The sequence below is a fragment of the Struthio camelus genome, chromosome 2 (genome assembly GCF_040807025.1).
Source record: "Struthio camelus isolate bStrCam1 chromosome 2, bStrCam1.hap1, whole genome shotgun sequence".
NCBI classification, from domain to species: Eukaryota; Metazoa; Chordata; class Aves; order Struthioniformes; family Struthionidae; genus Struthio; species Struthio camelus.
The window spans coordinates 158,285,014-158,347,259 of record NC_090943.1 but is presented as its reverse complement, the minus strand read 5'-3'; the positions used below and the strand labels follow the sequence as shown (position 1 = coordinate 158,347,259).

At 40.2% G+C, this 62,246-nt stretch overlaps 1 protein-coding gene and 1 long non-coding RNA gene across 3 annotated transcripts; both read left to right on the top strand.

Annotated features, from left to right (window-relative positions):
- The first annotated feature begins 38,584 nt into the window (after positions 1–38,584).
- Positions 38,585–43,988, top strand: LOC138066086 (uncharacterized). The gene is made up of 3 exons (XR_011139308.1): positions 38,585–38,792; positions 42,137–42,235; positions 43,414–43,988. It is a non-coding gene; the product is annotated as an uncharacterized lncRNA (long non-coding RNA).
- Positions 43,989–44,701: 713 nt separating this feature from the next.
- TNFRSF11B (TNF receptor superfamily member 11b) lies at positions 44,702–61,189 on the top strand. Of its 2 annotated transcripts, none has more exons than XM_009682938.2 (5): positions 44,702–45,062; positions 54,225–54,594; positions 58,168–58,362; positions 58,693–58,917; positions 60,062–61,189. In XM_009682938.2, exons 1-5 carry the CDS (start codon positions 45,033–45,035, stop codon positions 60,448–60,450), a joined length of 1,209 nt encoding a protein of 402 aa, XP_009681233.1. In that variant the 5' UTR covers positions 44,702–45,032; the 3' UTR covers positions 60,451–61,189. The 2 variants fall into 2 exon arrangements, with proteins under 2 accessions (XP_009681233.1, XP_068789262.1); XM_068933161.1 differs by having other exon boundaries at positions 45,054–45,336.
- Positions 61,190–62,246: the final 1,057 nt, after the last annotated feature.

Here is a 62,246-nt window from a genome sequence, read left to right as displayed (position 1 = left end):
CAAAAATCCTGTCCTGGAACTAGGAAACCTGTCTTAACAGGAAATCCATCAAAACCGATATACTAGCACAAAAAGCATGGATTTTGACAATAAGTATTTATTGAACCATTTTCACTGAAACATCTTCAGGCAGCTCTATTGCTGATGGGGATTTAATGAGGCACATTGCCTATTGTGCATCTTAATTCTCATCTAATCAGGCTTAGGGAAATGTCTGTAGGCAAGAAAGAAAAACAAACTAGGCAGTGTTGTCCAGACATAAAAGACATAAGCATTTCCTAAAGCACGAATGTTTTACAAGAAAGCCACAAGAAGACACAAAAGAAAATCCTGAAAGATTCTGCTGCTTCGAGTTGGGCATTACTCAGGTCACCTTCGTATAGTACATTGCCTCCTTAGAATCCAAGTACTTCCTCAGTAATTTGTATTACCTTCACCTGATTATCCTTCGGATGTTAATAGTTAAATGTCAATAGACTATAAAGAGTAGAGACCACATCCTGAAGTAGTGTTTGTCAAAAGGTGGCCAGATCTACAGCCAATTTTAATAATTCATAGAGTCCCAGATCATGTGGTTGGACTCCAGGTTAATACATCCTGCCTGTTACCATGGGTTGATTCAGCCAGAAGCGCTGAGAGTCCACTGGCATCCTTTCTGTCCCAAATTTAGTATTAAGGAGAACTTTTCTCTTTTGCGCCGCGGTATACTCACTGCCTAGAGACATCTGAAGTCAAAGAAAAAAGAACAAATTTTCTCTGCTTTTGGTTCCTATATGGTTTCTTTTCTCTTGGTGCTGGAGATCATGACTGAAGTGTTTCAGTCTGTCACACTAGATACCTCAATCACAGTAGCAAAGCTTAGAGAAAAGGGAAGAGAAAAAGCATTGCAATGTGGTTTGCCAAGTGCAGGGAGGAAAGTAATCCTAAGGTTGTTTTGTAAAACGTCATTTTTGGTTTTGACGCTATGCAATGTCTGCTTAAGCCTGTAAACAAAGGCTCTACCAATGTTATTCTTTTCATTAAGGTACAAGCAATGACCAGACTGTAATATGCAAATTTGTGTAAATACCTGCACAAAAAGAAATGAGTCACAATTGAGGACAAAATTCTCCAAAACCTCATTGATTCTCTGTTCAGTAAGCAGAGCTTGTAGGAGTCTTATGATGTTTTTGGATAGCTCTTTTTGGATATTCCAGGGGATTCATCAGTCCCTGCGGTGTAGAAATATATAGCCTCCTGTCACCTAGTATCTCCCTGGCTCCTGCTAGTCCATTTGACTGTGTTGAATAGGCTACCTCAAGGGGCAGCATGAGTCTGTCCCTGCTGTCTGTCTGTACTAGTGTTCCCTGTTTTCTAAACATACTTCGGCTGTGTGTGGTAAGGCGACATCTGGAGTACTATGTCGAGATTTGGGCTCCCCATTACAAGAGAGACATAAAGCTACTGGAGTAAGCCCAGTGAAGGGCCACAAAGATGATTAAGGGACTGGAGCATCTCTCCTATGAGGAAAGGCTGAGAGAGCTGGGCCTGTTTAGCCTGGAGAAGAGAAGGCTGAGGGGGGATCTGACCAATGTGTACAAGTATCTGAAGGGAGGGTGTCAAAAGGATGGGGCCAGACTCTTCTCAGTGGTGCCCAGCAACAGGACAAGAGGCAACGGGCACAAACTGAAACACAGGAAGTCCTGTCTGAACATGAGGAGAAACTTCTTTACTGGAAGGGTGAGCACTGGAACAGGTTGCCCGGAGAGGTTATGGAGTCTCCTTCCCTGGAGATATTCCAAAGCCATCTGGACAGGGTCCTGGGCAATGTGCTGTAGGTGACCCTGCTTGAGCAGGGGGGGTTGGACTAGGTGATCTCCAGAGGTCCCTTCCAACCTTGGCCATTCTGTGATTCTTTGATTGTGTCACCTCTGCTCGCTCATGTAACACTGCATTACAGCTTAAGGTTCTAACTCTTGTACTTTACAAGATTTATTAGCTCGTGGTTAATGTGTTCTTAACTCCTCCATTATGAAAACAAAAGGTCCATGTGACACATGGACTCCACCTAATACTTTTCCAGCAGCATATATAAAGAATGTAGTACTGGGCCCTAACCTGTATCTACTGGGAATTACACTGCACATGATAAGCCTTCTCTGACGGTTGATCTGCAGGCTTTTACTTGTATTGAAAATGGCTTTGACTGTACTCATATGGCTTCCTGAAGACTCCTGACTTCCTGAAGAGGCTGAAACAGATACCTATTGCTATTGTTTTCCATGCAAACACTAAAAGAGTAAGGCATTTACATATTCATTTAGAGATACGATAGAAAGTGAAATACTCAGTGTGGTTTGTAATTGTGTTTATCTAAGTGCAGGCTCTTCCTGTGTCAGAACAGATTTTTGCAAACAAGAGGGCAATGATTTAGTTCCAGGGGAAGACTGACAAAATAAACCCCAGCTTCTGCTGACCTGATGTAGTGCTGAGCAGTGTCCTACCCTGGGAAAATATTTCCTGCTTCATTTTCATAAATATTTATATAATTCCTTCTGGGAAATGTATCTTCTTCAGAAAACTGAACATACTGCTCCCTGACAAAAATTTAACTGTTTGTTTATATCTAAGAGATTTAGGGCGTGTACCCAGCCCCTGCCTTGGATTTTTACATTCTTATCTCAGGCGTTTCTCTCTTTTAGATTTCTCTTTTATTCTCTTCTTAAAGATGCCATCATGTCTTGAGTCACAGAGCTTAGTTCTGGCTCTGGAATTTGAACATACTCTTTGGAGCCCTGGAATTCTCGGCTGCCGAGATCGGGACCAGATGTGATGTTCTGCCTGGAATCACATTTCTCCCTTGCCCAGCTATGCTCTTCCCGTTTTGGTTTGAGGCGCCTCTCTAAAAAAAGTAATGCAAGCAATTAAAAAAGGCATTGCATGGCTAATGAAAAATGTTTATATTTAGAAACAGACTTAAACACACTGCTGTGAACTGAAATAGGATTGATGTGCAATATTTTGAGTTTGTTTTCTAAGTTTATAGTGGGGGTTAGTGGCAGAATTGTGCACAAGTTGCCCCAAGAGAACAAGCATCCTCCCCACCGCTACAAAAAGGAAAAGGTTGATCGTGCTCCCTTTAATATTTTAAGAGAACAGAAGAGCGGTGGATCTTGAAGCACAGACTGCCAAAGCCTCGCACTAAGCCTTGTATTGGCACAGAACTGAGCCTTGCCTGTCAGCACATTCTCAGCCCTTGCATGAAGTAGTGAGCTGTGCGGGGTGGGTGCCCCAGAGAAAACTGTGTGATCGGTGGGAGACAGATTCACAGGAGCGCGTAGATCCTGAGCTTGTGCCCAGGATAAAACATACAATTGAGTAAGTGATACGTAGACCATGTGCTGACCCATGGATTTTATATGAAACCTGTTTGTCTTAAAGAACAATGACAAAGCTTCTAAGCACCATCAGCCCTATGGGATCTCAGCCTCCAGCTCCCAGCATTCAGCTGCTGTGTCTTGTGTTACCCATTTGACCTTCTGATTGAGCACATGAATATTTGTAGATTATAGATATGTATTTTTTTTCCCTTCAGTTCAAGCTCTGCCACACGCCAATTGAAGCTCTGCCACACGCTTTCCAAACAGAGCTTGAGCCAAACAGCTCTTAGCACTTTCTTCAGCACTTTGCCAAAAAAACCTGGGAGGCAGCTACCTGCCTTGGTGGATTCATGAGCTCATCCTGGTAAAATGGTGGCAAGGAAGCTTGACGGAGGGAAACAGGCAAAAGGGAAAGGATCCACAGAAAACTAGAGAAAGCTTGAAGACCTCCCTCCTAGCCCGTAAGTAGGCATGGACAGCCTAAAACAGGTGTTCCAAACTCTTTTTTTGCTGTGCTGCATTAGTGCTGGCAGTTCTCAGGACTGCTGTGGCTGCTTACCACTCTGAAGTGGCCGACTTGCTGCTCCTGAGAGCCCCTGGCCCTGGACTCTGCCTGCACCCTGCTACCAAGCATGTTTCATGGCAGACATGGAGCTGCCCTGCTCAGTAAACTCTGTCTTACCTCCTATATTGCTTCCTTGGGGCTTGGGGACACGGAGTGTTGTGTAACATGTATCGTAATGTCGGTTTCACGTCTGCGTGGGTGTATTTCTGGCAAGAAGAAAGTTTTGAATCTCATTCTCCCACCTTCCTAGTTATTGTCTTGACTGCCAGACTGTTTGTTAGTGAAGGGGAGGGAGGGTGATGATGGTGGCTTTCTTTCTAGATGTCAACCTAACAAAACCAAAGCAAAACAACAAAAAAACCTTCTCCCAGTCCATGCTCTGAAAGGTCTGGTTTTTTCAACCTGCTAATGAATCTGAAAATTTTTTACAACTCCAAGCTTTATGTAATGGAGAAAGATTAAAAAAAGAAGAAATACATTTTTCTGCTTAATTCTGATTATTGCTAGTATCTCTAGAGCTTTTACCTTGTGATTTGGGAACTGAAAGACTGGATTCCAGTCCCTGCTTCATGTGCATGTCTCTGAATTACAGGTACTTGTTAAAGGTATGCAAGTGTGGTTTCATTATGACTGGATTTTTAATTTAACAGCAGTTACATAGAGTACAGCACTAGCATGGACTAGATAAAAGGACTGCAGTGATTTCTGTCATTTGGTATAATTACATTACTTGTGAGATACTGCTCAGCCATCCCTGGCAAGGATAAATTTCAGCTCCACAGCTTATTAACAGACCTATGAATTGTTTTGTCATTGAAGGGAACTGTTGTGAACCTTGGCGTTTTGAGCTTTTTTCCCTGAGGTAGGATTCCCCCAAACTTCAAGTTTTTGTTTGTCTCTTCCCCATATAAATAGTGACACATGCTTGGGTGCTTTGTTTTTTAATCTATCTGCTCTTTGGCTATAGAAATGTAAATGCAGGAATAGAAGAAAGGCTCAGGAAAAGCTCATAAATCAGAACAGCATTTCTCATCACCAGAATTTGGCGCATGGCTTTGTTTAATATGTGGACTTTTATGACAGTGTTCAAAGGAATTTATGCGTTTAGAAGTAACGTTAAATCAGTTCCGAGGATAGCGTCTGACTGTGTCTGATGCTATCGGTAGAACGTTATGTAATGTTGCCATTTCTCCAAGTATCCTGGAGAAGCCACTTTCAATGCCCTTTGATTATGGGATTCACAGTCACTTCCAGTCTAAGGGCCAGGAAACTGCCACACTCCACGCTGCGTGCTCTGCACTTTGATCAGAGCAGAGCGCTCCATGTGCTCCATGTTCATCCTAGAAGGGTATTGGCCTACGCTGTGATAGACAGGTCTTTCCCCTTGGGCCATAACCAGCCTAAAACAGGTCAGAGTAAATGTGCCCTTGTGAGGAGCTGGTTTAATGGTAACAGATTACCGCTAATATTAACTGATCCCCTGCTTTAGAGTGCAGAAGAGGTTTGCCATGCAAAGCATCTATACTGCTGCATCACGTATCAGATATGTTTCCTCCCAAAGACCAATGACCTCATCAAAAGAATAAGGACTATGCAAAGGGGAGAGAGAGCCTGAGTGAGCAAGCCGTCATTAGAAACATCATCGAGAACTGCTCTTCACCTCGTCCTCCTGCTCTGTCCTTGTGCTATATGCGTTCCTGATTCCTGGTGACAAAAATGACTTCACGCAATGGCAAAAGCTGCTTGGCTGATCCCTGAAGTGATTCTAGCTCCGTGCTGTTGACACGGTCCATTAATGGTGGAATCTGTGCAGAGGCACTGGCCGTGTTGTTACATCCACATTGCTGGGCTTGGACTCATGCTCTTCTCGCCCACTGTTGATGCCTGGGCATGATCGCTTGACTGCCCACTCTCATAGTCATGCCATTGGGTGGCACAGCGCCTGCTCACAGGGGCGGGAAGCCAGTTTCAGTAGGGTACAGACAAGCCCTGGAAATGGATTTAGATTGGTGTCCTGCTTGGTGCTGCCTGTGCCATTTCCTCAGCTGGAATTGGCCTCTTTTCTATGATAACATTTTTTTTTTTTTGAATTCTAGACTTAACTGATTTGGAAATTAATTGCTGTCTGTTAGCACTAGGAGGAGATTCACAAACAGCACGTGTTTTCCTTTAAGGAGGATCTGTGGCAGGGGAGTGAGACAGTAACTGTGAGTCTTTCCGTCTGGGTGGATGCCAGTGTTTCCTCAGTGCCACTCTGTACTGACTCCCTCAGACGTAATTACCATATGCACTATCATGCCATACCCCACGTACAGGCGAAAGTTCAGTGAGTGTCTCCCCATATTGTGGAGGGCAATGGAGGGACAAACTGATTTCTGAGCTGCTCATTTTCAGGGTCACAAAGGGCAACAGCTGAGATTTATTGACTAGAGCTTCTAAACATCATAGCAAGGGCATGATGTCTCCATCAACCAGCACTTAGTAAATAGTAACTAACCGAGACGTGCAATAATAGAGCAAGAAAACAAAAGAATCAAATATTCTTAAAAAGAAAACTGGGGTGGAAAAATGAGAAGTTATGATTAGTCTGTTTTTCTAATTACAAGGGATTAGAATCAGACTAGAAACATCTGTTACTTTGATTTTACTACCCCTGGGATTCTGCAACCCCTTCCTCCTAAGTGGAGGACTTCAAGAGAGCAGAATCTGGCCTGAAGAAATCCATTAAACTGTGTTCATTACTTAGAGTTTCTGTTTGTGCTGACTTAAAAGCTTTGGCCGTTTTGATTTTCTTTGGATTAGCTGAGCTCAAGGGAACTCTCTAAAGGAATGTGCCTTTTTTTTGTTTTTGGTTTTTTATGTGATGCAATGCGTTAAAACTTTCATGCAGGCAGTCATTAATTATCAAAACCAAAAATACCCCTAAACTCCTGTCTACAGTTACCCATACTGTGCTATATTTGGGACACATTATGGTTTCGATCATTAAGAAGGCTTCCTTGTAATGCCCCATCATGAATAAAACATAGCCACAAAAATGATGCATATGGATAAAATATAAAATGAAATTATGGGTTTCTATACCAAAATGGAACTACTGATGATGCATACGCCAGACACAAGTGACACACAGAACAGAACTGTTAGTAAACATAGGGTAAACTATAAATATGCTTAAGACGAGACATCACGCATTGTTTCAAGTGACAAACTTTGTACTAAAAGAAAGGAAAAAGATCACAAATCTAGACAGACAGCACTGCTAAAAGTTATATGCCTGCATGATTCATTGCCCAAAGAAATCAATGTCAGGATGACATTTTTCTTCAGGCAATACTGGCAACTGCTCGTAATTTGGGTAAATTTCTCTGCCCTATAAAAACAAACCATCAAACCGAAAGGTAACCACTGAAACAGCTACCACTCAACCAAAAAAAAATAGTATTTTAAACAGAGCACAACATAAAACTGCATGAGTCAATCTACCGTAAACTTTTGGCAAATAGGATGTGTCACAGAGATCAGCTTCGGTGTTTCCAAAGAGCATAGGCTTGCACAGCCGGCTTTTTAGAAACAGACTTTGCTCCAAATAGTAATTCCCTATTTTCAATAAACTCTAACTGGCTACAACTAGTTATTTCTCCTGATACAGACAGCCAAAATAACTGACTTGTAAATAGAAACCTATGGAGCTAGATTAATTACAGGGATTACAGAAAATGTTCAGAGCTTTTAAAACAAGAAGGGGTCATTATGATGAACCAGGATGGCCTCCTACCTAAGATAAACCTAGGAATTTCACTGAGTGATTCCTGCTCACAGCTGCTGGTGGTGATGGGAAGTTTCATGTATAAAGGTGCATAATTTCTATTTAACTACTTCAAGTGAGTGAAAATGCACCAGGTAACCTGTTGCAGTGGCTCGTTACCCTCACTCTGTAGCCTGTTAGATCTTTTGTAATACATACTTATTTGAGTATATTTTAAGTGTGTGCCTAACTATTAAGTATTGTTTAAGAGTATTCAGATGAGTATTTGAAATACCTATTTATTACTTTTAATCAATATTAGGACCAAATGCAAAATAGTTCTACATCCTGTGTCTTAAAAGCCTGCTTATGACACAGCGTGTCACAGTTAGAGAGCACCTTTCATCCTAAAGTATTGCACGTCTCACCTGTGAACCTTTTTTTCAGCACACAGCAATATATGATCATTCAGAGTAGAAAGTTACTGTGATTATTATCATATAGGCCTGAACAAATGCAAATTTCTGAGTCTTTCTGAGACTCGGTCATTGATTTTGGATGTTTCAGACACATACATTTTTTTCCCTGATTGATTACAAAACAGCTAGTCCATTGTTCGTTTAGTATACATCAGAACTTAATAGCATGAAGAGTTGATGGATGACCAGTGCAGATATGGTGCGTAGATTGTTGGTTACAGCGCGTTCTTATAGCATAAATAGTTAGGCAGGCATCAAATCGGTAAAACGTTTTTACTTTTAAATTTGAAGCAATTTCATATTTTTGACAGCAATGTTTTCTCAGAAAGCCCCAATATCTTTATGCTCTAAGTAAATCAAATTATGCTGTGACAGGGAATGGCTAGCCTCTCTGTGATGCTTCTCTGTTTATTTCTTTCCGTTAGATAACAGTCCTGAGGTCCGGTGTTCTTAATCTGTTGCAGCATATATTGTCCTTGACAAACTCCACAGCTATTTACGTTGGTGGCCTTAGTATTACCACTGTGTCTTTCATGTCAGGAGGTGTCTGAGATGTTGTCTGGCTGTCCTTAGTGACCTTGTTTGTTCTTGTTTAACGCACCTTTACTTCTTGGTTGCGAAAAAAACTGAGCTCATATATTTGCAATGAAACCTCCACATTTTAGCCTGAATATCCTTTTAGATTAAGAATGACAGTTTGCTTAATAAAGCCAAGAGTCATGGGAAGATGATTTGGTTTGCAGATCAGCCAGTGCTTTGGGTACGGAGAGGTAAGACAATTCCCTGTGAGTCAGTTTGTATCCAGCAAAGCTAAGCAGCGTTGGCATAATGCCACAACAGTGCTTCTCAAGTTAATTTGCATTCAGAAGAGATGTAGCCAAGTTTATGCAAGAAGAGTTCAGGTCCAGAAGGAGTTTTGTCTGCCGTTTTCCTTTGTCCAAGCTCTCTCATAACTCTGGAAGATGGAGGGTTGCTTCTGAAAGTTTTCTGTAAAGCATTTGACTTTGCCCCTGTAAGGGGAGGAAACATAAATTCCGCTATAAATGAAAATAAGAAAGCCCAGTAGCTCCCTTAGACCACTTTGTTATACCTGAGAAACATGTGACAAGAGTTTAGGGAAGGAAGTATGCTGCAATTGGGAAATAAATGGGAGCAAGAGAATATCCAAAGCTCCCTCTCTATGGAAAGGAGAACACCAGGCAGAGAGAAAAACGTGGGACAGATATAGAATTAGAATGAGCTTCTCTGTTGGATCGCTGAAGGCGAAAGGGTGACTCCAGGGAAGCAGCTTTGCAGGTGAACATTCAGAAAGACAATGAAAAATTAATGATCTATGATGGAGAAATAGGAAAGTCCCACATTAACTTCTCTGAGTTTTCGACCAAATCCTGTGTAAATTATATAGCATGGAAAGTCAAGTGTGTAAATATGTAAAGCCTAATTCACCACTTCACCATGGTCACTTCAAAAAAATGACATAAAGTCACTACCTAGACAGTGGGAAACAGCGACATATAGAAGAACGTGATAATGAACTCACCAAAAATCCTTCCATCTCAAGTGACTGTTTTTCACCTACTTTGGAAGGCAGAGGAAACACAGGCTGAATTCAAGTGACAATATAATAAAGATTGTGAGACTTGCACAGAAAGGTTTCTATTGAAGACAATTCTGTGCTTTTTGCCGGCAATATGATTTTGTGTCCCTGAATGCCTTCATTTTGGCATGGCTCCTCAGTCTGTACTAAGTTTGGTTGAGAAATTACTGAGGTCTGGAAAAGGGAGAAATCACAAAGAAAGGTTGTTACATTTAATGTTGACGAACAGTTTATCTATTATCAACATCCCAACAAGGAACCAAGGTACAAATTATTCTGCCACTGCTGGAGCAAGACTACATATTGGATTATTCTGGAGAGCAGTAAAAATAGGCCGTCGTTCTAAGTATTTAATCAATTACACAGAATTTTATTAATTTGATTATTATCTTCTGGCACAAAACCTAATAAAAAAGAAAAATAATCTAAGTGCCAGTTCTTAGCTATAGAATATGTTTAAATATCAGAAGATCAGAAATTTGGCACTGTTTCTTACTCTTAAAGAAAATCTTAAAAACCAATCATAGATGTATTTGCTCACTGAAGGGCTTTTCAGTTCTGATGAAAATTCCTTAATTCCTCTTACAGGTAGTGTCTGCCAGAGAATGTGAGGAATGTTACCAATAATTCAAAGAATTAGCAAAAAAAAAAGTACTGATGTGGCCTTAAAAATATAAATTTGTACAAATGATTGCCTTTGAAGTAATTCCATAAACCAGGACTGTGTCTTCCGTTAGCTTCCTGAGAAAATCTACTCTCATCTACATCAGAGGCTGGAGCCGCATATTCTTAATAGTCAATTGGGAACTATCAGCACAACCTGTTTTCTCTCCTTTATTTTTGTGATACTCACTGACTGGAAAAATGAATAAATATTTAACTGTAAACTGTCTCATTTGGAAAATCCGGAACTTTCACAGAAGAGTCATGTGGAAGTTCACTTGTTCTCTATGTCTCAACTTTGCGGCGGTCTGTGAGGCAAAAAAGACCTTCTTCTGGCAAGCCCCAAAGATGAACCAAGTTAGAAAAATACTTGTACTTGGGTATTTTGTTTCCGGACATCAAAGCTTCTTGAGAGAGAATGTGCTACTACAATGACATTATTGTTTTTTTCTCCCTGTAATAGTTGTGGCAGAGATTCAGCATTCACTTTGCATATTTAAAATTCTGATTCATTCAGGGAGATCAGATAATAAATCTGCCTAGGGTTCCTGTCATGCTGAAGTCAGTAATAGCACTTTTGGGGGATAATCTGGATGAATATTGGGCAAAACATCAAAGGTGGGGTTTTTATTGAGTGAAGAGCCTTTTCTTGAATGTGATACTGCACTGCAATAGGCTCTGATACTTTTTGGCATAAAAGGTTCTTGTTACTTCATCCTGAGAAGTCATAACACCTTTGTTGCTTCCAAAGGGCTTTGAAATGTGGTTATGTGTGGGGTGTGCACATATGTAGGTGGCAGGAGAAAGAGGAAGGAGCTCTTATGGCAGAAAAATGCATTCTTTTGTCCCAGAAAATTGAGTTTTTCCAGAGATGTTTCCCATTTCTCACTAACAGAGCTCAGGGAAGTTCTGGCAACTTTCCAGCACCACAACTGAACACCGTCATGCCTGTAGCTCCATTCTCACCATGACAGCGGGAAATGATGTCAAACCAACCGATAGGTTAAAGGGCTGCAGGAGCAGCCCTGGGAAAGAAGGATTGCCTCAGGGTGCCTCTTGTGACCCACTTTAGGAGCCCTCTTCCACCAGTTCTCCCACTGGCAGTAAAGGGTTTATGGGGCCAGTGGCTGATATTTGCTAATCCAGTTTCTTAAACAATTGGCTTCTGTGCAGTGATCACAAGCAGTCAGCATGGAAATCCTATTGATATAGATGAGGTGATTGCATGTGAACAGAACAGGCTTTCTGTCAAAAAACAAATTAGGAATGCAAACTTGAAAGTTGTGTTTCTTTTTTTAGGTGGAAAGTCAAGTCCACTGAAGCTGGGAAATGCATTTGTCCATGTCGCCAACCCAAATTCAGCCTTGTGTTTGTGTTTTCCGCTATGGTCCTCAATTGCCTTCATAAAGGACTCTTTCTTCCCAAGGGCCCTGTGTCATTTGAGGCATGGTCTGGTTGCAAAATGAGCGCTTCAAAATTAGGAAGTACTAAACCTGGGGTTTCCCAAGTATCCTAAATTCTGCAACTTTGCATACCAGCCCTTCTCCATTTCACCCCGAGCCTGAACATAAAAAGTGTCAAAATTGATGCTATCTGCAGGATTGCAAATGTGTTATTTCCTAACTTCTGAAAGTTTGATTTTGCAACTGTTACAATCTCTTAATGCTCTTTCTTTGGTAAGTAATAAACAGTGTAGAAAAAAGCTCATGTGATCCAACAATCCAAACGGATCAGCAACGTGAGCAGGTTGTGGCTCCCAGTACTGCAATATTGCAGTTAGTGGATCAGTTCATTCATCCATATGCACTTGTCACTTTTTAAGCAACTAAATCAAATGCTAGTGTAAACTCCAAGGCATGGGAATAAGAAAAGCAGATAATGTGTGGGTTGTAAGAGGAAATGCAGCCTTTATACTTAACAATAGAGCAGAATTCCAAGAAAACTAACAGATACTTTAAAATTATCAGGAAAAGACCCTCTCCCCAGCCCCTAAAGCACTCTATGAAGTTTAAAACACCTTCAGCCAAAACATAGACCAAATATTGTAGACGTCTTTTATTTTGGGTCTTGCACACTTGGGTGCTGAGCTGAGACATAGCAAATCTATACCTTGGTTTTGGTTTTGTCACTGACCTGCTGCATAACAGAAGCAGGCTCAACTATTTGTTTTTTTTTTTGCCTGTTTAACAAACAGGCCTTTATGGCAGATTGTGCCTTTACTATTGATTTGTCCTTATGTGAGTGCCTACTCATACTAAGTCTGATGATAACACTACGTTACATGGTTTTAGCCCCAATTTATTTTCCTTTTCTGAAAGAAACCTTCTTCTGACTCTGTGTATTGCAGCACCAGTAGAGGTGAAGAGACGCAGCTGAATTGTTGAGACATAGCCATTCCCAAATGATTCTTGATCATTGTAACACATTGACTAAATATGACAAATTTTTCTGCATCGGCAGTGTTTTGCTGCATCTGAGCGTACTGACCCTTTCTCAGTAAAAGCTTTTTGACGCAAATGCCCAAAGACGTGTAAGTTCCTGTTGTTTGGAACTCTAAACTGTTTAAAAGTCACTGGAGCTTTGAGAAGATATTGCTCTAAAATATTTCTTTGTCTGAAGCAGCATGGCACTTGACAACGTTTTCAGATTAAATGTGGCTAAGCACCATTTTGATATATTTGACTATAAAAGAAACTCAGCCTAATACCTGCATATGAAGAAATGGAGTTTTTGTTCACGGGAGTATCCCCAGTTAGTTGATTTGTTGTTCTGGATTTGATTCAGCAAAATGAGAGCACCCCTGTGTTGTTCTGGGGATACACCCTGTCCTGTGATGACGTGCAGAACACACGAAGCGCTTGCACTGCTGTACTTCTGCTGTGTAAAGGGGGCAGAGCCCCCTTTCGCCCAGACTTTTGCCATATGCTTCAAAGTGACCCGTAAAAAGTGGCTATTTAGCCCCTCCAGCAAGAATGTGTTGGACAAAATGAAAGTAGACGTTTTCCATACATGAAGAGACAGAGCACTGCAAGAAAGGTAGCACTGCTGCCACATGCATAGGCCTCCGCATGACCTTTACTAAGTCAGCATTTAAAGCGAAGTTTGCTCTGAAGAGAAACCTCCTTGGGAAGTGCACTGAAAATGGGCATCTCTAAGAATAATTTATGAAATGAGATCAAAATACCAGGGCTGATAGATGGTGTCTTTTAAGAAGGGCTGAGAGGAGCAGGCTTTCTGGAGTCGTTTCTCCTTGTTCCACTCACGAATATTAAAACCACCTGCATGGGTAATTAAAGTGTGCTGTAGTATGACAATGTGCTAGGGGTGTTCTTATCCTGGATATTTTCGTAGAGACAATGGACCACACACACAAAAAAGATTGCGATAATGTGGTTTAATAGATGCTTCTGCAAGACTTTTTGTTTTAAGTGTGAGTGCTATTGTTTGTCAGTACTTACAGCTCAATGCAATAGGAGAGGCAATGATAAAATGTTGGTACACTTGCTTGTCAAAAAACGCTTTCCTTGATTTCTACTGGCATACACTGCTGGCCTGCAGCTCGCTAAATCTGTTGGGTATGGCAGTTTTTTTGAATATTTGATGTGGGTTTGTGGTAACTGCAATAGGGAATTTAATTAGGAGGCATAAACACTGACAAATAGGTTCAAGATGTCTACAGATCTTTCTTTCTTCACTGGCTTCCTTTTGCTTTTCCATTAATTTATCTTTATCTCTACTTCTTGTAAGGTTTATAGTTACTATGTTAAAAAACAGGTGAGATTTTGTTTTTCTACAATAAACACAATTGCTATCTGTTTTCTACTTCCTCTCTTAATTTTGTCCTGAAGAAAGAAATAAAAAAGCACCAGTGTCTAAGCATGTCAATATCAAAATCCGTACAGTGTCTTTTACCAGGATGGTACACAATGTTGAACATATTATAAAGGTATCTATCTGACACTTTTCTGCCTAAATTTTTGTAGGATATCTTACATTATTTTTGTAGCTACAATAGACAATCACTATTAGATTAAACCCTTAGATACATAAGTAGGATTACAACTATCATCCTAATAAGAGTTTCTAACCTTCCTTTAATGTATTATGCACACAATAGAATTTGTGTTAGTAACTGGCGTATTTATCCAGAGACAATAGCTGCAGGCTTTATTCTGTGCGCCTCTACCTGCATCACTCTACCTGCAGTTCTGTTAGGTTTGTGTGGGGAAATACTTTTGACAAAATAAGCGTTAGTCCGGTGAGCATGTTAATGAGAGAAGGAGCAAGTTTTGTTACTGAAGTGCTGGGCTGAGTTCTAGCCTCAGCAGAAGAACTGGCTCCTTACAGAAAAGTCATTCAGTTTCTCTCTGTCACAGATTAATCTTTTTCCAGTATCTGTAATATAGTATTATTTTATCATATCATATCTATGTGAGATAGATATTATGAGCAGGTAGAAAGAAAAAGCATAAGCTCCATTGCATTATCAAGTCTATCTGTCTCCTTCGGAGGGTAGGAGACAGTACTCTTTCTTAGCAGCTTGACTTTCCGTACAGGTCTTATAATTAAACTGAACAGGAGCTGAAGATACAAAGCACACCTGAAATTCATGACACAACTGATGTGGCACCACTGTTTTAGGATTAAGGTCTTCATTGTTTCTCCTACGAGCAGATATGCCTAAATGCTGGGCATATGTATGATGTCTGTGTAAATAATTATAATTCTATTTGTTTTGGAATTGTTTTTAGCTGCTGTTAATTACTGCAGTCCCAGTGCTTGTTTATTTAAGTGTAAGCAAACCTCTAGAACTCAATGAAAGTACTCGCATGCTTAAAACACAGCATTTGACATTCTTTCCAGAATCCAGTCCTTGTCCTTTTCCTTTTGTCCTGTTCTGGCATAACAATTTTTGATCATTAAACTTGCCTTCCTTCAGCAGAAAATTTCCTATTAAGAGGATTTCTGTCCTAAGAATATTTTTTTATTACAATGATAAAACCCTGAAAGATGAGTTTGTAATGGAAATACTGACTACTCCTTAAATGACTATGGAACCGGAAGACTAGGCAACACTTTAACAAAAACAAGGGCATATTTTAAAATTAGATCTACCATTCCTACCTTTATATGGGCTAGAGGAAATGAAGTGGTTCATCTTCATCCCTGAGACAAAACCAGCAACGCTGACTGTATTGCACCAGGCATGAGCTTGATCCAAACTGTTAGATATATTCGGCTTTCCAAAGATCTTGCAACCCAACTAGTATTAGACAGTCATGGGAATCCTGGAGGGAAAAACAAAGTGCCACAGGAAGTGGTACCTGTGATTCAGAAGATGACGTTCTTTGCACTGAGTCAGTCATGAAGCAATACCCTACTTTCCTGCCAGGGCGCTCTCTTGCAGGTATATCCCAGTCCTGAGGCTCCTCGTTCTAATGTTTCCATGACACAAAATACTGGACAATGCTTGTCACAAGAATAGCAGCATCTATCCTGGTTCCTGGCTATATTACATTGCTTTAATTGAGTATGGTATTTTCTTCTGTACTTCCTTCCCCTTGGTCTGTGTCATGTTGCTGGCACTGTTATAACCCCTGCTGTGTTTCTAGGGGTGACTGGCTTTTCTTGATGCCCAAAGAGACTTGGCTACATTTCAGTGACTGATGAGTTGCTGCTTATCTGTCATACTTTTTTAGCCTGTAACATTTTTGAAACAAAAACTGAACTGGCTTTTGTATTGGGAAAATGCCCAAACTCCCGGGGTTTGTATCAAAATAAGAACGCTACTAGTCTGAGGAGCATTGGAGATTTGTGCTATGCCAATAAATAAAAATAATCTTTACATAGCATCGCAGGCACTAAAAAGCAAAAAGTACGATAGATAGAAGGTGCCATTCCCATTTGGAAGACATACTTGGCTTGGGCCAATTATTATATTTTAATTCTTATGCATTATTTAACACTACCAGCGAAGTCAGCCACGTGTCTACATCAGGAGCACTCAGCATGGACTCTAACAAAGAATGAGCAGTGACTCCACTACTTTGCAGGCTTTTTAAAGTAAGGCGGCACTATGTTACAATTATGGAATAATAATCGTTGCAATTAATGCTAAAGGTCAAAGTTCACTAGATTAAAAAAGGGAAAAATAAACTGCGTTCTCCTAAACTTCAGTTGAATTTTTATCTAGAATGCTATAAAGATTTATTTTCAGTGAAAACTACTTAATCAAATGCAAATTTTAGAATGTCTCTGAGGCTCAGAAACTATGCCAAATATCTGCTTTCCATAGATTTTTATGGTGGTGTATAATGGAAAAGCTGATAGAATTTTAGCTATTGCCTTGCTATCAAATGCTGCTGTAATTCCAAATTAACATGCCTCATGTTATCTGCTAGCTCAGCTGCTTGATTTGCATTCATTATGATATAGGGAAATGCTGGTTCCTGGTAATTTTATTAATTTTGATGTCTAACAGTGGATGTATTGAGTTTCTTCTTCCATTTAAAGCCTATAGCAGAAAACATTAATTTATTGATTTATTAGGAACCTGATCTTGGTAAGTAATGAGTGCCTTTTGAAATCAATCTCTTGATTTCAAAGAGTTGAGAGTACACAGTGACTCACAAGACACATTGGCACCTGGCGGAATCATGTCCTAATCGATCTATGTGGTGCTTAGTGGTTTCACCTGGCAAAGATTCGTGCAAACTATTGCCTTTTATTGTTTTTTTGCATTCCAATCTAGGTGGTTTTTGCAAGCCTTGACATTTGCTTTGAGCTCCAGATTCAAGTGTTTCTGAAGCATTAATGTTAAAATCCTTTAAGGTATCACATTTCCTTTGACGTTCATAATGAAAACATGCAAACTAAATTTCACAAAATTTTGATGAAAGAAAATTAAGTGGTGTTACTGAGCTTGCAACTCAGAACAGGTTCAAAAGCTCTGTGAGTTTTAGTGGGCCTTTTGATACATGTGATGCGAGTAGGAGTCTCTTCCTAAGCCCCAAACAAAGCACACTTCATAGAAACCCTAAAATAAGCACAGTTGATATTGCCATAATCAGAAATTATTTCACTCAGTTGTGTTTAGTAAGGGGCCAGCCTGCCTTCACCTTTTGCCAAAACTTCCACTAAAGTCAACAGAACATACATTTAAGCACTCAGCACACGTATCCTCTTACTTTATTTCCTCAGTTATTTTTGGCTAAAATAGGATATTTACAGTCTTCTAACTCATGTACCCATGCACTTATATATGTTATTTTAACACCTTTATCAGAATTGGGTTAGTACTGTCCATTGATAACTATGTGACAGTTGCCTATTTGCTGATTTTGTGCAAGCAAGGAATGCAGATGAAACCAAATCTTAATGCAAAAGCTAATGTCATAATAAATGCCAAATTTTATGAAGGTACCTAAGTTCCCATTTTAGGTGGTTTTTTTTTTTTTTTTTTTTTGGCGTTTGGGCTTACTTTCACCGCAGAGCTGACTTCAGTTATCATTTTATAGTGGCTATGAACTAAAATCTACGTTGTATCCAGAACCTGTGTGTGATGGTGCTTTTAGCTTGAAATACTCATCTGCCAGAGGGCTTAGTCTAAGCTTCAGTTAACATAGCTCATCAGATATTAACAGGACACAAGCTGTCTCCTCTTCATTGCTGCTAGTCTTTTGCTACCTTCTCCAAACCTTTCCCTTGCACCAGAAAGGCCCAAAAGTTCCCCCTCAATTCACTCAGAAGTGTCCTGGACCCACAGTTCAGCTGCGTGAAGAGTGGCCCCAAAGCGTTTAGCTCCACATGCACGACTTCCGTCCCGAAAAAGCCGCTCAGGTGTTACTTCACCGTGAGGCCACCTGCATTCACGTGAAGCTAACCTGAGCATAGGTAACCTGAAGTAACACTGAAGTAAAGTTGTTCTCCCACATTCTTCAAAATGTTACTGAAAAGTCAGTGAGACTTAGGTCCTTGAGTGCTTTTCAACACCTGTAAAAACCAGACCACAGCTCTGTTTTGCACATTCATTTGTGCTGAAGCAAAAATCAGGTTTTTTTCAATAGCAACCTCCAAGTGAGGAATGAACACAGGAAATTATGTATGCCAGGACCTCATCTACAAGTTACATATTAAACAGTTTATAAATGAAAAGGTGGTTTACTGTGCTATAAAATAAAGTCATCTTTTTGCAGACCTCCACCCCAGTGGAACGAGGGGACAGGATGGAGTGTGCCTTTTCCAGTATTCCCCACCCACTGACCCAGAGCATGAAACCCACAGAGTTCTTGGAACTGCAAACAGTGTTTGAATTCAGACTAAAAGAGGAAAACAGAAACTGGGCTTTTTTTTTTTTTTTTTTTGAGTCACATCAGTCAATGCTATTTACAAAATCGGTTTATGGAGACCACAGGTGGACACTCTGACTCATTACACATGAATACTAAATATATCCAAGACAATCTTGGAAAATCCCATAAAGAAAGAGGGAATAGCCGTCCGATTTTTATATTTATAACCTTGGTTTTTGGATGCCAGTAATGGAAATTATATTGTTTTCACAAAAAGCAGGTGAGGGACAGTAAGGGACTGAATGATTGCCAAACTGCATGTGGCTGGAAGGAGAAGGAAGGCTCTAAGCTAGACCCAGAGGAAGGTTTGTCATGCTGTAGTAGTTTGCCATTCACATTTGTGGCAGGCTGTGGTGAGGTTAGCAATGCATTCCACAATTGTCAGGAGTTAAGCAAATATTATGTCCTTTAACCAGGGTGAAAAGCACACCTGCCCAGGAAGCTGGCATAAAACTCAGTACTACCTCAATCCTACTTCAGTCCTACATGGAGGATTTGAGTAGTACATACGGCCTCATATCCTGCCACACATTTTAGTCTCTCTGATCTTGAAAACCAGAGAGGTCCAAGGTCTGTAATATATACAGGAATGCAGATAAAGGATCCCTTTCTGTTTGTCACCACTGAATTCTGTTTTGATGGATGGTCCCTGCCAAGTCTTGTCTTATTTTCACTGCTGAAAGAGAGCTATTGCTGGGCTCCCTACGGTCCCTAGCTTAGCTTTGCAAAATGTAACAGGGTGGAAGTGAAACAAGGCATAGCACTTAAACCCTGAAAGCTTACTTTATACATAAGCTGAGGAACAACAGCTTTTGTTAGGTGGAGCTAACTATGGAATGAGTTATTCTAGTCTATACTCGTTCGTGAATGAGCAATAAAGCGAATAATCTAGATGCCAAACTGCAAATTTTTTACTTATAGATCACCAAAAACCATATTGTGGCTTTACAGTATTTCTTATTTCCAAATCCCAAGCCAGACTTGTGCTTAGGCAGCACTCTCCAAGCGCTTTGAAACAGTCCCAAGACCAGGAAGAAGTTCTGTATCGTTATTCTCATGTCGAAAGTAGCAATGTGTGGGTAGCTACAAACATAGACACAATGAGAGACTAATAATGCAGAATCAAATTAAGTAGCCCTATAGTCATAATGGTTATTATTGAAGTTGTATAGTGGAAATGGTTTCACTCCTTTGTGAAGGCAGTTTTTATCGATTCATTGACGGAGAATATATAATGGGAATTTGCTTGCTAGCTTTCTGTCTACTAAGATCTGCTAATCTGACTCAACCTGCTGATCCTCTAGCAAAAGAGATGCAATGTCAGAAAAGTCACTCTTCCAGTACCCTAAGTGACTAAAGTATAGAAAATGCAGCTGGAAATACCCAGCTAGCCTATCTGATTTGACTCACTGCAGTCAAATTCCAATAAATACTTTATTAGTTCCATGTGTCTCTGTAATGCTCCTTCCAGCCTGCTGCTAAATTGTTTCTAATGGCAAATTCCATTTCCTCGCTGTTTTTGCTTTCAAAGGATTTGATTCTTCAGCATGCTACGCCACTGCCCACCCATTCACCTTAAATACTACCTACTTCAATAGACTTAAAGCAAAATAAAACATTGTTTGAAATATTCAGGATGTTGTTGTTGTTGTCTGTTGAATTTAACTCAGCACCAGTGCAGATGAAGCAAACAGCACAGCATAAATGGAAAAGTTTATTGCAAAACCAGAGAGATGGCAAATTAGTATTCCTTTTTTTTCCCCTAGAAGAATGAGCTGCTTTGTTTCAATATTAGATCCAGCAATTTCTACCAACTCACTGTCTGCAAATCTTGGTTCTGCATTGATCATCATAGTCATATGAAATTATTTAACAGGTACTTTGTAGCCAAGGTCACATGAAATAAGTTAACGAAAATTTTAAAGAAAATTTGCCAGCTCGTCTCTCATTGAAATACTCTTTCAGCTTAAAAAACCTGCTGAGTTGTAAGAATGAGCAAAATTGGGCATTTTCCCACTAATATGATGGCAATAACAGGGAAGAATGCTTGGCTATGTTGTATGGTAAATGAATGATGCATCCATGAATTTTATATGTTTATGTTCTTAGACACTGCATGATGATTTAGTTCTGTGGTTAGTTTTAAATTATTCCGTGCAGGAAAATCACATAGGTGGTCTGCAGCCTTTCACTAAGCCTTTAGTAAGAACCTACAACAGGGGTAAAAGGAAACGTAAATCTTTTTTTATAGGTGAGGTGGGAGGTGGGAAGAAAACTTTTTTGGGATAATTTTATTAGTATAATTGGGTTTCATTTAAAGCTTTGTAATGGCTCTTCATTACAATCCAGTTCCACTCTGAGCAGGCTTTGGCCTATATTACAAAGCAGTGGCACTGCTGGAAGATTTACTCTTTCATGAGGCAGAACGGTCACAAGACAAAAAAAGGCTTGAGTGTTTTGGTACTGAACACCTGGAAGCCAAACCCTGCTTCAAAAGGGGAACCAAAAATGTTGGATTAGATGTTTAGGTTCTTGATTTGGGTCACCTGAAGCTTGGTAGCTAGGAAGGGATCCACAGAGGCTGGCACATGGCTCTGTGGGATAGCCACAGGAGTCTGCAGGGAGCAGAAGAGAGATTCAGACCTAAAATACTCCTGGGTCTAGGAGTGCAGCGGTTGTGCGACTGCAGCATAGCGGTGAGGGCTTTCGTGTGGGAGCCTTGAGGTTCTCACTTCCTATAGTCCAGTCATTGTGTGAAGAAAAAAAACTGCCAGACATAATCTTAGGAAAAGGACTTGAATCTCCACTCATCGGAGTTCCCTAGCTGCTGTCTCACTGACTCTAGCTCCCTTCGTTGCTGTCTCTCTGGCCTCTTGGAGCTCAGATTCGGGTTGCATAGAGTCCCTGTTTCAAAAAGAAGGTAAAGTGCGTTTCTCACTCAGTATCCTATGGCTGAATAGTCAGGCTCCTTCCCGCGAAGCAAGAGCTGTGGGTTGAGGCTCTGTTAGACTGTAGAAGTCAACTCTCCTGCTTGGACAAACAATGTAAACTCCCAAATGTGGTGGTTTCCTTCCTCCTGCTACCTTTCAGTGAAGATAGCTGCGACTGCTGATCTCCATGCACTCTCCTTGTGTTGAGTGCACTCTGAGCACACCTAACGAATCAAGCGATTTATGGCTGCGGTTTCCTTATGTGTGAATCCCAAACCACCTTAGACAGGAGAGGGACTTCTAAATGCTGATCTCAGCCAAGGCAGTGGTTCTTGTGAGCGTAAGTAGTAACTGGAGGTGCCCCTCCAGCTACAGGTGCACATACGGATTAAGTGCAACTTTCCTGGATCACTCCTTGGAACGCAGGGGTCAAATATCATACTTTTAGTTGCATTTTAGGAGTCAAAGGAGCTCTCCTTCATTGCGAAAGAGTTCTGTCATCCAATGTGTAAATAGCTGTATTCATTCCCCTAGTCGAGGTATTAAAAAAAAAACAGCTATTTTCAGGGCTTCTGAGGCCCACAGTTTATCTAAGTGAGTAAGAAATTTTCTGTATTTTGATAAACAAGAAATGAGGCATTTTCTAGTCTTGAAGGTAGTGGCTCTTTGACTGCTCTGACTGCTCTGCATCATTAAAATAAGACTGCACTGTGCGTCAGGAAAATGATTGAAAAAATAGATTCTCTACCAGACAGTGTAAAGTTGGACTCTCCAAAGTGTTTTAAGCAAAACTGAGACACCACAAAACTTCAGTTCAGTACGAATTGTTCTTTGTGCTGCTTCCATTAAGGAAAAATGCTCAAAGTATTTCCTTTGCTGAACACAAAAATTCTTCTCACTTTTGCTGCAAAAGATTTGGGTTTATTTCAAAGGCTTTATTTTTTAAACAGTAATAATTTCTTGCTCGACCCTGTATGTGAGCCTGTATATACCTATCTGACTTTTTAAATTAATATATTACAATTTTAACCTTTTAAAATTTATCACAACAGTGTATTATTTAATTGCCATTAACTCCATTAGCAAACCAGGCCAACCAGAAGTCTGGTAAGAAAGTAGATAAGTTCTCCCTCTGCCTAATTTATTAAATCTGGGGAGAGGCAGGTTTGGATTTGGGGGCTTTTTTGCCAATAGCAAGAAAAGGGTTATTTGGTGACTCAACACCTCCCAGCCTTGCCAAGGTCGAATAGAGAAGATGCCATGGAAGCAAATCTTGGAGTCCTGGTCCCATGATAATTGTATCACCAGGATGGAAAGGGGAAGAAACTTTAACAATTCTTCTAACAAAGAGAGAGCCTCGGAGAGTCTAAAAATCTGCCGGTATCTATTGACTCCATTGTGATAAGCAACATAGGCAAGAGAGGGCTTGCAACACGCACTAAGGCTGCCTGGTCTTGCAAGCAAAGGTTTAGTCACAAGAATCAGAGAGGAAAGGAAAAGGATATGTGACCTAGACTGTTCATAGAATAAGATTTTAAATAACTCTCTTAACAGGTCACGTAAGTTTGAGACTCAGACTAACAGAAACCAGAAACTATCTCATCTGATTTAGGAGATTCATTTCTCCTACTGGAGAAAACTCCAGCCACAAGGAACTCGATGGGTATCCTCCTGCAGCGCACTCTTTATAAATAACAAATGCGTGAAGTAGTTGCTGCTGTGAAAATCCTTATGCAGCTCATGGGATAAATAATCCTCTGGAAAACTGGTCCAACGCCATGGGAGCATGGCATGCTGCTGCCATTTGCATGACTAGCATCACACCACAAGCGTCACGGGAAGGCGTCTGTGCGCTGACCACCCACGTGACCAGAGCTGGGATGACTGTACCATGCAGAAGCAGAGCCCGGCTGAGCAGTGGTGCCCCTGTGTCCTGCAGCGCCAGCCCGTGGCTGGATCACCACTGTCCGCCTTCGCCAAAGCCAAGGTGTGCTCTGCTGCGTGGAGAATACCCATGCCATGGGGCTGGAAGCCACCACCTTGCTGCATTCACATGGTTGGATTGATACCCTCCTCTTTATTCCTCTCTCTGTGGAGACACTGGTCTCAAGCCATGAATCAAGAAAAGGTCATACTGCTGAAAATGAAAGTGAGCTTGTACTTAATTCCTGAACACTTAGTCATGAATTCCCTCGGTGCAGATCCTAGCTCCAGTGGTAGTGACAAGACATTAGCATAGCACTGAGACCAAAGAGAAAAAAAAAAAAAAGAAAGAAAAAGTCTAAGGGCTGGAAAACTAAATGATGAGATCTGCATTATTTGTTGTCCCCTGCTTTCTTTCTTGGGCAGCAACTAAATATCAAGATTAAATTCTGAGGGAGAGGCCCCTATTAATCTTTTTCAAGAACATACAGATATGTCATAAATGGAATACAACATAATGCTTTTCATTCTCATAGAACCTACTCCGCACTCATTTGTTGAGTAAATTCCACATTATGAATTGTTTACTCAACTTTGTTGGTTACATTGGCGAAATGCTGCACCTTTTTTTTTAAACTAATGCAAAGCAGGGTTTTTATATTTTTCCATGTGCCTTAGTCCACAATAATTAACAGCTTATGCATCTCAGCAGTTTCTTTTGTCTTCCTTTTATTTTTAATAAAACACAATGGAAATTCAATACTCCGATCCATATTCTCACTTCTATCCACATAAGTTCTCACAGCTATCAGATCTCACTTGGAAGCCTCCCTTCTTCTGTTATGAAAAAATCATGTCAATATTTCATACAACCTGATGCATCCTCTTACCACTCTGTCTAAAGTTCATAGAAAACAGATGTCAAATACTAATCAGAGCATGAACAATTATAACCTTTGGGGCCTGGAAACAGTGCAGTTTGCAGAACATGTTGTCTTTATTATAACTTACATGAATACCCTCAGAGTGAAAAGGCTGGGTGTGGGCAATGATCTCACACACAAGTTATTACCTCTAGGATACGAATGTTGAAGGAACTTTGGAAATGTGTTGTTTTCCTCATGCACTGGAAAGAGCACAAGCATAAATAAGTCTGAACCCAAGACCACACTTAGGATTTTCCTGTAAGGAATATAATATGGAGAAGATTGGGAAAGCTGGGAACTTGTATCTAAATTGGTTTTAGAAAATAAACAAAAAGGAAAAAAAAATCCCAGCTGTTAATGCAACATTTTTGTTTATTTGGCTCTCCAGTTCCATGGAATGTAGCTATAAGTTTATGAACAATTAAAAGAGCCTTCAACAAGAAAATATTGAAGGTCCATTGAGTTTCTTTAACCGGAAAATGCTGTCATCAGTCAAAAATTTGCCCAGGACAGGAAGAAGGCTGTTGTGAATTCTAGTGTGAATACACTGTTTAATGGATTTAAATCCCTGCCAGTTGCTGGTGAAGTTTAACCGTGGGGTATCTTGATCAATACTTTCCTTGTAGATGATGCTCTTAATGCTTGAAAATATTCATTAGATCTGGTCCAGTCTTAATATCTTTAATAACAAATTCACTGTGGAGTGATATACCAGTGGTGACTGTAGGAAAGCAGAAAAAAGGGGCCACAATTAGTTGTGGCCCTTGACTGAGAACTTGCAATATCTAAAGTGATACTGCCAGCGACTCTTGGAAAAAACACCACCACAGAGGGCAATTAATACTGTTTGCTTATTTTCTGGCAGCCTGCAAAATACACTGGGCCTCTCACTGAAGGAGAGTGAGAGGCTTGTAATCTTCAAGAATTAGCAATAACATGCTGTGACAGGATGTTGTTAGAGATGGGACTGAATCCATATTAACTTTGTTGTACTCACAAAGCATGGAGACGACACATACACTAGTATTTCCCTATATGCTCATAAATGCAATTCAGATTCTGACACCAAACATCAGCCTTTATTTTATTTTATTTTATTTTATTTTTTCTTTTCTTTTCTTTTCTTTTCCTTTCTTTTCCTTTCTTTTCCTTCCTTTCCTTTCCTTTCCTTTCCTTTCCTTTCCTTTCCTTTCCTTTCCTTTCCTTTCCTTTCCTTTCCTTTCCTTTCCTTTCCTTTCCTTTCCTTTCCTTTCCTTTCCTTTCCTTTCCTTTCCTTTCCTTTCCTTTCCTTCTCTTTTCTTTTCTTCTCTTCTCTTCTTTTCTTCTCTTTTCTCTTTTCTTCTCTTTTCTTCTTTTCTTCTCTTTTCTTCTTTTTTCTCTTCTCTTCTCTTTTTTCTCTTTTCTTTTCTTTTCTTTTCTTTTTTATTTTCTTTTCTTTGCTTTTCTTTCTTTTCTTTTCTTTTCTTTTCTTTTCTTTTCTTTTCTTTTCTTTTCTTTTCTTTTCTTTTCTTTTCTTTTCTTTTCTTTTCTTTTCTTTTCTTCTTTTCACTTCATTTCTTTTCATTTCTTTTTTATTTTTTTTAATTTTTTTTCCTCCAAGTTACTTCCCTTCTCCTCAAGCCTGCCACTTAAATTTCCTGTGCTTGAAGAGCACATCTCCTTCCATCTTCTGTTTCCGTTTGGTAGCAGCCCCAAACGATCAAGAAACAGACGGATGGACTGTTCTTGGTGTTAGTCCCAGGAACAAAGTCTTGGTTGCCAGTGGCTTTAGTTTCATTGGAAGAGGCAGCTGCTATCTTTCAGCCAAGTGGGAAGATTAAATGATTTGGGGACAATGAGTTCACCCAGGAGAGAAGGGGTGGAGAAGATAGTGTCTTGGAACAGTGAGTTTCTTTCATGTTCAGAGAGCAAGTGCCTGGACTAGGCCATGCTGGGAGGTCCAGACCAACCCAGAAATGACAAACAAATGGTTCTTGAAACATGGTTTGGAGCAGAGCCTACAGCATGTCTGCAATGCACATGTGATAAATCCTAGAAATGTTTGGAAAGGACCTCTGACTGCAGCAAATGGCTGAGTCTTGCTTTAAAGTACTTAGAAAAGATGAAAAGGTCCATTGGAAAAATTGACTGGGTGCTGAGAATGACAGACACTACATTACTACTGGGAAATTTAGTACCAGGTACCGCCCCTGGGACAGGCAGAAGATTTGCTTTGCTTAGATAAAAGCACTGTGATGTATTTAATAGCCATAACCATCCGTGAACTTGCTTCCTGATTCCCCAGAAAGGATTGATGTAGCCAGGAGAAAGATTGTTGTTCCATCTGGGTTTCTTTCAGCTGACTCAAGGGTCACTGCAGAACAAAGGGTCTATAGGAAGATGCTCCCCTGCCACTGCCAAGCTACTCAGAGGATATAAGTTAATATAAACTCATTTATAGATATGGGACTCCACATGCGCATTTGTCTAAGCTTCCTGAACTGGCTGGCATGACTGTCGCCCTCCCCCTCCTTTCTTGGAGAGAGCAGACTCTAAGCTTGGTCTGCACATCCCTGCACTTTGAGCTATTTGAAAATCTCAGCTTTGCTACTTTCTCCATATCTAATAAAGCATTTCAAACCTGTGTTCCTTAACTATTTACTGCTTCTTTGATCTGCTAGGCAACCACTCTTAAGGGAAATAGTAAAAGCAGCTCTACAGGGAGAGATTTTTCTTCGCTGTTTCCTGAAATATGGCCTCTGGCCACTATTAGGAGAAAGTGATTTTCTGTGTGTAAGCCTTCTTCCTGCTGTTACTGGCAAAAACAAGGGACAGGTTTAAATAGCTCCTGGGTGGATCTCCTTTTGAAACCAATGTCCCCAGCTCAAGTTGTCCTACAAAATTTGTGCCATCCTGATGTGCCCCTAATACGCAAAACATCATTGCCTCCAAGTACAAGAATTTAGGAAACTGATGGAACTGTGTTAGGAGGAAAAGAAATACAGCCTCAGCGGGAGAAAACAGCAATACGCCTATATGAACAATAAATAAAATGTTCTCCCTTGGTAACTTTGCCAGGAGTTTGTTAATTTGGTTTCCTGTCTGCTGGTGTAAACATCCAATAGCAAATGTCCTTTAACCACATGACTTCATCCTTCCACATCTGCTAACCCTCTCTCACAGTGTGGTGTCAGTGGGTATAATAGGCTTAAAGTCTTCAGGTGTACTTGGGAAGCCTCTCCCTAAACCTTTCGGAAATGTTGCCTGGTTCTTTCCTGAGGCTTTCATACCTACCACAACTCTTGTGATTTCGGCTTCATTTGATGAGGAGGAGAAGTTACCAGAGTTTGTCCAGGCCTGGGACTGTTCCCTGTGCCTCCAGCAAAGCCCCTTTACACTGGCAGCCCCAGCAGAACCTCTCTGCACCCTCCTGGGTGAAGGCCAGGACGTGTCTTGGATTCCCATGGGAGATACAGGGGCAAGAGCGGGAGTGGAGGACTCCAGAGCTAGAAAGGACCCTCAAAGGGCAATCGATACCTCCTACTGTCTCCAGATAAATCAACTATAGCTGACAAAGTTCTATCTAACGTCTTCTTATGCACAAATGCATAAGCCATAGCTTCGCCACACAATCTCATCCAGTATTTAACTATCCTTCAGTCAGATGTTCAGCCTATCTCCCTCTTTATGCCATTTAACTTCTTCTTCTTCTATGCTCAGTATGGATAGAGAACAGCTAATTTTGGTGTTACTTTTCACATTTTTGAAGATTTATCCCCTTCATCTCTTCTCCAGACTAAGGAATTCCAGTTCTTTCAGTTCTTTCTTTGCATAATGCTTCATTCCGCTCCTTTCCATTTGTCCATTCAGTTGCTAATTTTAGCTGATAAATAGCTACAAAAATTCTCAAAAAGCCCTTGAGAGGTTCTGAATAAAAATCTTGTAATCTTTGTAGTCCTCTTCTCCTTTATCCATGCTAATAAGGGAGAATGAGATATAGGTAAAAAACAAGCCCACCACAAGACACAGATAATACAAAACATATGTGAAGGAGACTGTAAGCCTCTATTTTGTTGAGACTTACAGCTCTGAAGTTGTGTTAGCCATGCAGCTATTTTCAGCTCTGAAAGTCTAGTAAACAGAGAGGAGCAGCAGCTCTAAAATATGGTGGGAATACCTGAGTCTAGTACAACTGACATGCAGTCCCCATTGTGTACTCTCTGGTAGTGTGCTAAAATCAGGAATGAGAGAAAAGTGTGACTCAGTGCACCCAAAGATAAACAAGAGTAGACCACGTTTCTCATTGTTCATCCCTTTTACTCTAGAGCTTATGTTCATGCATGGTGGCGGATAGCTGTATGGCCATTCCTCCTTCAGCTCTTTCAGGAGTAGTTCAGTGTCCTCTAGAGCAACAGGTCCTGAACTTTATTGGACCATGACAATACTAACCAAAAGGATGTTCTGGAGCAGCAAAATTTATTTTCCCTGTCACCTTGGAATTTATTGGCAGCAGTATCCCCTGGCTACAAGTGATGCTGGAAGCTGGTGAGTCTGTAACGTTGCCTGTAAACCACTTCTCCAAAGCTCTAGGCTACAGAGCTTGCATATCATTTCCTAGTATAGCCAGGTTTTCTGAAGTTGTTCCCTGTAAAACACTAGATTTAGCCACTGGCATAAATATAGATATTTGGAAAGGTATATTTCTGGTTAAGATTCTGAAGATGCATGATGTAAAGAATTAGGTGCTTTCCAAGCCTGAATTTATAAAATGCACCATGCTGTATTTAGCAAATCTGCGGAGAGGAAGAAAGAACGTTTACCAGCAGATTGGGTGAATCAAAATGTCAGGGTAGTTTTTGACAAGCATTATTTAACTAGCACCATTGCTTATATGCATTTTCAAAGTAGTAGGAGAAATGCAAACTGGTCATATTTCAGTGTAACCCTCTATTAGGGAAACATTTATAATTTCTACCCAGAGTACATGTGTAACAAGATAGCGTTGTTACTGAGCTGTGTGTCTGAATGAGTCATAACCTTGTTATACCAGTATATGGATCAGAGAAGGTGCAGATCTGTGAAGATTTCCCTTTGGCTCTGTGCAATATCTACAGGTGGATCTCTTTTTCTGTTTGCCAACATCAGATCTTTTCCTGGAGGGGAACATGGGAGAGGTCTCTGATCTTCCACAAAGCAGGGTTTGTCTGAGAGCTTTACCAGACACCTATTCCACTTGAGTGTTTTGAGAGGGATTAAAGAGGTAAGTGTGCTGAGCAAGCCTGAACTTTCTTCTTGGGTAGACGTGCACCAAGTAAATATACTCATTGTTTTGGTCTGTGCAGCAGTATTAAGGGTCATAAGGTTTTCTTGTCCTGGTTTTTTTTTTTTTTTGATGCTATGGCTTTGGGAAGGGACATTGGGATTTTCTCAAGTACTCTTTTGTTATCTGTGGGTTGACTTGACTCTTGAAGCCCAGAAAACTGTCATAGATAAATGGAAAAGTTATTTATAATATATTTTTATTCTGCCTTATTTTGACATTTTAAAATTGTTTAGCATAGTGTACAACACTGGCACCAGGGAGAGAGAGAGGCAAGCCACCATGAGAGCCTGGACTCTCAATTTCTATCGGACACTCAAGAATAGTAAAATCCAGTTTGGGCTGAGAGGGAACTATCTTGTTGAGTGAGAAGAATGACAAAAGGTTTTCCTTCCTGAGACAAACTGGAAACCAGAATTACTTTGCTTGTTTCACCCCCTTGCAGGGTTACAACCTGTCTGAAAATAAAGTACTCAGAAATATGTCAAATATTCATATTTGGTATCCAAGGCATTTTTTAGCCTCCTGTTCAATATGTCTGGCCAGACCAAGACTTCTCAGACCTATTTTGAGACCATGAGTTAGTCATATCATTAACAATGTGTTGAGGGTAAAATTCCTCTTTCAGTGCAATAGTTTCATGAGTTTGCCACCCCACATCAGGTGTTTATTTTATAGTCTGTTGTTATGACTACACCCATGACTATTAAGAAATACCACTGTGTGGAGACAAAGCCATGATATTTTAGAAATCCTCCATTAAAAAAAAAAATTTCTGAATAACACCTGTTGGGAAAATCATATATTTGTAAATTAAGAGAAATGTTTTGACAATGAGGCCATAAAAATGATGACTGAAAGATAAAGACAGAGACATTCCTGTCAGAAATGAGGGAAGAACACTCAGACACTTAAGAAAGGGAGATTTAGCCTTCACAGACAAAATATCAAAGGAAATTTTCACATCAGTACTTTCCTGGAGGATTATGTTACAGTCAAACATAATTTTTTAGCAGTAATTAAGTGAAATTCTATCATTTGTGTTATGCAGGAGATGAGGCTATATGATCTAGTGGCCTATTCTGGCCTATGAATTATTTAAATATAACTAGCTATTTTATGCATTTTTTCCCTCCAATTCAACATAGTTCAGCAGTTAGTCAAGACAGAATTTGGTTATTCCTAGTAAGGAAGTGATAGAGAAATGTGGGTAGTGTTTACTTGAAGATTTCAATGGTCTACACATCTTGATGTGGTTTCTTTCATGGTTTTGCACATGAAGGCCTTTGCAGTATTTGGGACATGACTGAGCTTATGGTCTGAGGTTATACTGTGTTATACCCAGTTCTTACCAAAAAATAGAGGGCTTCTGTGAATAGGCTGCAGGAATCCTTTTCCAGGGAGATCACCACATGGGGTCTTCTCCTTTGATGTTTTGTTTTGCATTGTGAAATTTCCACTGCTTATGGAGACAATAAAGGTCAAATGATTAACCAGGCAGAGAGTGCAGATGGAGGACACAGAAGGCCAACGGCAGCTCTGATCTCGTGGTTAGTCCTGTAGCTGCCCAGGACTCTGCATACGTTGGAAATGATGGATACACTGGGTACATTACAGCTGCCAAGGATGCATAGGAAGCCCTGTTTTGCCTGCAGTTGCTTTCTACCTATTCCTATTCCTTTATGCATGCACAGGAGATTACCCATTTGGGGAGGAACAAGGTTGCAGTAATTTGGGCCCACGCTCCTGAACTGACTCACTCTTAAACTGGAAGACTTCTTGCACATTCTGCTCTGTGGCACCCAGCACTTCTCCCACAGGGAAAGCTCAGCGCATGAGACAGTCCACCTGGACAACAGAGGAGAGAGTCTCCATCCTGGGAAGATGTGAAGTACCTCAGTTTCAGGTATTTGAAGCAGAATGAGTACCCAGCAAGCTCCAGCTTACAAAGCACTTTGGAAAAAGTGATCCTAAACTTGCCTCTTGCATCACCCTTTCTCACTGTGCTTCATTACAACACTGCCATCAATGCCATTAACAGGATTTGTTTTCAGCGCTTTGATATCATTCATTGTGGCAGGGGTCATGCCTGTTACGTATTTGCCATTTATTGCAATATACAAAAGAGAATAGATCAGCATCTAGCAGCCTAAAAACATTGTTTTGTTTTTATAAAGTATTATGAGAACACCTTCATCCATTAAACCATGAGAGGGCAGCATTCTCTCTGTCATCTATCTTCTCCTGCTGCTGGGAAATTAATGCAGACTTTTCTTTAACATTCATCACGTAAACCACAAAGAAGCATCATATATAATTCAGAGCTTGGTTCAATGTTCTTTGTAATCAATAGGAATGTTTCCCCTGATTTAAATAGGTGTTGGACTGAGGCTTTACTTGTTTAAAATGACATCAGGAAGAACTGTCTACATAATTTAAATCAAAAGATACTGAAAATAAGCAGTCAGGAAATAATTTTAGTGGTGGTTAACCATTGGAACAAGCTACCAAGAATACCGATGGATTCTCCATCTCTTGATGTCTTTGAATACAGACTAGATGTCTCTTTGGAAAAACTGGACAAAAATGGCTGGGTTCAACATTGAGGTAGCAGAGTGGTGTTCAGTGGCCTACATTGCATAAAAGATAAGCTGAAGCTACATATATGTAGAGAAGATAAGCCACACATTTTTTTTACACTATTGGCAATTAATCAGTGGAACAACATCTTAAAGTTTCAGGGATCGATTTTAAAATCAAAATCTGATGCATTTCCATGTGATCTTTAAGCCTGTTCAGAGCATATGCATGGTCCATATTATACAAGCAATCAGGATTGCTAAGCAAAACAATTTCCCTGGCTCTGGAGTCCATTAGTCTGATAGTTCCCTCTAGCTGTACAAAGCCAATACAATAGTGTCAGTACAAAATTTTACAGTTGTCTTCTGATCCTCCAAACAACATGCAGTACACTATTGCAGCAGTAAGTGATTGTTTTTTAAAGGAATTAACTGTACATTTTTTGAAGAACTGGGGCATCTTAAGATGGAAAGAGGCTTCAGAAAGGGGAAGTAGACTTGTTTACCTCCAAATTGTTGATTCAGATATAAATTAAGTCACAAGAAACTGCAGATTTTTTGCCAGATGAATATTTAGAGAGCTTACAATGTCAATCCAGCGTTGAACGGCAAATGTTAATCAGCATTCTTACTTGCAATTTCAGCAGAGAAGAAGGGTACTTAATGGTCACGGAAATCAAGCTGTTCTTTCCTTACTGCTTGAGGTGGTGACCCAGCTCCGACCTCCTTGGGTTTGTGACGAAACTGTATTTTCTTGTTTGTTTACTTCATCTCCTGCTGATGAGGGAAATTCCTGTATGTCTCTTATTTACTGTATTTCAGTAATTACAATACCCCTAAAATGATGTACAAAGTTTTCTCTGTGAATATGTAGGAGTGACAAACTATGGTTTCACAGAAATGTCATGGGACAAATGCAATGGCAGGCAAACATACACGCTTCAGAAAGAGTGATGTGTCCAAAGCAACCATCCAGCATTTGAGAAGATAAAATTTCTCCAGATGGGATGACAATAAAGGAAACAAAAATGTTATTTGTTCAGAAAAACACCTAGCTTTACATTTCATTTTCATTTTCTTTCATTGTAATGGGATTTTGATATGCACTACTTAAAATGATTTCCCCACTGTTCTGGGGAGAAAGTTGTGTCTATCTGTGATTTTTAACTAAAATCATTGTAAAGAAAAATGTTAATTTCCTAAGTACCTTTTAAGACTACTAAATGGGGTTAAAGTTTCTTAACTTGAAATATTTTCACTTTTTTACTATAACAACGGAAAATGTGAGGTATTATTTAATTTTATGCAACTTGCAGTATAAAAATAAATTCAGCAAAAGTGAGCTTTGCCAGGGCAGCTGTATATTTCTCTGTTTTTGTAGAAATAATGTAGCTGAGTTCATACTATCCTACATTTTAGCTAGGCTTTGAATCATCACTTTTCCACTGGATCTTAAAAGCTTTTTTCTCCATTGTTTAATTTAATTCTGAGATCTCAGTTTAGGAAGGCAGTTCATAATGTGAGCAACCTATTCAAATCAGTTGGCCTCCTCATGCAGTTCCGTTGAATATGTGCTTCTGCATCTCAGGAGTGAAAGTGGCTGGTGTGTGTGGGACAAGCACGTTACTTGAATCTCACCTAAGTTTTGCTTTGATGTCGCAGAGAGTGCCCGGCACGCTTAATTGGTGTGTGGGATGACCAACCTATTTATTCCAGTAATATTCAGGAGGCCACAGCCCCATTGTGACTGGCATAATATAGGGAAGTATAAAATGCGAATAGTGAAGATAAGCCCCAAAAGAAATGATACAACATACAAGCATGATAAACAAGGTAAGAGCAGCAAGTGACGTAATAGCTCTGTGTTTCTTCCTTTTTTGGGAGGAAAGATGAGGTAAGGCTGGGGACGGAGGGGCGAGATGAGGGAAGATGTGGAGAGCAAGATATGGAGAGAGCAGAAAAAAACCAGCAACTCATTATGGAGCAATGCAAATCCGCTCAAGGGCATGCAGAGGTCCTTGACACAGGTTGTGCTTCTAATGGCCAGACCTCGCCTCTGAATTCAGCCTCAAACGCCATATGGCAGGGAGAAGGGACATGTCTGTTTGCTGTTGTGGCTCATGAATCTCCTTTGCCATCCGTCCTTGTCTGTGTGCCTGGCTTAAGCTTGTTTTTCTGCTTCCTGTGTGGTACAGGCTGTGGAAGGCCATGGATTTTGACTCATTTTAGCAGTCATCTGATATATTCAACAGGGAGGTTATTTTGCTAAATAAGCCATAAAGTAAAGCACCAAGAAGCATATTGCAGCGAAATGAAATACAGACTCTAATTGAAACAGTAGTTTTGAATAAGTCTTTCCGTTGTCATAGTCAGTGCACCAAATGCCAAGGCCTGTCAGCACCACTTCTTAGTTACTTACCCAAGGTAATTATATAGCTCTTCTCTCTGTAAAATCCAGTACATCACTATTTTAGGTATTAATCTGTTAGCAATCCCAGTTTATGGCTTTTTCCCCTAACAGAATGAAGAACCAAGGCAAAAATAAATGACAGACCAGATTGCGCAAGCTATTCAGATCTCATCTCTGTCTGCTGAGCCAAAATAACTTGGATATCACTTTGAGTGTCTTGATGGGATTGCGCAAGAGAGAGGGTGCCAGGGCAGAGGGCTGGAGCCAGCTATTTCAGGAGCATAACGTTGGGCCACCCTTGCTTTTGTGGAGGAACGGCCTTGGGGAAGTAAGGCAAAGTTTCTCCCTTCTCCTTTTAAGTATATGCTCATAATCCCCCTGCAGTGCTAATCCCCATAGGCATGAGGCCCGATATTCAATTTAGCAAACACTTGTAAATAGTGCATGCCACCCACATGCAAGATTTATAAATGGCAAATTTGCTGCATTTAGTTATGGAACTGTGATGCCTTTTATCCTCCTCAAAACTTCAAACTCTGCTTGCGAGCAGAAACAGCAGCTGCTTTGTCCTCAGAGTCACAGCGTCCCGAGCAGAAGAGAGTCAAGCCATGGCCACTTACACGGAAAGTTCACTTCTGCCTTTTTGTCTTGCTACCTAAGTGCATTTTTATTCTGACTGAATGTGTGAGTAGTTTTCACGGTGGATGGGGAGCAAAAATGTTACCACATTTCAGGGGAGATATGGGGTGATCAAGAAAGGGGATGTAACTGAGTGGAGCCTTCCGCTATCACAAGCCACACATCATATGATCCCTTTCACAAGCTTCATGGTTTACTGAAATAAAACATTCTGATATCAGTTTGGTCCCATATCGTATCCTGTGCACCACAGTGTCTTCAGCTGGCAATAGCTTTAAATAATTTAAGTATTTGGGCTTCCAGAACTAACATTATTCTTGGAAAAAAAAGTCTTTTTTCCCTCAATGTTCTTTTCTTTTTCACAGATGGGCCCTTTCGGTTCTCCTCGTGCATTAAAGGGCCAAAATTTGCCCTAGTAAAGTTACCTGGAAAAATTTATTTACCTTAAGAGTCTGCCATTGTGAAAAAATCCTATTTTATTTCATAACAAGTACTTCAAGTAGGTCCTATAAAAAAGTGCTCTGCTTCTGCAAAATCTGCTCTAAAAATCCTTTAGAATTTCTTCATGATAGTCTGTAAGGGTTGTGTTTTTTTTTTTTTTAAACGTACTATATGGCAAGGATATAATTTTGTACTAAAATTTAGCAGCTCAAAAAGTGTATGAAAAGATAATCATTTTCTATTAAATGCTAAAGGACTTTTCTCCACGAGGATATAAGCAAGCCCTACAGGAACTAGTAGCTTTGCTGCAGAAGGATTTTTCCAGGCGTAGAGAGTTTGGGGGAGGGTGTATGAGTGCATTAGTATTCACTCCACATGCTTGCCTGCTGTTCCACATGCTCTGTTTTGTGCCTCAATAAACTGCTCTGGATGCAGATCAAAATTATTTAAAAGAATTCACAGGGAAAAAAAAAACAGAGCAGCAGTTTCTATGTATTTCCACATTGCCTTCATTTTCATTGACATTTACTGTTAGCCTTTTTATAGCAATATGAAAAAAGGAGTCAGAAGCAGAGAAGGAAAATACTTTTACTGATAAGAAATGCTTTTATATTTTAGAGAGAAGTTCTCAAAACAAATCAGAGTGCTCTTAGCTTTCCGTGTGCATTCAGCAGAAAACAATTTAAAGAAGAATCATTGAATTCTTCAACTGAAAGGCCATTTAAAAATGATTATTACTCTTTCTTGTTTGCGATATCTGCTTATACATAGGAAAAAGCATGTTCATTTCTGCTGCGTTAATCCTTTTTAATAGGGAGAACATTTACTTCCTCTCTATTTATTCTTCACTTCTTAGACTCTAGTGTCTTAAACCAGTCCAAGAGCAGCTCCAGCCAAGAGGCCATATCCCCAGCTTCCTGAGCTAAAATCAGCTTCAGGAACATGCTCAACAAAATTTCAGGAAAGGTCAAGTGGATAGGATCACCTGCAATACTTGCATTTACCAAGCAAGTTCCCCTTTGCTCCTGCTAAAAAATCAGTTTCCTATTCGCAGCCTTGAGGGGCCTTAAATATCATTGTTCACTAAGACAAGCCCAGTTCATGGCCCACCACCACAGACTGCGTGCTGCTTCTGTAATTTTTTTTGCGTAGTACTGATACTCTTGAATCCTGATTCAATGGGAATGTGGTAATACGCAAAGTTATCTGGCAATACAAAGCTGTATTGCTTACTCGATAGCAGACCAGACAAATCCTAATCTCTCTAGAAATATGAAAGCATATGAAGATCCCCATGCAAAAGAAAGAATAAAGGCTAAAAAGTTGAAGGGGAACCTCAAAGGCAAAATCCCCCAAACACTGGCAGCAGACAAGCTCAGAAGACAAGCTTAGGATTTGTTAGAGAAGTGAATAAAAGTGAATTCAAGGAAGAGTTATATCTTGCACACGCACGTACACACAGAGAAGTCAAATGTCCAATGGTTACAATATACACTGTGTGAAATACAGCAAACTCACGGTGCTAACTAAGCCACAGTACGGTAGATGCAACACCCTCAAATCACCAGCATTCCCCTGAGGACAAATGTTATTTGTGTCTGAACGATCTTTTTAAAAACCTCAAGGCTGAACCCCAGGTCCCTGGAATTTGTGCTGTTGTTTTCAGGGAGCCACAACTGCTGTGCCTATGGGGAAAGGGATAAAATATGCATGCAATTGTGTGTGCAGTTTCGCTTCCATCAAAGCTTAATTTAGCTCACTTGTCAGCCCTGAATAAAAAAATTAATAACAATAATTAATAATTCTGTTAGCACAGTGAGTAAAGAGCAGCATGTAAGACAACTGCTAACGCCATGGAAACTTCAGTACTGTAAGAGAGGGCAGTACAATGCATTCCTCACTGCTGAGGAGATAAAACAGGCTTTGCAAGGCCCTGATGGACTAAACAAAAGAAAATGTCTGGCCAGAGGGAGCAGAGGAATGTCCTGGAGCATCCAGTGGCAACGCAGCCCAGTCGCCCTTCTGGACTGCCTCTCCTCGGGAGTCGGAAATTCTTTCCACCTTCTCCCTCCTGCACTTTCTGGTTTTGAACCTTCTCTGCCAAGAAAAGGACAAAAGCTCTATTATGCGTGAAGTCTGGCCACAGGCAAAAGACCTAAAAGATGCTTTGGAGCATTTACTACATGAGCGTGTGCTATTTCTGCAGAAGACGTGGCAAGCTTCCTGAACGACTACTGCCATCTTCCATGAATTCCATATTCCTTTTGTGTTACTTCAAGAAGGTCCCTCTTTTTTTCCTTGGCTTACACCACTGCACTCCCTTTGAAGCCAACAACTGCAGAGCTGACATCGTAGGAGGAATTTGAAACAAATTTTGATAGCGTTTTGGGGGAAGAAATGTTTATCATTTTCCACTTCTATTGTGATTGTTTCTATGCATAGTCATAACTGAGGCTTTTAGTGGGTGGTGCTGAACAAAGGCAAAGGAAGGCAGTGTACTTTTCTAAGAAACTTTAAAACCTAGGAAGTACAGCATGTAGAAGGCAGAGAAGTACATTCAGTTTTTATAATATGCATATAGATATATATAACATACATAAAAATAATTCTTTACTTACACTAGCCTGACCTGCCTCTCAGATATTTGTCTCTTACAGGCAGTCCATCCCAGAGAGGATGGACAGACTAGAAAGTGAACAGTCTTCAAACGTAATTCCAGAGCAATGACATGTGAACAGAGGACAGCACTGGTGAAGACACAGATGGTTGTGGGAAAATGGGCAAGTTGAGGCTCACCTCAGTCATACAGAGAAATAAACACAAGCCACATGAAAAGAAACATCAAGATAATTAGGAAAGGAAAGGACGATGTATCCCTCAAAGGTGAGGACAAGAAGCTTTAACTCAATTCAGTGAGAAAAGGAGAGGCTACTGGAGAGATTAAAAGGAGCATGGTATTGATATGCCATAGGGCAGCCAGAAGCTTTTTATAATTAAGGGCAAAAGGAATGCAATATATGTCTGAAATTACTGAATTTGTAATGTTATCTACATACTTCACAGGCCTGACATAAGGGTTACCCAATGCGTGAAAGTGGAAGGTATTGCTTACATACTTAATATTCTTACTCCAGTTGATTTTCTTAGATGTTATTTCTCTCTCATAGTGCTTTTTCTGTCAAACTGTCTTCAGTAAAAATCTATACTTGAGGTTTCAGTCTCTTATCTAGTCTATATTTCAGCTTCTTCAGCTTTCAAAGCCACTGCTACACTGTAGAGGGTTACTGACACAAGAAGCAGCCAGCTTCTTCTAGTAAGTGATAATTACCTTTAACTGTCTTCCTGGTTGGAAGGGGAAAGCATAGCAATCCACATGAGATGAAGCCATTTTGGTGTAAATGATACAGGCCATCCATCAAGTTGCATAAGCCGATACCTGGTTGACACAGTCGAATGAACTCAGTGTTTGGGAGATATAAATTCCAAGCCTGTAGCAAAAAACCTCCAATGTCCATGCAAAATTCAATGAAGACTGAGCATGGCATCATTGCTGGCCTGACATCTTCGCGTATGTGGAAAACCAGAAGGAGGGAAAATTGGTGCTATGTTAATACCACCCAAATATACACTATGAAGTCAGACTGAAAGCAATGAAATTACAGCTGCTCCTCATGAGCTAACGGGACCATTTTCCTTAACCAGTGACCTTCAATTACAGAGTAGCAAGCAAATTAGTAGAGACAAAAAAGAAAAACCTGTTAGCCAGAAAATCTTACTGGCTAAAGCTTGTCTTGTTTTGGTTCCAATTTCCTTAGCTTTCGGTAAAGTATGCGTTGTCTCTTTTGGAGTATTGGTGTTAACTGGAAGTGTTGATTCCAGGAACAATGTATTCCTTCTTATCAAATAGTTGAGTATTGCAACTGAGTTTTTCATAAGACATTAAAACTTCTGCAGTGCCAGAGGGATGTGAAGAATTTCAGGAAGCCTCTTTTTCCAGAGAGATCAAGTTAGAACGAATTTCAAGGCCAGCAAGGCCATGGCAGGAATGATTAAATCAAGCAGCCATTTCCTCAGTTCCTAACCCTCCAGTACTCCTTGTGTGCACTGTTGCTTGCCTATAGATGGGAGAGGTTGTGAGGTAGGCCAGGATGCAAATTCACAGGGCATCAGCTCAGTGCTCCACATAACAGATGTCCAAGGCAGGCTCTCTTTTAGCTACAGCCATCTGAAATTAGGAGTGTCATCCTGTCTGGTTCAGGTTGCTTACACACTTTGACAAATTCACAAATTCAGACAAGTGAGGTGGTATGAATCCATATTGAAAGGGGAGAGAGTAGTTAATGTTATCCACAAGCTAAGAGTGTCCATATAGAGAGAGCACTCTTTTATACCAAGCTGCCTTAATTCCCAGGTAGGCAAGCCCTGCAAGGAAAAGAGCATACGGTCGTCTTTGTTCTGAAGTTTGAGGAGAGGTTTGTATTTATGGCTGGTGACTTTATACATATTTTGTGACTCTAATTTTTCAATTCCTTCATTGCAACCTTCAAATCTTATAATCCAAATTAAGATCTGTTTTGATAGGACAAGCTCCATCTTTGCCTCTCTAGATTCATAGATTGGAGAAGTGAGGTTTTCCTTTTGGCTTATTAGCACCTCATATCTGCCTCAGATTTACAAGAGAAATGAGCCAAGGTCTCAATCTGAAACTGAGGCAAAACCATTTACAAGATAAAATAAGCCACATATTTAAAACAAAGATAACCACTTAGGTGTACATCAGCGTTATCAGCTAAATACCTTTTCTATTCCTTCAGTATATATTGGAATGAAATTATTTCCCTGTGGCTTCTAAGTCATATGGGAGAATGAGGATGGGGAAATATCCGGAAGGGGCTTTCACTAACTTCAGCAAAATCTGAAACCTGCTACCTGCACCACTACACTGCCTGCAGACTGTCAGGTTTCTTTAAGACTCCATTTTCAAGGTTTTCCCAGGATGTTTCAGGTCATCAGCTCTTACAATTTCAATAGATAGATTCATTTTGAAGGGACTGTTGTAACAGCATGGTAGAATGCCAAATCGTTTCCTTCTTGCAGCTACTAGTATGTTTGCTTTCAGAGGCAATTGATCTTTTTGAGATTCGTCTTCCCCTCAGTTTGACAGAAATCTGTTAATGACGAAGCCCTGAGTGTTTTCTAAATGCAATGTGTGGTACACTTTCAGTCCCAAGCCTGAAGCCACAGTCTTCCCACTGTTTGTTGCTTGGGCTCAATAAACATCACACTGATATATTGAGATGACTCAGCTACACAGCATTCACCTGCCAGCACCAACTCACTGGTCTGGACTTGTGATTTTTTCCAGATAGCAGACAGGCTTAAAGAGCAAAGCCATTTATAGACCTGGTGATTATAATGATGCATGGGAGCAAAAATAGATTTATAACAATCATAACATCCAGGACAGCAATACAAATAGTGAGGATAAAAACCAGGGAAAGATAAATACCTGTCTGGAAATATGACTATTACTGAATCAATAAGCTGATGTCCCACCAAAAGCATATCATTACAGTTTGAAAGCCCTGTGGTATCAGTATCTTTCAGTTTACCCAACAAAAGTGGTCCTTTTTCTCCAGTTTTATGTACTGATAAAAAAATTAAAATAACCTATTTCTGTTATATAGACAGCTGTTTCTGCATCACTGTTAACTAATTATTTTTGAAGCAAACTAGTCATATTCCTGTAGCACATAGCTGACTCTGAGTGCATATATTCACTATGCTAGGTTTGTCAGTAAATGACAGTAAAAGGTTAGTAAAAATTCTGATTTTTTTAGTTCCTTTTCCTATTACAGCTTGTAAACTCTGCTATGGATAGTGAGTAACTAAAGGGACTTAACTTTTAAAAAATAATTTTAGGCAGTGTTCCTTCCCTGTTATGGCATGTAGTCACAACCGTGGTTCTTTTAAACATGGCTGAGAACAGTTTGGTTGTAGCATGGACAAGTGTTTATTACAGGGTTGTTGCCTCGTCCTGTGATTCTGTGCTCTGCAAAGCACATCTTAACTAATTCCCAAAGGCAAAGTGGCAACTGTGCAGAGCACTTGCGAAAACATTCAAACTGCAGTTTAAGCCTTGTTAAAGTGTAGTTCTTCTCTGAAAAGTGACACTAAAAATGGTGTTGTGGAAGATCCTGTATTTATTGTCTATTTGTGATTTCCAGATCAAACATGCTAGGTACAACTACATAGTTTCTTCCAGATCTCTACAGCCAGCTCCAGAGACCCCAGTGGGATCAGGAAGATGAAACTTTCATGTTCAGGTATGATAAGATGATGGTCTCCTTAGCATCTGTCCAAACCTGTTGTCCTCATTGAAACAGATATACCTTGGCCCCTTTCCATTTGGATGAATGAGCTTAAAGATCTGTTTTCTTCTCATTAAACTGTGTTAAGGTTTTTCACTGCTGATGAGAGTAAAATCTATTTTTATGCAAATCAGCAAATCTGACTCTGAACACAAATATACATGAAGCAGACCTGTTGAAGAAGATGCTACTTTTCTAACCATAACCACACGTTAGGCTAAACAATATTAATGGCTTTTCTGTTTGTTTTCTGGTTCGTGGCATAAAATATTTTGATCTCCAGAAAATTCTGGTATGAACAATATTCTGTATACCTATTAACCTGTATAAGAAAATGCTTATGAGTTACTTTTCTATTTCTCTATGGACCTAGCTGTGCTGTGTTTAGGGCTGGCACTAGCAGTGAGAATACACAGCTCAGTCCAAAGCCCATTGAAATTCAGTTACACTGTTGAGATAATGGTGGGAGGTAGATAAGGGTTTGCTGCTTTTCTTTCTGTTTTTTCTCAGTGGGGAGAAGCCAGCCTCCCCCGGTGCCTGTAACTTCTGAGCCTGCACTGGAGCTCTTGTTCCCAGTGAGGAGCAGGACACATTGCTGTGTCCCAGCATCTGGGCTCTGCGGAGATAAAGTTAGTTTGGCCTGAATAACCCCTGCTGATGGGGCTGGTATTGTGGGTAACATTTAAAGTTGGTCTCTATGTGAAGAATACCGGTCTCTGGCATAGCTACTCAAAGATGGCCATGTAGAAAATAATCTTTTACCTCTATCCCACTAGGAAAATTTAGAAGTAGATGCTCAGTTATTGTCAATCAGCACTATTTCAGCAAAGGTAGCATATGTCCCTACATCTGTCCCTTTATCTGGGGCAGTAAGTTGATTAATATACCTAAGAATAGACGCTGAAGTAATAAAAGCCTCCAAAGAGATTACAGGAACAGTTGCAACATCTACTCAAGGTGCAAAAATAATCAAGTGGTGACTACTACCTAATAGAAGCCAGCAGTACTCTTGTGGGTGGTGGAGTTTCCTTCCAGTTTTCACATAGCCTCTTAGAAAGATCTTACCACTAATTTAACTGTCTTTAAATTTTCATTGTGCTGCCGAGTGTAATCAGCATCTGTTTCAATCTTAGGGTATGCTTGGTGGGTGTTCAAATGGTTACAGATGTGCGGGGAGGCATCGGCGAGGCTTTCTTTGTTGAAGACTATGGTTTCCTGACTTAGCGTAACCGACTTTTGGTGAAACAATATGCAAGCTTTTTCCACCTCCCTCTTTTGCCAACCCCGCACCGCCTTGTGACTCAAAGGGACAAAACTGCGCAATTCAGAGCCAACACGGGCCCCAGATTTCAAACGTCTGAGAGCTGGACTACGCAGAACTGAGGTTTTGGTCTGGCCTGTGAAAAAGGAGAGAAAACCATCTGTGAAAATTGGATGCACATCTGGGTTTGGCTTCTGCCCTGGGATCCCACAGGGTCTGAAATACGGCTGATAATCACTTTCCGAATATCTGCAGGTTGGGAGAAGAAGTACTTTCTCTGCACCTTCGGGCGGAAACTTCTGCTCCGCTCCAGGACCCTGTACGCTGGGTACATGCAGACTCCCAGCTACCGGAGCTGCTCCGGGGAGCGCTCCCAGAAGCCTAGGCCTGCAGCACCAGCAGCGTTTGGTCCTTGTTGCTTTAGGAAAATGCCCTTTTCTACCTCAAAGTGCCACCCAGCAGTGGGGGAGACGGGGTGGGGGCCTGGGGAAGATGCCCAAGGCTCAGTAGGAGAACAGACCCGAGTGGGGCCTCTCTGGTGGGTATGGACTTGCCAAAGACACTAAGTTTTTTCTTTTTTTCACAGAGTATGAATGTCACTCAAAAATCACAGTGCCGCTGCATGTGTGAAAGCCCCGTATCGCCTCTCCTGCCTCGCCGAGCCCCTCGGGGCCGGGGCCGGGGCCCGGCAGAGGCCTTGGCGGGCAGCGGGACGGCGCGTTGCTTCTCGCCGTCCTGCAGCAGCGGCGGGGCAGGCCGATCGGCAGGGTCTCTCCTTCCCCTCGGCCTCCCCCTTCCCCACCTCAGTTTCCTCGCCAGCCCCGCTCCTGGAAACCCCTGGGGAGGGGAGCGGAGCGGAGAGCGGCCCTCTTCCTCACGGGGAAACGGCCGCCCGGGGCGTGCGAGGGCCCAAGGCCTCTGCCAGGGGCCGGCGACGACGACGACGGCGGCGGTGGCGGCGCGGGGAGCTCGGCCTCCGGGAGTTATTTTTAAACGTGTCTCCTGTGAGACCGGGGTGCCGAGCGAGTGGGTGTTATGGTGGAGGCAAATGTCTCCCCTGGAGGCAGCTGCCCGGGGAAGGGGGGCGGGGGGGCTGGCAGGCGGACAGACAGACAGACAGACAGACAGAGCCCCATTAAGCCCTCCCCTGGCCAGCCCCTGACACTCCCTCCTTGCATTTTCCAGCCTGTGGTTACAGCGCTCAAAGGGTTCCATTAAGTCATCAAGTTTTACAGGTTCCTTGAAAAAAAAAAAAAAAAAAAAAGAGGGAGAGAGAGCGAGAGAGAGAGAGAGAGAGAGAGAGAAAAGTTTGGTCATGGATAGGGAATGAGTGATCAAAGCTGAGCCAAAGCTTCCTGTTACACCAGGACTATATATATATCGTGTCTTTAATGTTGGGGGATGCGAGCAGGCTGCTAGGAGACTGGAGCGCTAGCTGACTGCCTGCCTGATTTCCCAGCTCGCTCGCTGAGGTTTCTTCCACCGACCACAATGAACAAGTTCCTGTGCTGCACGCTTGTGGTAAGTCCCTGCAGAGAGGTAGATAGGCTTTAAGATGCATTACAGCTTCAGGGATGAGGCTGTAAAGACACAGAGGAGACTTTTGTTTGGAGGGCTTTTTTGTTTTTGGTTTTCTGTTTTTCTTTCTTCCTTTTTTTTTTTTTTTTTGCCTTCTCTCCGTTTTCCTGGTAAACCCTTTTGTTTTCATCACGCTGGGCGTTCGTGGTGAGGTTTGAAGTGAGCTGGACACTTGCAGCTTCAGGAAGGAAGCAGAGATTTTGATCCCATTCTCAAGGTAGTGGCATGATTTGCTTTTCTTACGCCTTCTTTCTGAGCTTCCGCTCACCTTTTGTAAGGCTTCATCATACTGGGCCAACATAAAACATTGTATCTAGGAATGAATTTTAGAAAATGTAGGCTGGGATGTTTGCTTTTGGTTTACAAAAAGCTCCATCCTTGCCTATCTGTGTAATCTGTTTTTCAGTGGCACTGGTCAGTATCTCAAATGCTGGGCTGGCTTTCTTACCCTGAAAAACCACCGTGAACTCCAGAAAGCTCTGAAAAGCACAAGCATGTGGTGCTTATTTTGGCTTAGAAAATTCAGCTTCATATGCAAGAAAATGATGAATTAGTAGCTGTTACAGAGGAAGTTTTGTTATCAAATCCTATGTAAGCCCCTGCTTCAATAAGTTTTTGTTTACTTGGTGTTTTAGAAAGATACTTCCAAGTGCAAATGGAGAGATGGCAGCAGTGAAATAAATCTTTCAAAATCTCATTTAATCTGTTTAGCTGTATGGAATTTTATCTGATGTCAGACTAATTTAAAACTGTGTACAAACAGATGCTGTGTAACATCCATTTACAGACTGTTCATCTTTTGGATAAGAAAATATTTACAGGAAAGCATTACAAATAGTATTCAAAGTAGGCTGTTATGTGTGCCTGCACAGTAACTTGTTTCTAGGCTGTTTTACTGAGTACAGTGACATTAATGTTGTGGTAGGACATTAGAACTGAGTTCCATTTAGTCTGAAAGCTCTTTATAAATGTAGCAAGATTTCCAGGATCCAATGAGTAATGCATGTTTATTGCTTTCTGCAGAACTCTCTGAAAGAGCTTTTTGAGAAACAAACCCAAGTAACTAACGGTGCAAGGGAAGCAAAAATTGTTTGGCTCGTGGTCAGCAAATTGAAATGCAGGACTACAACTTTTTCATCTCATGCATGGTGTTGTGCCTTCTTTGTCTATATAAAAGCACAGGAAGTTAATCTGGGAATTTCAGCAATAGCTTGTTATCAATTTGCCTTCTTATCTGTGCTTGCCATAAAACACACATCAGCATTTTGGTCTTAGTTAAATGTAATGTGCCCATTCGCGTTCCTTCATAAAGTAACAGGGTTTGGTGAAGTTTAGCATAATCTTTCTTTAGAGCTGTCTCTGTCAGGGAGGGTGATTTTTGATTTATTGCATGGGCTGAAATATGTCAGAATGACAGAAGTACATACCAAAGAGCTTCAGCATTCAACTCCAGTTTTTATTTAAAAATAATTTATTTAATGTTATCGTGAAGTTTAAGCACTGCCAGCTGCACCAGAGCTCAGAAGAGTAGTTTTAGTCCCTATTTTATAAGAAGGTGCGTAAGCGCAAGAGTGGTTTATGGTTGGGTGCGTTTGCCTTACGTATCTGAAGCTTAGGTTGGAGGCACCAGAGGTAAAAAAGACAGTGTGGACTTCATGTACTTTCAGCCTTGGCCTCTTTGCTGAAGTTTCAAAAAAGGGGGACCTGCTGTGGTACAGCGTGCATGTACGTGCTGTTTGTTGGAACACTAAAACTGCTTACAGACAGAGAAGCGTTATGAAATAGGGCTGAATTGAAAGAAATTCCCCAGAGCTGGATCTCATTACTTGTCACGTAACTATCTTGACCCTTAAACATGACCTTTCTCTATTTTGGATCTGTGGATGCATGTGACATGCTTTTTCTGGCCTGCCTGTTGGGTTTGTTGTGTGTAGGCAGTAATGGCTTTGCAACCCGCTAGGGCAGGAGTTTTCTGTCTGTCCATCTGTCTTTCTTTCCTTCTTTCTTTCTTTCTGTCTCTCTGCTTGTGTGTTTCTTGGTTAAAAATAAAACACTGAAGTTACCAGAAGAATTTTAAAAAGATACTGTCATGGCTTGAGTTACAGCCGTTATTCTAATGTCGTACAAACTTTAATTTTGCTCCTTTTGTCCTTAACTTTTATATTAGTAGAATTGCTGCTCTGATGGTCTTTCTAGAGAAAAACGTCTGTTTCCGCATAATATTGGACAGACTGTTTCTCCAGGTAGTCTGTTGTTAGTGTTCCTGTTCAGTGCAGAAGCAGACTGCGGTCATGGCAGTAACTTCCCAGGTTTCGGTTAGCTTTAAATCTTGCTTTCAATGATGAGTAATGTTCCAAAATATGATTTATGGATAAGATACATCTTTTGGTGCATAACTGGTTAGTGTTTTTTACTTTCTTCTTCCACAAGCCTCAAAGAAAATGTAATTCACAGAAATGAAGACTTTCAGTTCGGCATTTCTTTGGTAAGACACAGAACTGCTTTTCAACTCAACGGCATTTTCCTACCACTGAAAATGAAACAGTAGTTTAGACCTCTCGATTGCTTTCTAAATGACAGCTAACTCTGCCTCACAAAATCTCTGCTAGACATGAATTGTTACTGTAGTACTTTACTTATGGAGAAGGGAGGACAGAGGTTGATACCCATGGTTTTGAACACAGGTGGCTCAAAAGAGTTACTAGTTATATCACTTATGTAAAAGAGAGGCCCCATCTTTACAAAACATCTTCCATTCAAAAGTAGGCCCTGTTATGTCCAAAGTGAGCGGATAGGTCCTTTTATATTGAAACAGCTGACAGAGTGGTGAAGCAGCTTTATAACTGAATCTCAGACCAGTGAAAACGACTCAATTTTAGCTTTCATTTGCGTCCCGGATGCTCAGCTGTGGCCTGCTAAGAGGTGCGTTTAGTTTGGGCTGCAGTCTGAGTGAGCCTGCAGTGAATTACGGTATTCGTAGTTCTCCACAGCTGTCATCCCAGAGAAGTCAGACTTGGTGATTGCATGGAAGCCCCCAAGACAGCCAGGTGAAGAAGATGAGGTCTGAGCATTTCCCAGCTGACCAAACGGGCAAGAGTCAGCTGATCAGAAATATTTTTCACCGGTCATTTGTAGTAGATGGCCATGGATCTGATCCAGCATGACAGTGTCTTCTGCTGGATCTGTGGGTCCTGTTTGGATTTGCCAAGCTATTGATTAGGGGGACCTCTCTCGTATCTTTCAATACTGTATTTTGCCTCTCATGTTTCACTGGGGCCTCTGCATCATTTCAATGAGGCATTCTGCCTAAGAGTTGAGGGTAGATTGAGGCCTCTTGGCTTAGCTTTATCCAAATACTTGATGTAGAAAGCAAAGTAGGAGAGTTGTGAGGTTTTACTTTGAACCCAGTGCAAACGCTAGCAGCAGTCTGACAAATGACTTCAACAATTATTTATCAAGCAGGAAAATATGCTTTGGAATGGCTGTGGAATGCAAAGCAGAAACAGATTTATCTTTCTCAGCAGATTAAACATTCTTCTTTGGTCTACAACCCAAAACCACAAAGCCAAGCTATATAATAATATTTTCATATGCTGAAAAACCACCTTCTTTTCTCTCACAAAGCAGTGATTTAAGAGGACGATGCTTGAAGGACTTTTGCTTTATGTGCTTTGTCTTCCAGTTCATTTTAATTCAACAAGAAAAAGCAAGCAGCTCTTTGCCTTACATTTAAAGATGAAAGGAAGGGGTGGGTACTCCTTTTAATGCCCAAAATCTGAAATGAAATTTCACAATCACATTATTTTTCTTTCAAGAATATCTTCTAAAGGCTCAAAGAAATGGACTGTACAGGACTTTTATGTTATGGTTGATGGATTTGTGTATTCTGACATAAAGAAGGTATGGAAAAATATTGCTTTAGGCCTAATGTGTTGGGGATCAACAATCAAAGGGTTGCTTTTTAACCTTGGGTAAGTCATTCTGAGGAAAGTGTCAGAATATATTAAATACAGTAAGTGACAATACAAAACCACAAAACTACAGGAATATATAAAATATTAGCCAATCCAATTTAGACATCATTCTCTAAGCTAAAGGCTGCATGGTTATGAGCAAACCTCATTTTAAAGTGTCTTGCAGTGCTTACTGTCATGACACTGACTTACTCTGGACTTATATTTCAGTATTTCAAATTGATCCCAACTGTTTACCCAGAGAAGTCCATTCTGAAAGGCAGCCAGGATTTGGCCCTGAGAGATCAATGAGGACTGAGTTTTTCAGTCCTTTCAGAACCAGGCCCATGACAGGGGAGAAAATTTCACCTGATAGTTTGATAGATGTAGCTGATGATATTCGATTTTTTTTTTGTTTTGGCAATTATTTTGGTACTAATAACATTTCCTCTTCATATAACAAAATAACCCTTGGTATTGTTTTTAAAATTGAGCCTTGCATTTCACTGCCCCTGGGAAAACTCTTTCCAATTGAGCGCACTCTGAATCAAACTTTACAGTTAATTTTTTGTGATGAACAAGGTGCCAAGAATCATTACCTTTCATAAGGGGTTATAAAGGATATGCTTAGGATATAAAATTAAAGGAAACCGCCTAGATCTTTTAACTTCCTCTTCCAGGAAACCAGAGTTCATATTTCTTTTCAGAAACGCATCAAGAGCTATATTTTAACCAGCTGGGTTTTCATATGCTCTAATAGTGCTATTTCTTATAGTGGAGACTGAGGTATTTAGTACTTGTCCTACCTTTTCATATAGACATTCAGTTCAATCAGAGGTTTTATCCAAGTGAGGATTTGCTACCAAGTTGGTCCTAGTACAGCCTAGGAGGAGAAGGGTCAGGAATGACATAAAATGCATTTAATTAGCATTTAATCTGAATCAGGAACATGCTTTAGAAGGGCCTCTCCGGATCATCTTCATTTACTGTGCTTTAGTTTGCTCGTCCAAGTAGACTTGGAGTGCACAAGCTGAATTGATGAAAGAAAATCCAAAGACAGACTCCAGAGACCCACCAGATGTGCTCCAACCCCCTTTCTGCTAAGTCCATGGGGACTAGAGCAGTGTCAGTCCAAAATCCCCCTCCCTGAAACATGTAAAATAGGGATGCCAGATTCCCAGCACCATCTATTTTGCTCTGCAAATCTGCACTTACAGGTAACACAACTTGTTAATGTAAGCACAGGTGAGGGTATTCTTGACTGTATGACAGGCCAAGGGAAGGGACAAGTTAGTGAAGTTCCTCGCTAGTTTACTCTGTGAGCTGGAGGACACGAGTGGTCTTTTTCCATTCTGGTTCAAGTTACTGAAGTGAAACTATTAGAAATCACACTTAATTGCCCTGAACCACCCTTATCCTTTAAAACTGAAAAAGTGATCGCTTTTACTTTGGCACTTAGTGTAGGTTTGAGGCTAACTTCTGTTTTTCAGGTTATATATTAAATACTCAGAATACTCAAATGTACTAGCTGCTTTTGATTGCCATAGAAGGCAGTCTCACAGATCTATTATCTATGTATTACTAGGGGACCTGCAGTAGTTCTATGAAGAGCTATGATATATAGGGTCGGAGTCTAGAAATGTACCTAACAATGTACAAGTGGCTGTGTTAGTTCTAAAAAAAAAAAAAATCAAAAAACCCACCTGTAACAGAGGTTGATAACTGACACATGGAGGAGAGTTTTAAAAAAAAAAAGCAAATGCACGGTGATACTTCCCCAAAGCACTCTTCCAGAATCAAGCGTTTTGTTATTTGGGATCTGCTGATCAAGAGGTGGTTTGTGTTTAATAGTGTTTTATTAGAATTTTCCTGTTTTTTGGTCAAATTGCCTTTGGAACCCAGCTGTTTGCAATGTTCTGTAGCAAGGAGTTCCACAGCTTACCTGTGCTTTTAGGATTATAATAGTCATACAGTAGTAAGAAGAATAATCTAGCTCTGTGTTTAAAATGAGCTACAAAATATTCTTGTAAGATATTGAAATATTAATTGCATTTGTAGCTTTAGTTTGACTGAAGGGTCTTTGGTAATACTTATTTACAAAACAGAAGAGTTTGATACAGCATGCCTATACCTCAGCCAGTGAGTGATTCATTATTGCGGCTATGTAATGTATACTTCTGGGAATGAAGAGAGGAGAGCTGGAATTTGATTTTCTTTTAAAAACACAAAGAAATAAATCAGATGCCAAGGCCAATAGTCCTTTCTGTGATGCTAATTTATTAATCCTATTGTTATGTTTATTAGTTATGCTCATTTAGATTACTAGTATTCTGCTCTGCAGCAATAATACATAGCCATTCATGTTTCCAAAGGGAAAACTTAGCATAGTCTCACACACATATTGTTCCTGTATTTTTTGATCCTCTCAATCCGGATCTTTGCAGTGAGATTTTTTTTTTTTTTCCCAAGTGGTATAATTAAAATTCAGATCAATTTCTTCTGGACCTGAGTCAATTTGTTTTCAGTTCTTATCAGATTGCTTCATATAGTGGTTAGTTCTTCAGGAAACAAGTGCCTCTGTTTTTCCCCGCAAAACCCCATGTTCTCATATCCTCATTGCTGAAACTGAATTCATTTAAATCCTGACTCATCCCCTGCATCAAAATCTCTTACTTGTTTCTCGTATGTGATTTCCAGAGGAAATTGTCAAGGTAGGAAAACAGACAAAACATGTTGTTGTTACTCCTCCACGTTATAAAGGGAAGCCAAGCATTTGTGACAGGAGACCTAACTGTTGAGCACCTCAAAATGAGACTGAGTGAAGAAGATGCATGACCCCAAGCAGCGGAGTCTGTTGCTGTAGCAGTGACAGCTTGGGGTTTGTTGTGGACTCGTGCATCTCACAGTAGGAAGACTAGTGTTTCTGCGCTAGGATATGGTGCGGTACCTGGCTCTGTCCCTCACTGTTTTCACAGTGTCAGATATTCATCTGCATTTAGTATTGTCTGAAGCTCTTGGGTTTCCATAGACATTTCTGGTTAACATGTTGGCATGACATATTGGCTTATACTTGTCTTTACAGGATGTGTGCCTCATGTTACAGTCTGTGATATTCTGCAATACTGTATGAGAATGCGTGTGCCCATGCAAGCCTTGGCATCTGTGGGATGAATGTTGAATTCTTACTATATTATCTATTACTGAATAAAAACCCTAGAAGAAAACCTGACTGTTAACATCAACAATTGATGAGAGTTTCAGGACTTGCTTGTTCCTAGAATAACAGCTGCAGATTTGCCATTGGTGGGTGCATTTTTTGTCTGTGGAAAGGCATTCACTTTTTTAAAATGCACTGCACCCTCTTATTAAATAGGTCCAGGCATTAAAGAAAAATTGAGCTGCACATCATCAACAAACTTCAATTAGAAATAAGGAGCTTCTCACAATGGAAGGGATTGTGCATGGAGACCAAACGAAAAAGTGGGTTCTCGACGTATGGAAATCACAGATAAAGAATGGACAAGTTACAGGGCTTAGCCAAGGGTAACTAGAAGAGGCTATGGGGAATATCCATACTATCTGCATTTCGTTCTGCAGTGAGTCTAGATATAGCCAAATAAAAAGTGGAGTCATAGACAGGTGACAGGAGACTGCAATTAAGAACACTCTGTTAGACAGTAAGAGTTCTTATGGAAGGCAGCTAATATTAGTAGTCGGTGCAAATGCTGAGTTGTGTTGGTGCAGATTCGTGATTTAATTGTCCTTGCCAGCTTTAATAACAATTTCACATAAGTGCAGCTCTGTGGCAGAAGTGAGGCCCTTAAGTGAAGCCTCTTTAGGAAAGTTAGAGTCTGAATGAGTATAAAGAGTTAATTCCACTTACTCTTTGGGGACATTTACATTGGACAAAAGGAAAGATGTGCTCTTGAAACTGAATTGGTGTCTCTGTGTTAGCTAACTGGGATTAAAATAGCAATGAAGACAAGTCAGTCACAAGTTTCTTCGTTAGAGCCAGTTTACTTCATCTTTATAGAATGAACAAGTTTTGAAAGACAAGCAGCACATCGATCATGCAGCGTTTGGGCAGAGCTGAGGTCTCAGCCCAAAGTCTTAGCTGAAGGCTGACCCTGTGGGGCTTGGGGCTATTCTTAGGGAAGTAAACAAGAGAGTTCTGTTTTTGAAGGGCTGTTGGAATCACATAACCAAATTTTGAGTTAGCGTTGACCAGAATGACGTGATCTCTTAAGTCGTCTCTACGGAAGGGCAGGGTCATCTCAGACCGCTAGTTCCTAAATCGCACCAACAATGTAGATTATTGCGGGAAACTGAAGGGATTGTGGCTGTCATGATTTCTGTCAGTGCTGAACCAATTCCTCAAGACAGAGTTAAGCATTCTCTGAGTGTACTTTTGGATAGGAAGTGAAAGTATTGCCCTGACCTATTCCCGCTTGTGTGACTTAAGTCTTTAATACAACTTTCATCAGTTGTAGCATTCTGTACCTCTGTATGAAGCTACATCTTTATACTAGAAGTAGCAGCCACATTTTATCCCAAGAGTCTCTTTCTTTTACTTCAAGATTAAATGAAAGGCGTTACAAAGTAACTTACATTGTTTTACCCATTCATTTCCACTAAAAATAAATATTGCGCGGAATCATCCTTTAAAGATACCTGCAGTAAATGGGGCAGTACACTTGTTAGATTTGTATTCTCAGATATTTGCCATTCCTTTGCGTCTGAAGCGCTTGTTGTATGAGAGTGCAAAATTTCCATCTTGCTGTGCACTGAGCATGATGCTGAGGAAACTAATGGACCAGGTTCTCTGATGCCAGTAGGTTAAAAAGATCATTGCCAGATGATTTTGAAAGGGTGTAAGTGAGAGGAGAATAAGATCTACAGCCATAGACAAACTAAGAATAAGGAAGTACTTATGCCAGTAAGATTTTCTGGATAAGATCTGAAAGGTTTCCCGTTCAGACATAGACATGGGAGAGTCCGGAAGCTGGCTAATATTTTCTAAATTTCTAACATAAACATTGGATTGAAGATAAGGACATGATTAAACTCATAAACTCATTAAAATGTAGGTTTCTTTGTGACTATGTTGCCACCCAAGACTAAAGTGAACAATGTTTTATTTTCTTGTCACTAGCTCTTGGATATTTCTGTTAAGTGGACTGTCCAGGATATCTCTCCCCCAAAGTATCTCCATTACGACCCAGGAACAGCTCGTGAGCTCATGTGTGACCAGTGCCCTCCTGGAGCCTACGTAAAGCAGCCCTGTACAGCTACCAGCAAGACACAATGTGCTCCGTGTCCGGACCAGTACTATGCTGAAGACTGGAACAGCAACGATGAATGCCAATACTGCAATGCTGTTTGTAAAGAATTGCAGTATGTTAAGCAAGAATGCACGAGCACACAGAACCGCATCTGCGAGTGCATCAAAGGGAGATACCTTGAGCTAGAGTTTTGCTTAAAGCACACGGAGTGTTCTCCCGGGTTTGGTGTTGCACAGCCAGGTATGTATCTGTTTTCAATAAGCACTGAATTAATTAGAGTTCTACGGTGCATTGAAGACTTGTGGCACTTACAAGATTAGGAAGCAGGCTTGTCCAGATGGAATTACAGAATGGTAAATTGTAAAGCCAATTGAACCTGTTCCTGCTCTGCACTGTTTGGACCGTAGCCAAAGGAACATTTCTCAGTGGAATACCCCTGCTCCTACTGTAATACATTACTTAATGGCAATAGCAAATGTAGCAATTGCACTCTAATGAGAAACATGATGGATTACCCCTTTTAAAGGAACATTATCTGGAATGTAGTATTTGTGTGTGTGATAAATAATAATGTTTTTCATTTTGAAATCTGCTGTTTCAAGCAACAGTATATCTTGACAAACACCAGGAGCAATACCTGCTTTGACATCAAGTGTATAACTATAACAATATTAATATAGATCTAGCATCAGAGCAACATGTGGTAATAATTAATTATCAATGTCTTAAGTGGTACTCGTAGGGAAATTGTTACTATCATCAAAAAAACAGCCATTTCTTTGTTAAACAGGCTGCTACTATGCTGGATAACTGGCAGGGATAGAGTGAAGTGGTGTTTTTCAGTGGAGTGTATTCTTCATTGTAGACAACATAAATTGTTAAACCAATAATAAATTCTTCTCTTGAAACAAAATACATAATTTATCATTTGGCAGATGCCATGGCCCAGTTTAGTTCCAGTATTTAATACAGCCTTTGGTAGCACAAACTGTCGTTGTGCTGGAGGTTGATCACTGCCCAGAGAAGAACACCAAGGAAGGGAATACAGAAAATCAAGAAGCATATCACACACAAAGTTGTAGGAAAGCAATCTCAAAGCTACAGCATTACTTCCCTAGTAACTGTGTATATGCAGTAAGAAATATTAGGACTAGCCAGAACGTTGTAGAGATATGCTGAATAGTAGGTCAAGAGTAATTTCGCCAGTTATGAATATCTCACTGGAGAACAACTTTGATGTAATGAGTAATGTAACTGCTGTAGAGCATCACCATTCCCTGAATAACTGATTGACTAAAAACTAACCTAGTGCCCCATCTGCTCTTGCCACTTTTTGCATTTCCATGCAGTTCCAGTAGCAGCTACCACATTTCGATATTAGAAACCTTCACTAACCTAAATTGTTTTATTCAAGGGCTTGGGTCGATGAGGTTCTGCTCTACCTTAGCAGCAAGTCAAAAGGGGACAGAAGCAAAGTTCTCAGAAAGCCCATATGGGGGACGCACAGAGAAGTATGAATTGAGCAAACAGTCTGCTGCGTCCCTGAAAGAACCCTGAAACCGTGATGACAAATTTGGATCCTTCAATTCAAAATGAAGCAAACTTTAGAAGAAAATAAATTGTTGAATCATGGAATTTATTGGAAAGTTTGTTTCCAAAAGCCCATCAGAATGAACTGACTAAACCTAAGCAGACCTCGAACAAGGAATGAAAACTTTTTAAAAATAATCGTGTCCCCCTGTGTCAATATTCAGTTTTTGTGTTGACTAAGAATTCAATAAGCATCATCCACATTGTGTTCTCACTTTCTGCCATGCGGCAGCATGAAACAGTGCCTCTGTACTGATTTAAACTGAGGTGAAATAAAACCTAAGCGTATAAAAATAAGCTTTCCACTGCAACACAGGGAGACAGTGTGGTCCAGTGCATCGTTCGGGGCTTAGAGTATTGGAAATCTGACTGTGGGTCCCCATTGCCAGTAGCTCATGATTATGCTGGGCAGATCACTTTACCTCGGTAGGCCACATTTGTGAGTGCAAGTTAAGGTTTATTCCTTTCTTCAGCAGCCAGCCCCTGTGTCTGAAAGAGCTTTTGGTAGCAATTCACTTGGGAATTAGCAGTGCTACAAGGCAGCATTATCTGCCCCGCGGCTTCTGCTGTTCCTCTTGAGAGAACAGGGGATTTCAGGCAAATTGAAGGGAGCGGCAGAAGGGTGGCCAGGCCAGGTTACGGCAGTTTGTGCCCTGAACATGAGACACCAGATAAGCAGTGAAGAAGAAGCTGGTAGATGCTAGAGATTACTTTACGCTCAACCTCGAGAATGCTGACGATTACCCCTTTTATCTCCGTCTCGTACAGAGAAGGTTACATGGGAAACTCTGAAAACAGAGATCAGCCGTTGGCAGGGACTTTCTCCTTTTTTTCCCCTTCATAGCTGCTGAAACACAAGAGTAACATGTCTGTAGTAGGGAGACTTACTAAAAATTTAGACTTCTGCAAAATGCTTATTGCTGCTTGTGCAGGTACAATAAACAGTGGTATGTTGGCTGGACTTTTGTGTAGTCTAGAGCCAGAAGCCGTGTATGTTATACAGAAAATGTAAGGGCAGACCTGCATGCTGCTGCTTGTTGGGGGCTGGAAGCAGAGCTTGTTTTGTTTTTATGCGATATATGGGCTCTCTGATTTTCAGATGCACAAAAATTTAAATTCCTGCTTTGTTTTCACTTATCTACTGAAAGAAGTGTTAGATCATGTGTATGCAAACGTTATTCTTTATTTCATGGCTATCAGAAAACTTGAGATTCATACTTTTTTCCTCCAATAAAATGCCCAAAATATAAATTTTACTTAAAAGCTAGCATTAAAATAAGCATTCACGTGTAAATACTCCCAGAATACACTAGATGGAGGCATTTTCATATTCAAATATAGTTTCCAATTATAAAAAAGAATGTTAAGCATGTGCTTAAGTCTATAGTCAATAATGCAGTTTTAGACTGTAGACACTTACGTAAGTGTTTGCTGGATAAAGATGACTTGGGGTGAATGTAAAGCATTTATTGGTGCTGTTATTTTCTTGTCACTAGTGGTTAGACTCTTTGCGATATTTCAAAGCTCATGCTTTCGTTTTCTTCCTCTAAGTCAGTTAGATAGATAGAACCATAAAATATTGTTCAGTTGTTGTATCATATATTTAATTCTGGAGTAATAACTATGTGATTATAACAGCCTAACACGAAGTAAAAATCTGTATGTATATTAAACATTTTTGCTATATTGGATAATATATTGTATTTGCTTTTAATATTTTTTTTCAATCTAAGAAAAAGTTCAAATTATTGCTTGAATTATATTTTTCAGTATAATTTCATACTTGAAAGGTGAGAGTATATTTCAGAGGGTCTTAGTGGATCTTTAGCTGAGTTATATTTTGGGCTAGAACTAAATGATCCGTTCTAGTAACGTTCTGCAGAGATACTGCAGAGTAGTATTTAGTGTCTTGTGCCAGTTAATTGGTTTCCAGGATGTTGGTACAGATGAAAGGTGAAGGTCACACATTACGTAATTTTTAAATAGATTCAAGTAATAATTGATTTACAAGAGCTTATAGAATTTGGTGACAGGTATACATGTCTTTCTCTGAAAATTAAAGTTTTTTTCCCCTAAATGTGCTTCCCTCATACGTATGAAACATGAGAAGCAGAATTCATCACAATTTTGGAAGGGATATTTTCTTGCATTTTTGTAATCTTGTATTTTTTTTAATAATTCATTTTATATGTAAATAGATATGTTGCTTTCCTGTTTCCAAAGGTACCCCTGAGAGTGACACCGTATGTAGGAGATGTCCAGAAGGATTTTTCTCGAATGAAACATCGTCCAAAGCAGCTTGTCAAAAGCACACAAACTGTAGTGCACTGGGTTTGAAAATAGCACTAAAGGGAAATGCAGTTCGTGACAACGTGTGCCAGGAAAATACAGATACATCAGCTCAAAAATGTGGCATAGGTATGTACCATATTAAAGAAGAGTACCCTGAAAATATACCTTTTGATTATTGTTGAAATGAAGGTATCAGCATTTATGATAACAGTGTCTAGGTTGCTAGCCATTTGCCTGCTATAGTGATGGGCGAAGTAGAACTTTAATTACTGTAGGTCGGAGAGAATGGATCTCAAGCACAGAGTGCAACAGAACTGTGAAGACCGCTTTTCGTTTTTAATATTTTGTAAACATTTTGCATATCATCTGTGCTGCGTACTGGTTTTTTTTTCAGAGATAAGCGGTTGAATCAAGATCAATACAATTGACATATTCTTTTTCTACTTTTTATTTCAGATGTAACCCTGTGCGAGGAGGCTATGTTTAGGTTTGCTGTTCCTAATCAGCTCACACCTAACTGGCTGAACATACTGGCAGACAGTTTGCCTGGGACCAAGGTTAACACAGAAAATATAGAAAGGATTAAACAAAGGCACAGTTCTCAAGAGCAGACCTTCCAACTCTTGAAATTGTGGAAGCAGCAAAACAAAGAGCAAGATATGGTCAAGAAGATTATCCAAGGTACCTTCTATGGATAGCACATATGTTAGAAGTAACCTTCTAAATGGCATTTTGCAAATTATATGGCGTCAAATTCGTCCTGGTGATGGGGTATGCCTTGATGGGGAGGTGGAGGTGTGGGTTTGGCAGAGAGGTGTTTGGTGTGGGAAGCGCACCGACGCTGAGGGCAGCTGTAGAGGTGTAACTAGGAGCAGGATTCAGCTTTTTACACGCAATTCTGCCCAGACTTGCCGCACGTGGCCCCTTTAGGAGCATGCGTAGTGTCAGAGTCTAAATCCTATTTGGGGACTGTACAGCCTACAAAAATGTTTCCTGCAGCTATATCTGAGCAGGGGCTGTTGAGGTTAGAGGGAGCTGGATGTACAAAACTGAGAGTCCAGTTTGTTTTAAAATAAGTAAGGCGCTACCAATGCTGATTGACAGCTCAGACTGATGCATCTATTCACAGAATGGGAATAGCATGGGAATAAAGAATACAACCGAAGTGCTTTCTCTTTTTTTTTGTCTTCTGGTATCTATTTGTCATGCCAATTCACTGCTTTTCTTGTGCTGAATCTGCCAAGACTGGTGTCAAAGGTGAAATAATGCTGCAATGTTAACATGGAGATTTTTACGAAAGTCAGACTACCTCTCTAAGCCACCCTCACCAACCACCACATTTTAATGACCTTTTGTCTACAAGAAATAGATTAATTTTTTCCTCACCTTTTGAATATGTATGCTTGTGTCAGATTGTGAAGTGTCTAGAATGCTTCAAAAACTGAAATGACAGTGCCCATTTTAGCAAAGCTTGCCTAGACATTTCCAAAGTAAGAAGAGCAAATTATTCATTCATTGGAACCAAACATTAGGAGTCCTCCGACGTCTAGAGAACATTTACAAGATGCATGAAAAAAGCTTATAGAAATAAATACTTACTAGTAAGTTTGTATGTAGTTTGGGGCTGTTTGTGTTTGCAAAGTTAATTACAATCTTAAGAGCTTTTCAAGACTGGAGCCTAAAACAGCATTGCTAATAGAATTATTTGAAATAATTTTTTAAAAATTGGGAAGGCATATTCACCTTGATATTTTGGAAGTTTTTTGTAGACCATCATAAAGTTGTAATGCATTGTACTTATGTCTCTTCGTTTTGCTTTTTATAGATATCGATCTTTGTGAAAATAGTGTCTTAAAACATATTGGCCACCCTAATCTCACCTTTGAACATCTCAACACACTGATGGCAAGCTTACCAGGCAAGAAAGTGGGAAAAGAAGATGTCGAGCGCACAATGAAACTGTGTCAACCCACAGAACAAATTCTGAAGCTTCTCAATCTGTGGAGAATAAAGAATGGAGACCAAGACACCATTAAGGGTTTAATGTATGGACTGAAGCACTTGAAAACATACCACTTTCCAAAAACAACCATTCAAAGTCTGAAGAAGGTGATAAAGTTTCTTCACAGGTTTACAATGTATAGATTATACCAGAAACTGTTTTTAGAAATGATAGGGAACCAAGTTAAATCAGTGAAAGTAAGATGTGTCTAATTCAAGATACTTTTCATTCTCCACTGACTATTTTTCCCTAATTACTGCCAGCAGTAATTAAACTGGAACATTGTTTCCCTACATTATGTCTTACTATTTATAGAAATGCCTGACTGGAATAGCTCTAAGTCTTTTGCAGTGTTCTTGGAGTTTTTTGTTTTTTTTTTTTTATAAAATCACTTTTGTAAAAGCTGTTAACCTGTTGATAACACTAAGAGCCTGTTTCTGCATTTTTGCACATTTAGAATTGCAAAGCCCCACTATAGTCACTAGATGAGAAAAGAATGCTGGACCAGGCTCTAATACAGTATTTGCTATTTATATTCTTTAAGATATAAACATTTTTGTTGTACATATTTATTAAGTTAAATGGAAATTGTATGAGACTGAATTTTAGAAAGAGAAATGAAAAGCACACTGTATATATTCTAGTTAAAAATGATCTCGTATATTTTTCTGGCAAAATTTTGTAGCATGCTCTAAAAGTTCTTAATTTCTTTACATTGTATATTTAAAAAATATAATTGCATAGTTTTTTCTGTATAAGTTGTGGTATCTTTTGGTAGAGATGTTTTAATTTATCCAATGATTTTTAACTCAAACACAGTGAAAATATAGCATAAGTGACCTGAATATTTAAATATTCTGTGAGAAAATGAATGTACCATATTTAAGAAGCTGGATTTTTACATAGAATTTCATAATCTTATTTTATAAAACAGTTAAATTTTTCAGTTTACTTTTTGGCTGCTGTTTTACTTTCGACTGAAATAGGCAGGAACAACAAAGACAAGGTGTGTGGATTTTGCTGCTTATCTTGGGCTGGGCTGTCTACTACCCCCTGCCTGATCTAGTAGTTAATATATGAGCCAAGTAAATGTTGACCAACACTGGATTTTCACAGTCACTGTGCAGGTGTAAAAGGACATAAAAAGTATGAAAGATAATAGCCGATAGGGCGCAGTCAGATGCGATGCAACCAGCTACAACTTCATAGACGTGTCTGGCCCAGTGTCATTCCTGGCCCGGTGTCATTCTTGGAGAGCTCGCAACCTTTGCCCTAACCACAGCTTGTAATTTCATGGACGAAAGATGATGCACTGGCCTCACTGGGCTTGGAATGCCTCATTTATTGCCACTATGTTTAAAGGAAGGGAGCACAGAGAGGTCAGATTGAAAAAAAAAAAAAAAAAAATCACTACCCATTGCCCTCAGCTGCAGAATGAAGCACCTATAGAGAGAAGGGCCTAAAACAGAGAGTGTTACAAACATTGAGGCTGTTATTGACGGGTCAAATAACGATAAGGGTCACTGATCATTCACACTGCAAGCCAAGGCACTGGGTGGCTAGAAAGAGGGACTGCGCTCCTGGGATTTATTTTTCTTTTTTCTTTAAATTACCCCTACAGACCTGGGGTATTCGATATATTTTTCCCCCTGGGTAAGGGGAGAAGAAAAGGCATCTGCATTTAGCTTTATATGACAAATGTTCCTGTATTGCAGATGAGAGGATCTGAAGCGAAGAATGAGAAAGATGGCTCTTAAGTATGATAGATTTGGAAATAAACATCAAAAACAGTGTCCTTGCAGAGAGTACAAACAGGACATATGGCTTGACAACACTTGGGTTTTATTTTTCACTGGAATCTCACATCACTTTTTGTATCAAAGTGCAAGTATGCAGGAATGCACTCCCTTTTATATTTCACATGCTATAAATTAGAATCCCATTTATCAGTGTAGCTCTAAAAGTGGTGCTGAACACATGAAATCTACTTTCTTGTTGATTCATGTTA

Bases quoted from the DNA above. Each gene is read 5' to 3' on its own strand.
- TNFRSF11B (XM_009682938.2), top strand. From the start codon at position 45,033: ATGAACAAGTTCCTGTGCTGCACGCTTGTG. The intron at 45,063-54,224 runs GTAAGTCCCTGC...TCTTGTCACTAG, and splicing joins TCCTGTGCTGCACGCTTGTG to CTCTTGGATATTTCTGTTAA. The intron at 58,363-58,692 runs GTATGTACCATA...TTTTTATTTCAG, and splicing joins AGCTCAAAAATGTGGCATAG to ATGTAACCCTGTGCGAGGAG.